Source organism: Daucus carota, chromosome 1 (genome assembly GCF_001625215.2).
Source record: "Daucus carota subsp. sativus chromosome 1, DH1 v3.0, whole genome shotgun sequence".
NCBI classification, from domain to species: Eukaryota; Viridiplantae; Streptophyta; class Magnoliopsida; order Apiales; family Apiaceae; genus Daucus; species Daucus carota.
In genome coordinates, this window is record NC_030381.2 from 50,305,923 (window position 1) to 50,366,870 (window position 60,948).

General features: G+C 33.3%; 7 protein-coding genes and 2 long non-coding RNA genes across 10 annotated transcripts; 3 read left to right on the plus strand and 6 right to left on the minus strand.

Moving 5' to 3' along the window:
* Nucleotides 1-4,166: 4,166 nt before the first annotated feature.
* LOC108215197 (protein PAL OF QUIRKY) lies at nt 4,167-5,747 on the plus strand. The gene has a single exon (XM_017387586.2). The coding sequence runs from the start codon at nt 4,300-4,302 to the stop codon at nt 5,533-5,535; it is 1,236 nt and encodes a 411-aa protein (XP_017243075.1). The 5' UTR covers nt 4,167-4,299; the 3' UTR covers nt 5,536-5,747.
* A 126-nt stretch (nt 5,748-5,873) lies between these two features.
* LOC108196613 (uncharacterized) lies at nt 5,874-9,141 on the minus strand. The gene is made up of 2 exons (XM_017363976.2): nt 8,899-9,141; nt 5,874-8,340 (listed from the first exon to the last, which is right to left on the minus strand). Exon 2 carries the CDS (start codon nt 8,287-8,289, stop codon nt 6,112-6,114), a length of 2,178 nt encoding a protein of 725 aa, XP_017219465.1. The 5' UTR covers nt 8,290-8,340; nt 8,899-9,141; the 3' UTR covers nt 5,874-6,111.
* Nucleotides 9,142-16,348: 7,207 nt separating this feature from the next.
* Nucleotides 16,349-19,049, minus strand: LOC108192684 (transcription factor MYB14). The gene is made up of 3 exons (XM_064085956.1): nt 18,701-19,049; nt 18,046-18,172; nt 16,349-17,078 (listed from the first exon to the last, which is right to left on the minus strand). The coding sequence occupies exons 1-3, from the start codon at nt 18,810-18,812 to the stop codon at nt 16,613-16,615; spliced, it is 705 nt and encodes a 234-aa protein (XP_063942026.1). The 5' UTR covers nt 18,813-19,049; the 3' UTR covers nt 16,349-16,612.
* An 8,442-nt stretch (nt 19,050-27,491) lies between these two features.
* LOC108212276 (protein PLANT CADMIUM RESISTANCE 10) lies at nt 27,492-30,460 on the minus strand. Its single transcript, XM_017384029.2, has 5 exons — nt 30,024-30,460; nt 29,601-29,664; nt 28,822-28,986; nt 28,060-28,125; nt 27,492-27,913 (listed from the first exon to the last, which is right to left on the minus strand). The coding sequence occupies exons 1-5, from the start codon at nt 30,287-30,289 to the stop codon at nt 27,770-27,772; spliced, it is 705 nt and encodes a 234-aa protein (XP_017239518.1). The 5' UTR covers nt 30,290-30,460; the 3' UTR covers nt 27,492-27,769.
* Nucleotides 30,461-32,279: 1,819 nt separating this feature from the next.
* LOC108216108 (E3 ubiquitin-protein ligase CSU1) lies at nt 32,280-35,473 on the minus strand. Its single transcript, XM_017389154.2, has 2 exons — nt 35,099-35,473; nt 32,280-33,234 (listed from the first exon to the last, which is right to left on the minus strand). The coding sequence occupies exons 1-2, from the start codon at nt 35,335-35,337 to the stop codon at nt 32,559-32,561; spliced, it is 915 nt and encodes a 304-aa protein (XP_017244643.1). The 5' UTR covers nt 35,338-35,473; the 3' UTR covers nt 32,280-32,558.
* A 1,821-nt stretch (nt 35,474-37,294) lies between these two features.
* LOC108199606 (uncharacterized) lies at nt 37,295-39,241 on the plus strand. Of its 2 annotated transcripts, XR_001802462.2 has the most exons (5): nt 37,295-37,370; nt 37,519-37,571; nt 38,342-38,464; nt 38,543-38,653; nt 38,995-39,241. It is a non-coding gene; the product is annotated as an uncharacterized LOC108199606 (long non-coding RNA). The 2 variants fall into 2 exon arrangements; XR_010289620.1 differs by having other exon boundaries at nt 38,543-39,241.
* Nucleotides 39,242-41,738: 2,497 nt separating this feature from the next.
* LOC108214870 (uncharacterized) lies at nt 41,739-43,210 on the minus strand. Its single transcript, XR_010288167.1, has 2 exons — nt 42,313-43,210; nt 41,739-41,920 (listed from the first exon to the last, which is right to left on the minus strand). It is a non-coding gene; the product is annotated as an uncharacterized LOC108214870 (long non-coding RNA).
* Nucleotides 43,211-47,291: 4,081 nt separating this feature from the next.
* LOC108224124 (uncharacterized) lies at nt 47,292-55,942 on the plus strand. Its single transcript, XM_017398693.2, has 15 exons — nt 47,292-48,914; nt 49,074-49,184; nt 49,275-49,495; nt 49,724-49,934; nt 50,050-50,287; nt 50,384-50,531; nt 50,639-50,944; nt 52,546-53,340; nt 53,555-54,107; nt 54,216-54,338; nt 54,438-54,643; nt 54,743-54,953; nt 55,049-55,286; nt 55,382-55,535; nt 55,622-55,942. Exons 1-15 carry the CDS (start codon nt 47,618-47,620, stop codon nt 55,925-55,927), a joined length of 5,118 nt encoding a protein of 1,705 aa, XP_017254182.1. The 5' UTR covers nt 47,292-47,617; the 3' UTR covers nt 55,928-55,942.
* A 950-nt stretch (nt 55,943-56,892) lies between these two features.
* LOC108204473 (G-type lectin S-receptor-like serine/threonine-protein kinase B120) lies at nt 56,893-59,992 on the minus strand. The gene is made up of 6 exons (XM_017373935.2): nt 58,935-59,992; nt 58,628-58,842; nt 58,108-58,318; nt 57,756-57,993; nt 57,522-57,672; nt 56,893-57,360 (listed from the first exon to the last, which is right to left on the minus strand). The coding sequence occupies exons 1-6, from the start codon at nt 59,929-59,931 to the stop codon at nt 57,052-57,054; spliced, it is 2,121 nt and encodes a 706-aa protein (XP_017229424.1). The 5' UTR covers nt 59,932-59,992; the 3' UTR covers nt 56,893-57,051.
* Between the last annotated feature and the right edge of the window lie 956 nt (nt 59,993-60,948).

Sequence of the window (60,948 nt, forward strand, 5' to 3'; positions counted from 1 at the left end):
TGACTTCTATTTTTCTTCATCCGTTTGTGTAAAGAAATAGAAGTATTTTTAGAAGTTGAGAATGCTAGTTTCTCTGCCACCGTTTCTCTTTTTTTCCAAACACTTTATTAACTTATACTCCATTTTTTTACTATAAAAAATCACTTTTTCCATTTTTTTACTATAAAAAATCACTTTTTTTAAATTACCCAAACGGTCCCATTATTTAAGTTCAAACTATAGGTTCAATTCGTTGACCTATAAATTCGACGAGTGTGTAATGATCGTTGTGGTCCATCTGCCTGCATATAATATTCAGCAAAATAAAGGTGACAATGAAATTTTGAATTAAGAAGATTAATGGCTCACTTGACCGGTGAAATTTCGTAATATATATGCTACACATTCACAGGTGCAGATGAATAGAGCACATTTGTACAACAAATGTAATTTAATATACTAGTTAGTTATCAAAAAATTGAGTTATTATTTTCTTTACATAATAAATTTGTTTGGTGTAATTAATTTAGAAGTAAACCATTTTTTAAAAATTTATGTGGATATATGATTTTTTTTCCTGAAATTAAGTATGAAAATAAGCGTGTCTTCAAGTATTTGTCAAAAATATTTGTAAAAATCATTTGAAATTTTCAATTATTTTTAATATTTTAAAGTTTTATTTGACGTGCTTGCAAAATTGCAAATTCATATCTCTGCAAAAAAATTATATTTATTTTAAAAAATCAAATAAATAAATAAATTAACCTATATATTTTTCAAGAAACACCTAATTATTATATATCTTTCCAAAGCTAGAGTATTACTCCCTCCGTCCCGTTTTAGTTATCACATTTGGTTTTGTGTCGGTCAAATTGACTAAAATTTGATTGCAATTTATTAATTTTTTATCAACTAAAAAAATAAAAAAAAATATGTCATCGGAAATAACTTTAAATCTACTTTAAGATGTAATTTCAGTTTTTTTAAATAATAAAAGAGTGACTTGTAATTTTTAGTCAAAAATTAGTCAATTTGACCAACAAAAAAGGAAATGTGACAACTAAGGGACAGAGGGTGTACTTTAAATGACATCTTTACACAGACCTGCCCTAGTCCCTAGACAGCCAACCTGTGGTTGTGGTAGAATGAGTGTGTATGGTGATCTTTTGCAACGACTTAACATTTAACTGTTTTCCATGGAAATTAGGAATAATTTTTACGATTCGTATATAATGTAATTTTGTTATGCCAAATACCATATGAAGGGAATACTTGAATTATTTTTTTCTTAAAAAAAATATTTAATTGCTTGTAGTTTTAATGTCAAATAAACAGCAATTAACGTCTCTCCCAAATAGTATTCTCAATTCACAATATTCAAATATTGCCAAACTATGTTGCCTTCAATTTGGGTTTGTGACCCAAGAGAATATTATGCTTTTTTAAGTCTCTCTTATGGGCCATGACCTTTATAATAAATAGGTGCCCAACTTTAAAGAAGAGTATTTTATCTTAGTGGCCTACCAGTCCATTAAACACGTATTTATATTTTATAGTAATGCAAAGGCCTTTAGTATAGAGTCAAACTAGCCCAGCCCAAAAGCGATAGGCTATTATAGCACTACGAGCATACTTGTCAGAAAGTGAAAAAAAATAAAAAATCTGCCATGAGTAGATATCGAAAATTTGTCGAAAATATCACTATTTCAAGAAATTGTTGCTTAAATCGATACGTTACAGAAATAAAGGTCGTTCCCCTTATCCATTCAATAAAACTTTTTAGGTTGCTTCAATTTAAAATGTGAAGTAAGGGTTTTTTTTTTTTGATCAAAAGGGGTTTGTTTTTTGACTAGATAAAACCTATACGATTACATGTAAAATTAAAATGATTCTCCGTATTATTTGATTTACTTAATACCTTTTGTCAGAAGAAAGAGGTAATGTTAGATTGTTTACTATGGTCGAAAACAAGCGGATTATTCATCAACAAACTCAGACTCGAGTCAGTACAGTTAAACGAATCGAATTTGGGCAATAATCCGGCTCGTTTAATTAAAATAGTCGACTCGACTCGTGAAATTAAACGAGTCGGGTTGTAGTAGAGGTTTGCTCAACTACATGTAAAATTATATGAGCTAACTCGCTCAACTCTTTAAACTCGGCTCGTTTAGCAAAACGAGTTGTCTCGACTCGACTCATAAATAAAATTAAACGAATCGAGTTCAGACAAAAGTTTAACCTCAATTAACTAAACGAGTAAATTCGACATGACTCGATTAAACGAAACTCGATTTGTTCAACTCCAATTATTTTTAGAATTATTTGTACCAAGAAAAGACTTAGCTGTTGTGACGCTGCCGGGGACCTTAACTTTGATTTGCGAATGAAAAATGGTAGACATATATGATATAGAAATGAAGGTCCCGCAGCAGCTCCACTTGACAGCCGCTCAACGAATCAGGGCCTCTCTTTCCAAGCCCCACCACCATTTTCAATCCTCCAAATTTCCCGTTCTTTCGACCGACCTTTTCGCGGACTCAAGCTTCACTTCAGTATCAAAACATCACACATTAAATTAAACAACTCATAAGACACTTTTTATTTGTTTAATACTCCGTCCCCCCGCCCCCTTAATCCGGGAACATGACTAGACACGGATTTAAATCTTTACAAAATATAATTTCAAAATTTTTTAATTTTTCGAATAAAAAATTAATATTTAATATTTACAGTAAAGAAAATTTTAAATATAGAACTATGTTTAATATACAATTAAAATACGTTTTACAATTTTGAAAGAAGAATGGCTTTGGACAACATGCATCGTGAGTTCAACTTAAGTCGAAATGCCCGAGACCAGACCAGGTTTAAATTTGTGCTTATTCCTGTTCCGAGAGGCCCTGTGAAAACACAAAACCGACTTGTATTACTAATTAAGTAGTTTTCTCGAATAAACGTATGATTAGCCGAATGGACAGGCGATGTAAAAACAATGAGCCTATCATATTCAAATGCTACCTGACTTTGCAATTTTTGGGCGGTTTATATTGCTTTGCCTCCCGGGCATGGCATTGTAATCAAGGTCTTTACTAGTCTAGCCACATATATATGGATTATGGATATGCATTGTGTTCATCATGCCGTCATTTCCTGATATATCGATCTTCAAGATACGCTATAATACGACGTTGACAGTCTCGGACACCCATTGCCAATGTTCGAATTTTGGTGGAAGACCGTTACATATTGTTGCTACTAATTTCAGTTAGAAAAACAATCCTCACTCGACACCTCAAAGCTGACCAGTATAAAAACACTGTGATCCGTCCTCGTTTACCTTCCGAACTTCGAATAGGTTGGTGAATTAGTGAAAAATAAGCAACTAGTTCCCGAATAGAGAGATTACAACACAATCATAATATATTCTCTAAAAAGGTCAATGCTAATGAAACCAGGAGCCTGTAAGAATATATTTTGGTTATATACGAATCTAATGTCTAGTGGAAGTGTTGAAATTTGTATACCAGGAGAGCTTCTGTCCCTCTCATTTCGCTGTGCAATACGTACACCTACGAATCTATTTCAAGAAACCTATAGAATCTTCCCCAGTATTTTAAGACATCTTTATTATTTTTATGCAGATTACATTTGAGGTTAATCTATTAGTGCTCAACTTGTCAGTTTGTTGTCATGCAGCTGTGTATGATCCAGTTTTAATATAGATTATTGCCGCCCATCATAATTTACTATGAAAAGTACTGCTTCCAATTATATCTTAGCGGTGGCCTGAGGTCACCCCTTAATCCTTATTGTATTACCAATTTGCATGATAAATCTGATATAAACCAACCACTTAATCTTGGATTAAGACAGCTAATATCATTCTTAATCCTCATTAGATCTAATACACCATCCATTTGCAGCTATATACCATTGATAATTCAATTGTTTTACTAATCTGAAGAAGTAGCATTTTCCATCAACTTGCATTTTGGACACTGTAGTAATCAAGCTGCAGACAGACACAAAGACAAACATCTTTTAAATCTGGTTTAGGATACTTAAACATTCTATCAATTCACTGCTTCATTCACTTAGTTGTTGCATGACATATTGACATTGACATTCTAGTAGTGACCTAATTTTATATATCACTTTTCGAGATATTGGTGTGCCTACCCCCTCACTCTCTTTTCATCCACATTATATATACACATTGAGAAAGTGAGGCATTCTTTACATTACTAGCTGCTCCCACCAAATTCTCCGAAAAATTTGGAGCACTTGTGTGTTCAGCTACAAATTTAGCTCTAGCTAAGAATGGCTTCTCACCGTGCAGCTGAATACGATTCCCTGAACTCAACACCACGGTCATCAGACCTCCAGGACCCTCGAGTCCGTTTCATGTGCAGCTTTGGTGGCAAAATCTTGCCCCGCCCCCACGATGATCAACTCCGTTATGTTGGTGGAGACACTCGTATAGTTGCCATCAACAGGCACACCACCTTCTCATCTTTACTCGAAAAGCTGGCCAAGTTTTCAGGTACAACAAGTATTAGCATGAAGTACCAGCTCCCGAATGAAGATCTTGATGCGCTTATTACAATAACGAATGACGAAGATATCGAGAACATGATGGATGAGTACGACAGATTAGTACAAAACAATCCGCCTCACTCCAAGTTGGCTCGGCTTCGAATCTTCTTATTTCCAACTGATGTCGATTCGAGGAATAGTAGCATAAGCTCGCTAAGCTCACTCCTTAATGGTTCTATTAAAAGGGAGCATTGGTTTTTTGATGCTTTAAATGGAAGGCCCGGATCAGGTCTGTATCGACTTGGATCCGAGGCCTCGTCGATTGTATCCGAAGTCCCGGAGTATCTCTTCGGGATTGAAAATTCGGATGAACAGTCTCGTGAGTCCAAGTCCAGGACGAGGCGTGTTCTAAATGATAACGCCTCGGATCCAGGTTCTCCTGCTCCAGTTGCATCACCGTTTTGCTCCACTTCTTCGGGCCTGGGACCGACTTACATGCCACCGGTTCCTGATCTTCAACCGGTTAAGACCAAGCCTGAAATCCCAGTTTCTGAACCGAAGCAGGGTTCGGTTCAAGAGGTCACCGAAACTATCGACCCGAAGTTTGTACAACAGGGCTATGGTGATAACTCAATGTGGCATTATGGACCAGGTGGCCAGTATCTGAACCCGGGAGTACAAAACATGCCGGTTTATTACCTCCCGGGTTCAGTCCCACCACCCGGAACAGTTGGCCTACAACAGGTTCCAATGCAGGCACAATTTGTACAAAGATATTCAGTAGGCCATAATCAAATCCCCGTGGGACTGCATCAGCAAGTTCCAGGCATGAATCAGGTGTACGCTAGAGAAAGGAATCCATATGATATTCGAAGAACTCCTAGTGGAGTTAGCCAACATGAAGTTTACTATGAAGTTGGAAATGCAGGCACAGTTCCAATGTATTCAAGAATGGTAGCTCCAGGTGGTGAAGAGATCGAAGGATCAGGAAATGAATACAATACCGGTCGGGTACTATAGTGATTGCCTATTAAGTTTATTGTTGTTTAAGTATCGGTTTTCTGTAAGTTATTAATGATGGACTACATAAAACACTCCTGTACAGAGTGGGATTGGATTGTTAATTCTGCAGTCAAAATGTAAATGCATATTATGTATGTTCTGGTTTGGTTCAATTCCTTTTACATTTGTACATTTTTTGAACTGTTATAGTCATATCCGCGGCTTTGATATACGTAGTACTTTTATTTTGATAGTTCAAGCATCATTTTGGCATTAGTATTCGCTTGTGAGCAACAACTGAGGTTGCAGCCTATCTTGAATGTTAACAAAGCTGGAGTTGAGAACTTCTGAATGTATACGATGAAGCCATTCTCTTGTAAGAGAGTCAGTACTGTGTCATTGAACACTTGGTAATATCTGATTTCAGATTTTAGATTGAACGGAAGTACCAAATGAAGAGCTAACAGTACTTTTATTTTCAGAAACAGCAGACAAGTTTTTACATATTCACTTTCCTCTGTTAATTAAAATGCATCACATTCTGAGACAACTGCAGGTTGATTACACTACAGCATATGACAGAACATTTATAAGCTACTTTCCCACAATCAGCTTTGCTCTAGCATGACCCTCATTTATCTGGAATTGATCTCCCAGGCCAAAATGAGCCATCAATAACCAAACAATAGTTATAAGATCCCCGCCTTTGCTAAGTTGTTGTGCATGGGAGTCTGACCTGATATGAGTTGCAGCAAATGATAGCAATTCTACCCAAACTTTGCTTATAATGAACCACTTATCTACCTTCCCATTTTCCGTGTCTTTCTGAGGTAACTTTCTCAATGTATGCGCCAAAATGGCTGCATCAAACAACACAGATTTACTTCTATCCCCCTTTATAGTAATTGGTTCTACCTCGGTATTGACTGCAAGAATACTTTCACAGGCCAATTGCAACACCCCTGGATCCATTGCCCTTCCAAAACAAGAACTAAACCAATTACTTGGGAGTGCTACATTACTGTTTTTAAAGAATTTTGAAGCCTCAGCACATGTATCTCGAAACCTTATTAACCCAATGCCTGCCACTGCAGCCATCATGTTAGGCTGCATAACCAGAAGATATATCATGTAATCTGAAATCAGCTTAGCAATATCGCGGTAATCCTTGTTTAGTGGCTTATCTTCCTTATCATTGTAGCAAAGGTCAGTAGCAATGTGCCACAAAAGAAGACTCTGATCATAGTCAACATCAACCACAAATGGAAGTAATTCTTTCCGGCCATAATCTTTTATTCTGAGCACCCATTCACCTTTGGCTGAACATATTTCTCTAGCCGTTTCCAGATCATCCGCCATCTGAGATTTCCCTTTCAGCTCTGCAAAAATAAAGTCTCTTAATTTATCATCGAATCCTGCACAATCCACATACCAAATCTCATCCAAAAATGTAGTAAGGCCCATATAATCATAAATAAGTTCTCTCTTCCTAGGACGTCTGTTTAGGCAATAATATATCAAGTTGTATGTTGACATAGTTTCAGCCCATCTGCGCGATATGATTGGTAAAGAGACCGCGAAGCAACTTAAATTCAATTTTCTAGTCTTTATTTCCAACAACCAGCTTCGGAGCCTATAAGATCTGGACTTAGTACTTGAGTTGTCTGGATCTGGTGACTTCCTGAGAGCCACAGTGGTCCAATCTGAGAAAATAAGCATAGCAAATGCAATAACATCCAATGTAATTGCCCCGAGAAGTAAAGTATAAGTCACCCCTACATCAAACCCTTGGAAATTTTCCTTATCAATGTAATAGAAGAGTACAAAGGACATGATGACTGCAACGGAGGAGATACACCGACAGCAGTATCCTAGTCCATCGTACACAACAGGGAGCTTGGTGAAGAGAACTTCATAAAGAAAATTGAGTTCCACCTCTACTACTCTGAATGCATCTTCAGCTGATCTTGCAAGAAAGAAGTCTCGGCTCTGGTTGCGTTCACGAAAGCTAAAAATAAGACCAACCACAAGGCCTTTAAATGTCTCAAAGTAGCGATAAGCATACTGCACCACTTGCAAGTCTGTTAAATCATCTTTATTAAATCTGTTGGCAGCCTTGATAACCCTATCTGGCTCCGCAAGCATTTCAATCCGTGTGGGAAGTCTAGCAATTTTTTTCGAGTGGTACTCATCCATGAGTTTAGCATAGTTTGGCCCTGGATCCGGCTCTGTAAGCATAGAGTCACGAAAGCTACTTGCACTTGCAAGATATAGAGACCTTGTGCGCTCAGCGTACTTGATGATTCCAGATAAAAACACCAGTAAAGTTGGGATCCATAGATTTTCTTTAACTGGAAGGGCTTGAATGAAAACATAAATCACAGCAATACATTGGAATAATAAGCCGAATAGATGCCTGAGCCACAGCTCATTATCCTCCAGAGCAAATGCAGTTATCGTATCTGGACCACCTAGGTGTACTAAAAGAAAAGGAGCCCAGAACGCGTAAAGGTCATAATCTGTAGAGCTATTGTCTTTGGTTGGTGGATCGCTGTTACTACTGGCTATGAGTCCAACTGCAAAGTTTGCTGCCCAATCAGCAAGCAAGTATGCTGACCAAAGGGGCACAATGATCCAACCGTGTGATGTCTTCTTTCTTAGGGGAGCAACTAGAACTAACAATGTTTGGAGGAAAAGACTTAAAAAAATGAAACTCCGAAGATCCCAGACATCCCAAAGTGACTTCCAAGCTTTGGGTAAGAGGTCAGCCATGCTACAGTGTTTCGAGTTCCTTGCTTGCTCTGGCTATTTGTGCTCAAGTGGCTAGAAAGCACAAGAACAATATATGAACATCAGGGAATCAATGTCGTTTGTTATCTAAGAGTATTTTTTGAAATAAAATCACAAAAATTAACATATCCGCGCCCATGTCTTGTCAATGCCAGACACAGGTATAGTAGCAAAAACCGAACAGAAAGGTAACATAAATTGTCGCTATGATTATGATGATGGTTGTAAGATTACCAAAATGTCAAGTTGTGGAAGATAACATCAAATTCTCTTTGTAACAAAATATGATTAGTTGCATCAAGTAACTTCGAGCATGAGCTCTGATACCATATTAACTAACCAATTCTCCCAAAACCTAAAGGTGTTGGGAGGAAGGCTTAGCAAGATCATATTATATTCTAACAAGTAACAACTAAACCAGTTGAACATTCATCCCACGATTTGAAGAAGCTAGTAAAAATCCGACATCCATTATCAGGTCTAAAACATATATGAGACAGAACAAATTATCTAAATATGAAGGCTGGCGAATCAACATCATTTTACTATATACTGAAGCAAAAAGATCAAGAAAATAAAGGAATCACTTACACTTGAAGATCTCAGTCTGTCTGGATTATATGAGACTTGTTATCCATAAAAACTATGCTTGCTGTATGTAGTTGACAGTAGAATAGAACATCGCAACTTCTGCAAATTGAAGGCACGTTTACTGGCAAAATTATGTAAATACGAATTTAAGCCAATGCAGTAGAGATAACAGACATAAAAAATGAAGATGAAGCCTAACTCCTCCTAAACAATGTTGACTTCTCCAAGTCATTTATCGATCGTCAACCCTCACAAGAGGAGTAAAGTATACCCATATAATAACATATGTAGCCAGAGACAGCCTTTCAGCATGTAACAGAAAATGTCAAATCCAAATTATTTTTAGTTTTAAATCTGCAGCGCTGAATCTGACCTATAATTCTGCTCAATCGATCAAGTGCTTCGTGGAAATCTAAACCATTTCTTGTTCTCATTAAGTGCCCGCGCAATCCTCCTTTTTTTTTTTTGGGGAATAATTTTGTTTCTTGGATCTACCATGCATGTTTGTTATCGAGATGATCTCCCGTTCTTTTTTTGTTCAGACCAGTTAGCAAGTCTTACTAATGTACTTTATGTGTTGGATCCTAGATTCCTAGTTCTTATAATCAAGCAACTCTGATCCTAATGAGCTTGTTGTCTTGAATGCTAAATTAGCAGCACTAAGAAATGGCAGGCTAAAATTAGTTGTATACCAGTGCTTTACAATTTTTTATGGAAGGCTAGCTGTTGAAAATAGGAAAAATCGGATACTTGCGGATCTGACCTCGAGAACATACCAAGCAACATGTTGCATGTTTTTTTAAACGTCTGAATCAGTATGACGCATGTGTAGTGACGTTTTTATCTCAAGATGAACTGCCAGTTTGTGGAGGAGTTGATTAAATAAGCAACCAAAGCTGTATATAGTATTTGTTATCTAATTGATTATTTGTATTCAAATCACAATTTGTAGTTGGCCGTTGAGGAGAAATTCTAAAAATATATGTATAACTGATAAAGAAATAGTTAATCCTTTGTATAAATTGACGGATTGACAATTCCTCAATTTTAAAAACATATGTATTAATGAGAATAAAAAATTAAATTATCATATATATTGATGGAGCATGCTAAAATCCTAAAAGAAATTGGAGTAATTAATTGATTGATGGTCAGCAATTTAATTGATGGATTAATAAAAGGTATAATTAAAAGTTTATAAATTCATTGATTTAGTTGACGAATTAATTATTTAAATAATTTGTAATAGTTATATAAAAATTAGTACAATAGTAATTTTCCTTATACAGCAACAAACTAAATTAACGAATTAACCTATTGTGACGTTGTAGAAATTAGTCGGAATAAACATGTCATTATAAAGAAATTGAATTAACCTCGTTTTCACAGTTTAGATTGCTCCTATTTCGCTCGCCGTTATTATGAGAATCGTTTTTACTTTCTTTTCCTCAGGCTGCTAAGATATGTTTCAGTTATCCAGGTTGTCTTTTGAATCAAGGAATAATAAAATGAACTTACGCAGACTATTGCAAATGGGATTGATCACAGTGATTTAAGTGCACAAGGGATAAAAAATCGAGTTCATAACAAGCTGAGGCTCAAGCTCGACATCATGTAAAGACAAACAAAAAAATATAGTTGTACCACATTATATGTATCCAGTTCTACCAATCTCTGTATTGCCATACTATCAGTATAGGCCCAATCCAATGCTTATGGCCTTATGGAATTGTTTTGTAGAGCTGACTATTTCGATGGATATATATTTATATGTCTTATAATTTCATCACATTCATTATCACAATTTCAAGAATTTAGTTCGCTCGTTTGTACGGAGAGAGGTCAAATTAGTACCGCCTGACCTTGTACCCTGGTTATCTATACTATACTGTGATAAGTCAACATGGGTATAATTTGTAATCCAAGGTTTTAGTTATATTTTTTGGTTTGGTACTCTCCTTTTGGTACTATAAGTCTAAATGTGGAGTCTATTAGTATTATAAACAGTTTCAAATACTAAGGGGTCATTTGTTAAATCTGGATAGCTGATTGGATGACGGGAAATCTGGATGAATAGTTAATCTGAATTTCTGAATGAATGATTGTTATTTGTTAATAATTATTTAAATTTATCTGGATGGTGATTATTTTTAAATATATTCCTGTAAATGACTAACGTTATATTTGTAGGAGCCTTCTTTCGGTTCTGTATTCATTTTTATTAATAAAAAATTTATTCTCTTGTTCATTCATCACTTTTTCCTCCATTTTAATTTATATATTAATAAAACATAAATTAAAAAGGGTTATAAGAAAATTGGTAAATTTGACATCTTAAAAAAACATTTATATATTCAATAACAAACAAGTATATAAAAAAACATTATTCAAACGATTTTTAAAAGGGAAAAAATGTGGCAGTAATTATTATTGTTATCAAAGAGAGAAGTGGAGTAGAGGAGGATTATTAGCTGGACAATTGAGTGAAGGTAAGTTAGGCTCTGTCGTCCAGCGCTTTTCTTGTATCGTCCAGTTGAAATAACTGCTAAACAAATGATCTTAACGGGACGAGGTTCTGAATGAGCCAGCAATCCACTCATTCACTTGTTATCAAATGGGGCCTAAAAACACTCATAACAATACATTATCATATAATATTTCATTAAAAAAATTATAATGATGTTATAAATAAAATTATAAATATACAATTTTGAATATCTTTTTTTAACAAGAACTTTCATATAACTCCTTTAAACTTTAATGTGTTCAATTTCAATATACCTATTACATAATCCTTTCTAACTTTAATCTTAAAAATAATTGTTGTAAAAAAAAACCAAGATTACAAAATTACGTTGAAATTCGATTGATTAGATTACTGAATCTTTCAAAAGATATTACACAATCGGCTATGTTTGGAAAAGATTAGAATTTTCTGATTTTTTTTATTTTTTAAATCTACGTGTACTAAATTCGGATTAAATTAGGATTTGTCCATTTTTAAGTAATCGGGAGAAAATATAGTCAGTTGAATAATATAATTTAATTAAAATTCAATTCATTAATATTAAAATACTAATAAAATGATTTTAAAATTTAAATTATAAATAATAAATTACGAACTATATACCCGTCCGTGCTTCGCACGGGTTAAAGGCTAGTATTATATTAAAGCGAGAGAAGGTAGCAATTTGTATTTTGTACCACAAGACAGCTATATATGTACAAAAATGTAATATATGCTTTCAATTTTCATTATCTAACAACAAATTAATAAATAATATCATCATTATTATTAACACAACTTTCGGTCGACTACCGCTTCCAGCAGGAGACTTTTATTCTCCCAAACCTAGCCTAAATTTGGTCCCAACTTACAAGTATTTTAAATATAAAAAATTCATGTGATAGGTACTTGTCACTATGTTTATATATTCAGGGAGGGAGAGGGTGATAATCGGAAGATTCGATCGCATTGCAGGTTGACAATATTACCGAGCATACCAGTACTATACTCCCTCGGTCCCAGTCAATTGTATACGTTTAAGGCTCTTATAAAACATAGTTTCACAACTTATTTTTAATATTTTCTTTTTTTTATAAAAATATAAATGTTATACTTTTATACAAAAAAAGAAAATCTTAAAAATAATTTACAGAACTATACTATATTGAAACATTAAAGTCCGTGCCGCGCCCCCGTCCCCCAATGTATACTATTGACTGGGACGGAGGGAGTACTTATTTCTCACAATAGTAAAAATATTATTTTATTATTCCTTCAAAAATGTTGAATATATTAGTAATACTAGCCTAAAATGGTGTTATGAATAATTTGTTTTGAAAATATATACTTATATTAAGATCTTGTTTGATATGAATTTTAATATAAATAATAAAATATATTATTTTAAGTATATTGTATATGTTAAATGTCAAAATTTTCATTTTAGTGAATATTAAAATATTATCTAAGTGAAATTATAAAAGTAATTATTTTTTATACTAATTATTATTAGATTTCCTTTTCAGGATTCCTTTATCGATAAAATAGTTAAATTATTAACTTTTTATTTAGATAAAACAAAGACTGTTTTAATTTGTTCTATTTATCTTGTATTTGTTAAATTTTTATTTATATCTTCTAACTCTTTAACAGTTACATAGACCAACTTCGGTTCGTTTTCATATTTGCTATGTTAAATTGATTCTTGTAATGTCTGTATAGTTATTATCATTATTTTAATTTTTTTGATAAATTAAAGTTTAACATCAACGTATTTGTACATGAAAAAGGTATATAATACTGCCCGTTCTCTTCAGAAAATATTAATATAATGGTCATTAAAGCAAAAGTAAAAATTAAAAGAAATAAAAAACTAAATATAGGTTTCTTAATGTAGGGAGAATATTGCATGTAATGGGAGAAAAAATGATCATAAACAGAAACAACCCTAAAAACCCAGAGGCTTAGTGCGAGTAGGGGAGTAGGACAACCTGGCCATAGGAGTACTCTGGTTTATGTTAATAATACTGATATGTAGAGTGCGACAACATCACTAAATCATATTGTTATTGACTGTTTTACAGGAAAACTAGGTACCTAGATAGTGATTGCTGGCATTTTTAATCTTAAGTATACGTAAATGTGAATAGCACTAAATTCCTTTTATTTTGTCAAACAACGTTTCTTTTGACGCTCGTTTTTCCAAGCTGAGATATTAGAAACACCAGGTAAACAAGTTTAATGAATTTCATCTTAAGTGATATGGCTGATAATGATAGTGATGGTGATATTTCATCTGCAGTTTCGTAAATACAATAGAATACTCGCATAAACAAATGATGAAAAGGGTATAATATATCTCTGACCAAACCAACTAACGTATATAGATACTCATAGACGACCTAGAGATGAACTGAATTCAGCTGGCTCAATCGATTTTTGATCACGACATGTGCTGCGTCACATTTATAAGTTGATTTCGCAGGGCACCGAAGCACTATAATGATATTGTTATGGAGCTCATGTTATACTAATTAAGAAAAATTGAACTGAAAAATCATAAAATTCTTTCTACGCTTGAAGTAGTTGTCCTTATTTCATGAGGGGCTTCCTCCAATCCTGTCTTCTTTTATTAGTCGTAATTAATCTCTTATATTTTAACAAGTTTCTAATTTATTTTGATTTTGTTTGATCTCCCTTGTGAGAGTTTAGCTTTTTATGACGTTGATTCAATGATAAAGATTTAAAGAGTGATACATATATATATAGTGGATTTCTCAAAACAACAGTGACAATATTATATCATGTGCATATATTTTAGAAAAGCGCTTGGTTTGTCTGCCGAAGAAAGGAGTGATTCAACAACGATACAATTATGCGTTTGTTCAATTTCGACTATATCCGCAGATTTCATATAACTTTTCATTATTATTTTTCAGAAAAAAGAAAAGAAAAATTGATAAATTATATTTCCTTTTTCTTGTAGTCATATTATTGATAGTTGTTTAAGCACTTGAATATCGCCGAAGGACAAAGGCAGCCCTCATGCGCGCGCGCCCAGACAGAGCCAGCTCGAACATATACATCCTGCCGGCGAGCACACACGATCCAGCAAGGAGTTATCATACATTACATGTTTACCGTCATGGGGCGTCAGCTATGTGACGTCTTTCGCTTACCTAATGCTTACATAATCATCAGAAAGAAAGATAAGGTCGGTATCTCAAGAAATTTTATAATTATTAAAGTATTTCGATGGAATGGCACAGATAGATTATTGCAAGTTTGCCATTAGTTTGCGCATAATTATTTGGACTTATTCGTCTTTGTTTTATGTTCTACAACTGGGAAAGCGAAAGTAGAGAGATGCTGTCCCCATAAACATACAATATTATACATTTAATTTGTGTGTGGTCATGAAAAAAGACAAACTTCAGGCGGCTATTTCAAAGTAATCAAATCCAGTAAACCAGGCCACTTAATCATACTTATCCCACAATATCCTTAATAATGCGTAATTAGGATAGACAAGTACTTAAAAGAGATATTACTATTTCATCCCAAAACAAGCCGTTCACTGCCTTGCATGGAGATATATATATCTTGCGAGGTCACATCTATTAACTATGGACTATATCTTCTTCTACTTAGGGTGGAGCATATGCTAATTAAGTGTATAATTTGGCTATGTGAGAACTGATCGATAAGTACTTTTGTCAATACCGAATGAAAGGAGCTGGTTAGGTTTCATTATTTGTTATTCAGATGATCAATAGGAGCTTGTTTATTGTCAAAAAGCATGATTTTTGGCCATCAATTCCATATGATTGTGGTGTAATGAAATATTTATTTCATGATACTTAACTTTTAGCATATAGTTTTAGTGCTCGATAGATTTTTAAATTTGGCAGAGCTGGTTATCGAAAATGCAAGGTCATAGTTCATAGATACAAGTAAATAAGTAATGATAGATATTATTTCAAATGATTACAATTTTAAAAATAATATAAAAATTGAACCAGACGCTTTTCATTCTGGAAAGCTTCTTAAATATTATTTCACTTCAACAAGAAACTTTTAGAATTACTCACACATATTAGTAAGATTCTATGCTGGCAAATATTTGTAATTTTTTTTAGAATTATGCTATTTGCACAAGCTGATTATATAGTATAATGTGCATTAATTAATAACTATTAGACAATCTTGAATAATAATCATATATGTAATCCATTAGTGCATAAATAACAATGTTAGAGATTCAACAAGAAATATCACCATCTATAGAATATCTAATTTTCTCTTAAAATTGGATTGAATATAACGTAATTTTATGTAAATTTCATCATATAAAGATTTAATTTTGGAATTTATGTCATATTTCATAATATTTGATTTTAAAATTTAAATTAAATTTAAGAAGTTGATTAAGTTTAATTATTGCTAATTTGCAATTCTCATTTTAACAAGTTAATTTCATAAACAAGTGTTACAATAATATTTCTTTGCAATATTTTATGTGACAGTCAATTTTACGGTACTTTAGGAAGGTTAATATTATATTTTACAAGTGTGTTATCAATACCAGATTTTCTTCAAGTGAATTGGTATTTAAACTTAATTAATAATTAAAATTGGGACCACAATCTTTTAGTAAAACTCATTTTTGATTCCTGTTTCTTTAGCTGAATCGGCCTACCTACAAGCAGTCAAGCATGTGTATTGTATTGCGACCACAATTTCTTAGTAAAACTCATCTCTGATTCTTATTTCTTTAGCTGAATCGACCTACCTATAAACATGTGTATTGCACTTGGCATGAAACTAAGAATGTATACATGGTGATGATACGTTGTCACATAAAATCACAGGACTTGCATCAAGATCAAGATAACTTATATATATATATATATATAAACTTGTTTCAATGTTCTAAGATCATGATGACAACGAACTACATATTAAACCTTTTCAAAACAAATTGCACATTGTATATCAAGCTGTTTCACTAATTTAATTATTTTGCGCATAGCATTGTATGCTTTCACATAGATTAATTACCAGTATATTCCTCCAAATAAATTAAAGCTATGACATATATACACAAACACACAGACAAACCGAAAATTAGATCACACACAAAAGTATGAGCAAGAGTCATATCTCAATTCAATCTGCGCAATTTCTCACTGTCTCTGAGCAAAAACTTCAGTATAGCACTTCATAATATGGATAAAAAGGCTCTCCAAACCAATCTTCAGCCCGTGGCATTCCGAATTCAGGATCAACATATGTTGCACATTGATCAATACCATACACATCTTCTAACGAATATGGCTCTCTCCAGAAACTTATGTGAGGATCAGCACTGCTTACATAAGCCGGAGGAGCAATATTGTTGTTTGAGATTGAGGAAGCTCCAATATTGTTTGACGCGTAGGATGGGATAGGATCATCTTCATAGATCTCTTCTAATTTAGGAAGTTCGGGAGCAACAAAATCATTTGGATATTCACATGTCATTAGTGTATCTGTTGTGGAATCTATTTGCTCTATTTTTGGTTCAGTGACTTCCACCACATTGTTAGCTATTCGTTTCTTGAGGTGGGAGTGCCAGCGATTTTTGATTTCGTTATCAGTTCGTCCAGGAAGCCTTGCTGCAATTGCAGACCAACTATATAACATACCAAGGACTTCCGGTTAGTAATTATCTTGGAGTAATTAGCATATATACATTACTTGATTCTAGAAATTAATTTGACAGCTAAATTAATTAAGGGCCAGACCACAAAATATGCCTTTACTAATTTTGACTACCTAGCTATATATTCATGCATTTTATAGCAAACACTTGCTAGAATACTGAATCTATTGTATGGAATTTGAAGTTCTCATAGCTAGTGGACCTTAAGTTCGATCAGATTTTGGTTCTAATTCAGCAAAATTGAAAAGAAACCCTACAATTGAGGTAACTCAGAATATGCCTAAAGAAAGACATGCATACAAATGTGAAGCAGCACAAGTTAATTACTAGCTGAACCTTATTTACAAAGAAATGGTATGGAGGTTTGACAATTTTTTTATCTATAAATTAAACATATAATTAATATAAATACCAATACGAAGCAGCCCAAATCAAATAGCTTGGCCTTAATTGTGAAAAATCAGAATGGAGGCTCTGACAATTAAGCGAAAAAATGGTGAAGATACATATGATATGTGCTAGGTTTTCTCTCGGTTATGGTCTTAGTGGATAAGATAATGAAGGTCTGCCAGCTTTATATATAAATAAAGCTGAACTGAAATGTACCCAAAAAAATGAATCCAAAATTTCTGTAACAGTACCCCTCCTTCCACTGATATGAGAAAAATTTAATGGCTCTATAAAGCTGGAAAGTACTGTTACATAAGGATAAAGCAATGCTCTATAAAATTTAAGGGCCCGAAGAAACCAAAATCAAAGGCAGAAGGACTCCACCAAGAGGTTTTTGAATAATTAGCAAGCAAATTATCAGCTAGTATATAGAGGCTCAGACGCTTAATTAGTTATATACGATTGGATAACAAACAATCTTCATCAATATCCAGATCCAAAAGCTGTGAAATAGGCTTAAATTTATAGACTAATTGACAATACATACCCGACTCCAATATGGCGCAGGCTGATTATGATTTCATCTTCCTCTTGAGTGTAGTTGCCACGTCTAACTTCCGGATTCAAATAGTTCATCCACCTCAATCTGCAACTCTTCCCACTTCTTGACAGGCCTGATTAAGAATAAAATACTTTTGATGAGTACACATTGCAAACTTCTCCTTGTCATATCAATAACAGCTGAAATACCAGCCCAAATTCATGAAATAGATAAGAACACCACTTCTAAGCCATTTTATGTGATGCCATTGTTAGTATCTTAATTAGGACAAATCGGAAGAGTAACTGAACTTTTGGTTCCCCATTCCAAATTTGTTGAGTTAAAACCTATAGATGACTGGTAAAGGCGGCCTGATTTAGTGCAATTTTTTTGGTATGGCTACCGATGTCTTCTGAGACTTTCCTTATGTAACAGTACTTTCCGGTCAGGAGTAAGGAGGGGTAAATACAAAAATAGTGAAATGGGAAGAATTTATTGGTGCATAAATTCTTAGCTAGAGAAAGCAAGGTATTGAAAAGAAAAGATATATAGATCTGATGGCTAGACATATAGATTTAGAGATATTCTTGTGGGAGCTTAGTAAAATCATGGTTCTCATTTTATGAAGAAAAACATAAGAAGATGAGATTTGGGAAATTACCAGCATGTTTAGGCATCTGGCTCCAATTCCAAATGCCATATCTTCTGATATAGGTCACTAGCTGCATGTCTTCTTCAGGAGTCCAAGGGCATTTCTTGAAAGCTGCTGCCATTTTCTCTAAACTGTTTACTTTCTGATAATTGTATTAGTACAATAGAGAGTGTCTGTATATAAGGAGGTTTAACTTTAATGACCCTTCACCAGACTTGCCTAATATTTATACCACACTTGCTCAGCAAAATACTTGGAAAATTTTCAACTCACATGAGCATGGCCCCATCCAACAATATTGTAAATATAATTTTAAAAAATTAAGAGGGTTGGGGTAGGTACCCACGGTATAGTACTTAATTTAAATAAATTTGTTTACTTATCTCTAATGGAATATACATTTTCTATTTGCAGAGAACATATGGGAGGGTGGTTGATTATCCTTATAGCTAGTACTAGTTCCATGTACTCGTTTTATGTATGTACATTATTGATTAGTCAATTCAATACACTTCACTCGTTTAGACGGAGAGCAATCAAATTAGAAAGGCGCATAACACCTTTTAATTATCGTCAGATGGAGATGTAAAGGACCAAAAGCCCTACCTCATATATGACATAATCAGCTAGACCTTTTTTTAAACAATTAAATACATATACACCTCAGTTATTCAAGATAGTTACGAGATAGTTTTAATAAATACTTTCCACGTCCAACCAAACCAGCACTAATTATAATATTCATCAATGTTATCAGCTGATATTCCTCCTTTCTTTTTATTTTTGTTAGATTAATTATATTTTAATTAAAATTTATTTATGTTATATAATTATAAAAATTAAAAAAAAAAACATGTTATTGAAGTATTCGGTTAACCAATTTAAAAATATAATATATATTTTTAAAACAATATATAAACATTTTTCAATATTTAATCAAAGCTGGTTAATCAAATTCTAGAGAATTGAAAAAGACCGAAGTACTAACACTTGTGAATCAATATATACGTGCCATACCATACCATAACATATGTACTCAGTATTCTCGAAACTTGGGTCTGAGTAGGGTAAAATGTACGTAGTCCTGTCCCATCTTTAAAGTCGAGAGGCGGTTTCCGTGAAAACCTCCGGCTTAGTGCACAATAATTAAAAAAGTGTGTGATACAATATTATTACAATACCTTAGCTCATGATCTTCTTCACCTAAAACTTACCGAAAAATTATTCATTAGTGGTGGAGCATAACACCCTAACACTAAAAACTTCTGTAAACCACAAAATACACACGTAGAGAGAGAAAGATAGGTATACGTAATATTTAAGGTCTAGATAACTCCTCCCTAGGTGGTTCTTGCCTCTCGGAGCTGCCTCCCGGCCCTAAATTTATCACTGTGCTTTTAAAATGAACATAGCAATTGTTACGAATACATATCTAGAAATGCAACTTATACCGAACACTTAAATCATTCAAAATAGAGGTTAACTATATCCCAGAAACTATTGTTCATGTATAGGACTATTCAATTGAACCCTAATCATGATGGTCGTAAATTAATTAAATACTCAGGTAAGGATTGGGTTTATATTATATATAACCAATTATGTTTGATGTTTAAACTTTTCATGGTTATAGAAAATCTGTATGCTCCAGTATATACTACCAATGTGACTGAGTTACTCCCTCCGTCTTTTTAGTTATCATCTTTGAAATTTATTAATATTTTATCTACTGAAAAATTAAAAAAAATATGTAAATTTTAATCTACTTTAAAATATAATTTTCAGTTTTTTAAAATAATGAAAGAGATACTTATAATTTTCGGTCAAAAATTAGTCAATTTGACCAATAAAAATAAAAATGTTACAAGTACGGAGGGAGTAGTATAAATCCACAGTTACCTTCCTTGAATATAACTGATCGACAATTTTGAATCGATAAATATTTAAATTTAAGAATTCGATGTAACAGAGAGCTTGTTTTGATTTGCAGATATATTTATATACAGCAGATTTTAATATTATTATTAGAGATATTGTCATTTGTATATATCTTACACAAGTATTAAAATTATTTTTTATTTTGTATTTCTAAAAACTAAATTTATATATCTAATTTATCAGCAGGATTCATTATACTACAACAATGACCTATTTTTTTCACCATAACTTGTGATGAGAACTTTCGGGATCACCTCAACAAATTGGCCCATTTTCAATGTGTTATCGCAATGTAATTGATTAATAAGATTTGATACATGAGAAAATGTAAAACAAGAGAAAATATATATATATATATATATATATATATATATATATATATATATATATATATATATATATATATATATAAAATGTGAAAACTACTTCTCACCCAAATGATAAACAATTATAGGTTGTTAGTCAACTTTCTATTCTCCACGTATCCATTTCGAAATAAAAAAAACTTTAAATAATAGAATAGCAAGGGAAAACAAAAATTATACTATTAAAATATATCCTCAATAGAGATGTTTATCAAAAGCAAATTTATAGAAAATATTAGCATTTTCTTTTCTTTGTCTAATAATAATAAAACATATTTTTAATCAATTTTTTTAATAATTAACCCTTTATGACACCTGACATTTTGACCTGTAATTTATTCTGGCCGACTATCAAAGTCCAAAGCTATAATAAACATCGTATTTTTGAGTGGTTTCAATCTAAGTCCCGCCTTAAAATGAAAAGATAGAGATATTTATTTTAAATATATGTAGTCGAAAAATATTTAGTATGAAAAATAGATTTGCCTGAACTTGATTACAATATTGAAAAGATAATATCATATTAATCCGGAATTAACGTGTGTATATGAGAATTTAGACCCCAATTTTTATAGGGTTAATTATCAAACTCATCACTGAAGTGGTCAAATGGTATCAACTTCATCACTGATCTCCACGGGATCTCAAGTTGCTCACTAAACTCGCTTAATGTTATCAAACTCATCACTGCCGTTAAAAAAAAGTAACGGAGGTTAGATGGAGTGACAGATTGGCGGTTGACGTGGCACATTAATAGAAAAGACTGAAGAAAAACAAATGAAAGAAAATTTAAAAAAAAGTAGAAAATAGAAATGCCACATAATTTGAAGTTTATATGGAAATAAAGTATGCAAACTTTTATTAAATTGATTTTAGGATATAATTATCTAAATAAATGTATGGAACTAAATTTTAATATATAATTAACTAAACAATTAAGATTAACTTTTATGTTTTTTATTAGATTATAATTATTTTTGAATAATATTGAAATGTTTTCTTTTTTAATAAATTTTATTTATGTGAATATTATTGTTGGCAAAAAAATATTTTTAAACATTATGTGTTGTTTTTGAAGATTTGTACAATGTGTGTTGCTTCATATGTTAAATTTACATATATTTTTTTTCATGTTTTTGTTTGGTACAAGAAACTCCAAAAGAAATAGAAGTGTTAAAAATCGAAATGAATTTCTTTATATACTACTCTAGATTTTTCTTAAAATTTTAAAAAAATTGGTGATATAAAAAAAAATTGAAAATTATGTCCTAAGATCAATTTAATAAAAAGTTTGCATACTTTATTTCCATATAAACTTCAAATTATGTGGCATTTTTATTTTCTACTTTTTTTTTAATTTCTTTCATTTGTTTTTTTTCTGTCTTTTCTATTAATGTGCCACGTCAACCGCCAATCTGTCACTCCGTCTAATATCCATTACTTTACGGCAGTGATGAGTTTGATACCATTAAACGAGTTTAGTGAGTAACTTGAGACCTTGTGTAGATCAGTGATGAAGTTGATACCATTTGTTCACTTCAGTAATGAGTTTGATAATTAACCCAATTTTTATATATAGAAGATTAACACCAAACTTTTTTGATTAGTAGTTTAATCAAATATTCAGAATCTTTAGGTGTCCAGCGAATAAACCACCAAGTAATTGTGCCCCACTGATGATGACAGATCGAAAAAGTCGCCAGAAAACTTTTGTCTCCGTTCTGGAGATTTTGATTCTTTGATACAATTCAATGCATCGTGTATTATTTACCTTTACCTGCAGCTAAAAGGGTGATCAGGGTCCTAAAAAGGATCAGGGTCAATTTTGGTCTTGCATATCAGTATATGTACAAAGCCTGGACTCTGGAATATAAATAAATAAATAAATTTATTGTTAATGGGGGACCCGGCGATATATATAAATTATTTATTTATTTATTTATTTATTTATGTATACAACTGCTTTACAGGAAATTTACGACCCCTGAATTCAAAGATACATTGCATGTGTTTTTCAAACAACGTTGTTTGACGAACATTTTTCCAAGGTTCATATTAAGAAAAGTTTATCTTAATCATTATTGTATGATTGACATTTGATTCAAGATCATTTTTTTAATATCAGTATGTTTCAATATCGATGAGAAATTTATACAGTACACTGCCGGAAGACATTATCGATCGTATAATTTTTAAAAAAAATAAATTCGATTGTGGGAATATGACGTAGCATCTGGAGTTCTGCCGATATCGCTTAAAAACAGGAAACTATACATATGATAATATTCTTAAACAATTCCAGAACTGGTATGTACGTAAAATCTAATATGCATATCGTCAATTAATATCAAATCTGCGCGGAAATGAAATGAAGTATTTTATGTCACTGATAATTACATTCGTTGTACCAGATTGGTACCGGGTAGCACAAGAAAGTTTGCCAGTCAACTATGTGCACGTTCGTTTCACCTTATCACATACTGATGACAGTTGAATTATTGTTGGAAATAAAATTATTACCTTTTGCTTCTCGATATCTGATACCAGGTTTTTAGGTAAACACGTGACCCACTTTCTCTCTTTTATTTTCACTGGTCTCAATTTCTGTGTACTTTAACAAATTCTTATTAACTTAGTCAAATTTTCACTTTCACTTCATCCCAAAAAACACCTCTTATACAATTTTGATTTTACAAAATATTTACCGACCATATTATAATTATATTTTACTATATAATATGTAATTTATATAAAATAATATTATGCCTTTCATAGTTTTCAAATAAAATCTTAATATACATATATTAATAAAAATTATATATATCTATATTAATAAAAATTATATATATATATATTGTTATAAATTATAATTTATATGTATAATTATTAATATATATATTATTTTTATTTAAAAATTATGGCCGGTAAACATTAAATATATATTAAATATATAATTTTATATATTTTTAATATATAACCTCATATAATGATACCTCTTATATAATTTTTTAAATTTATATATGATGGCTCAAATGCGTATATACTAAAATTATAATTATATAATAAAGGCATAATATAATTTTATATAAGTTACATATTACATACTAATATATAATTGTATTATAGGGTAAATATTTTGTAAAATCAAAATTATATAGGAAGTTTTTTCTTTGATGAAGTTGAAAGTGAAAATTTGGCTAAGTTACAAATAAGAATTTGTTAAAGTACACGCAAAAAGTGAAAATTTGGCTAAGTTACAAATAAGAATTTGTTAAATTACACGTAAACTGGTAACAAATTGGAAAACAAGTGAGAAAGTGGGTTAGAAATTTATCCTAAAAATCAGGTAGTGAATTAATAGTGGATAAGTATGTACGCTAAGATTTATTCATCTGATAAATTGTTTACCTAAATTTTTGAACGATGTAGCGCCGATAAATGTATGCGAGACAATATAAGTCACTAACAGATCCAAGTTTTCTCTATAACTTATAGAGAAAATTTATCAGATAATTTATATTCGACCTCTTAAATTATACAATGCCTTGCCTATAGAAAATATTAAATATTAGATGATTTATTAATTAAGAGGTTGTATTTTTTTTGAAAGATTAAGAGGTTGTATTTAATTGAAATTTAAAAAAAATATTATTTATAAAATATAAATATAGTAACAAAATCAATATAATTTATTAAAATATATATGTAATTATTAATTCACTAATATCTCAATTAAATAAACCACTACTTAGACATGATTACATCAACCATGATGTCTGGGTCAAAACATTTTTAGAAATATTATCACATTGAAAAATTGGATTCAATGAAACGCGGATGAAGAAATTAGGTCATGGTTGTAACAAGAATTGAAGTCAATTTTGGGAGAACATTTGCTTAGTTTATTCCATCGGCAACCGAAGCCGCTCTTTCGAGCTTTAATGCCTTGGTTAGGTACACTCAAATACTTGCTCCTAGCCTCCTACAATATTTTACACTCGCTTCTAGGTCGTATCTAACAATAAGTTCGAAGCTTCTGCCAATTTTATGGACCTGTGTGTATATTCATCCAAAGAAAATACGTGACAGAATCTCATATTTTTAAATAAAAAATCTACATCACTCTCTTTTTATACTCTTGATCCGATTATTTTATATTTCTTGTATTATTTGTGTCCGCTATTTTCCCTTGACTAATTTAAATATATTTTTATTATTAGAATGAATATGAAATTTTTCGTTAGAATTGATATAGAAATTAATGATACTAAATCATTAAGATTTTTTATTTTATGATACATAGAAAATATACATTAGGACATTGTTGTTGAACTGCTTGCACTTGGAACTCTTAAATTGTACTCTCTCCGTTTCTCATTTTTTTTATAGTTATTTTGTATTGTTGGCCAGTTTATTAAGATTTACTTAAAATATAATTTCATAAGATATTTTTTTAATATTTTTTTCTATATAAATATTAAAATTTATTAATTTTTTAAAAATAATTTATAAAACAAAATTTAAAAAAACAATTAAAAGAGGTATAATATTCCCGTCTACTAATATAAACAATGAATAATCTAAGAGAACAACATACTAATTATGTATTTAATAATAAATTTAATAATAAATTTGAAATTGGATTAAAAGTGAGTGGTAAGACGGGTCTATATTTAATAATAAATTTGAAATATTATTGGAAAGTAAGGGTGTAAACCGTGTAATAGTATTTTATGTTATTAAAAGTTATTATTTTTAAAAAATATAAAAATTGAAAAAATATCACTGATGCAGAGAAAATAATAAACATTTCGGTGAAGTTTAATCTTGGATGTAGCCTATGATTAGATAGTAGCTATAATTGTCTAGTTGAAGAAAGAATAAATGCTTTGAGAGGAAGAAATATTGGTCCGCAAAAGTATATCACGTGTGTAAACTTGACATTAATAGTTGACATCAAAATTTTTATTTACCAGGATCTTGACCCTGGTACTTTTACCATCTTCTGTGCGATACAGCATGCATAGCCATTAACCAATAAGGCGCAGATAACTTTTTGTTAATTACAAAAGCCGCTAATCAAGTGCTAAAAATATTTGATTGTAAAAAATATTTAATCATTTATATATAGTAGTCAAATTAATTAATTATGTGTCTGAATACCGGTCCTTACACTTTCTAGGAGCTGCCATATATAGTTAACAGGTCCAAAACATCTTGATGGGATGCTCAAAAATAACATATAGGTTCAAAAATAACATATAGGTTGTAAATACAAATATGTTCTATAATGTTAGAGTTTGCTTTTAATGAATGAATTGTATAAAAATAAGAAAGAAGATAAATTCGATTTTATTGATAGTACAAATATATGTTAAATACATGTTTGTTGAAGATCCCTTGCATAATTTTTGTTATTGTAATAAGTTAGAAAGTAATCATTTAATTTTGAATAATGTTTTATTAATAATTTATAAGTAATTAAAAATATAACGATAAAAATAAAAATAATTGTTTCCAAAACAACAAATCGAGTCAGTCTGACAGATGAAAAGGCCTTTCCTAATAGCAAAACTGGTACTTGGACCGTTTCATCTTATAGTCTTACATAGGGGTAATGGTGCGGTTTGGTCCGGTTCCAGACATTAACTGTTACCAAACTGATGAATGCGGTTCGGTTCGGTTAATCATCATTAACCGTAACCGCACCAATTAAAACGGTTTTTCGGTTGCGGTTAACCATTAGTCGGTTGCGGTTTTTTTGGTTTTTCCACTATTATTTGCTACTCTTGTGCATAATGATTTTTTTAAAAATATATAAAATTTTCATGAATATGTACAATATGTTCGGTTACTATTTACTATTGTTTCTATATTGGAATATAGGAAACATTACATACTTTCATCTAAAAAACTTTAATACACAATAAAAAACTAAAACATACATATTTTGTCAAGAAATTAGATGATGTCAAGTCAATAAAATTACCCAAAATCAACTAATCATGAAATTATATAAGACTCTTATATAATTATATTTAATTTTTGGGCCGAAGGCTACGGCAAGGTGGTACTTGGGCCGTTTTGGTGTCTTGCTATGATTTACGATAGTTGGGCTGCTGGGTGACCTTATTTTGTACTTTGGTCAATTTTGATTTTGTTCCAACATAGTCTCCAGCCTAGTAATTATACCTTTTGCTCAACAAGCTGAATGTCACAAGTATGTACAAGTTTCTTTTTGCTCAACAAGCTGAAAGTCACAAGTATGTGCAAGTTTACCGTTGTTTTTAAAAATTTATATTTAGTTAATTTTTAATGTTTTTGCCAACATCGTGTTTAAATTTAACACATGCATAATTAACTTGAAAAATGGCATGCTACAGCACACATATTCCATGGAATATAATTCGTTTCTTCAAATCATTTGAATTTTTTTTTAAAAGAGAGCCGTGATAAATATAGAGGGGCGCAGGGGAATTCAGAATAAGTGACAAAAGTTTGAGACAAGGTGCTGTTTTCTCATTCCAACATTCTTATATGTAACAGCTCTGTAAGGCCATCTCAAGTTAACCATTTCACATCACATTTATATCGCACTTCCTTACAGCATTATATGCATCAAAGCTAAACTGTGAAGCTTATGAAATGCATCTTGCAGCACAAAACAAAAGAAGCTTACTGAGATTTCGTCCTGATCCAGAACTCAGAGATGACGATTTTTATCTGGATAGTGGAGCAACAGGTGCAGAATTTCCGGTATCTCGCTTAATAGCTGTTATAATGGTTCTGATGACTGTATAGATACCACAGGAGGTGCACGTAGCTCAAGTATACCGCTGCTCCCTTCATTATAGGCTCCCACACCAGGACCATGCCAAGTGCCATCTTGGACATTATTTATCTCCAATGTTCTGGATTCCTGTAAAATTACAAAACTCAGAACATTCTTAAATATATCATACAAAATGTAGCCTTAAGATTAAGTTAAGAGATTATGAAATATAGATAAAGTTTTTGTTGCTACGTCTGAATACAAGTGAATTGTAACTTATATTGGATTTATACCTGACTAAGTGTACAGCAAGGGCAAACCAGATGGTACATACAGTCGTCCAATAAACTATCAGTTCCCTGAATGAGAACAGAGTTAGATACAAATGTTAGTAAGATCATGAACAAATGATTTTGTAATGTAAAAATCATAATGTAAAAATCATAACAGGAAAAGTCAAACAGAGACTGTCTAGTAAAAGAATATAACATATACTATATACTCGTACGAAAAGTGTAAAGATCATGTATAATAGGCGAAAACAACTTTCCAAATTACAAAAACAGAAAGAATATACTCCGTTGTACACAAGTCCTAACCCATAACAGTTGGCATATAAGATATGAAAATTTACAGCTCCAACTAGGCAAGGGCAATGTCCTAAAGTTCTGAAATTATGTGAGATAGATGTATAATGTTAATGAAATGATTTAGGTGGTGCCATGTGTTACATGCCTAAGGCTAAGATACCCAGTTCAGCTACCTAAATATTCTGGCTTTAGGAAAATCTTATTAAATTTTAGGTCCAGCTGTCCAGGCAGCAACCTAGACAGAATATTGCTGTTTGAGCAGAGCAGCCACCCAATCCTTACAACCACCACCACTTTCAAAGAACAGATTTCATGACTGGGAAGCCGCCCAATCAATAACTGTTTTCCAATGCCTTATTAACCTCAGGGCCAGGTGTGGGGTCTAATTATGCAAATGAAAAGACATAAATAAATGTAATTAATGTTGCAGTTCCACTCGAGAATACTACTGTGAAAAATGTTTACCCTGATGTTGAACTTATTTCTTATCTGCATCCGGTGAAATCCCATGTATGCTCCAACAGAGATGGTAAAAGCAACGCCCATATACAGAAAGCAATGTTTCCTTGTGACAACGAATGCTGTTATACTGACGAGGGCAGCGGCAGCAAGAACAATGTAAACAATTGCCTGCAGACATGCAGATTTAAACTAAGATAAAACAAGCAGAAAAAGAAAAAGGAAGCTACTTACTTTTATCACATTTAAATTTGGAACAAGCTTGAATTGTAATTAAGCTGTACTTAATCACATTTCAGGACGGAAGAGCAGAGTACATAATCACTTGGTGCTTAACACTGATTCTGGTAGACATTTAACTAATAACTACAATGACCATCTACAGTTTGTATTTGGCAGTCGAGCTGCAGGAACCTCAACTACAAGGTCATTACAAGATTACTGAAGGCTGTTTATATAATGAAGCAGACCTTTTTATGGAAAAACTAGCATACAATTATATCCAAATTCCAAATGTGCAAAAGACATTTATCTGAGATACAAGAAAAGGGACAACAAATAAGAACAATCCAGTGAATAAATATACCCATGACATTTCTTTTCATTTAAATGCTACTTTGCGAAAGCAAATACTACAAGGCAGTAACTAGACAATATCAGCAATTAGATATGTTCAGTATGATCCCATAGAATTCATGTTCCAAAGAGTAGCTATACAAACAGACAGCATAAAACTATGATAAAACATTTCGCAACAAGTTCATCAACTTCAAGAGTGAATCTACCTGAGCAAAGCAAAATCCAAACCCAGCTCTTTTCATGTTCTTCCCAAACCTATAGCAAGGACAACTGCAAAACCACATACAAAATCACCAAAACAATCATAACCAGCAAACTATATGCGTACAAATACCCACTTATTCCCAAAACAAAATTAAGCATAATTAGCCCATCTAACTGAACTGAAATTTAAACTTACCCAACTATCCAATTTTATTTCCAGAACATAGTACAAACTAAGAGGATTCTTCCAGCCCAACTTACATACTAACCTTTATGCAACACTATACGAGCGGGATATACCGGATATGTTTAATTTAATTACAGAAACAAAAACTCAAAAAACCCCAAGACCTAAACTTTACAACAAAACAACAAAAACCCACAAATCTTCCAACCAAAAAACACCAAAAACCAAGAAATCATACCAAGAAGATTCAAGAAGAATGCGAGAATCATCAAAGCAATCAAAAACATCCCCTTCCCACATCCTTAAAACACCCCCACGTTCAGAATCAGCATCCCCATAATCTTGATCTTGACTATTGACCCATTTGCATTTGCCTTGATTCTGCATAGCAGCCACAGCAGAACAGAGCATATCGAAATCCAAAACTGACACACCCCCTTCTTCATTCAACAATCCCACCTTCTCTTCCTCGTCTCCATTCATAATCACCCTCTCCTCCTCCATTGTAAAGATTCAATCTTTGTATATATGTGTATATATTTATTGGGATTGTTTATATATATGTTTGAGTGTTTTTCCGGTGAGGAGGGGGTGAAAATATTATATAGAGACAGAAAGAGAGACAGGGGAGGAGAGGAGAGGAGAAGATAGTGTTGGTGGGCGTATTAATGCAGTGGGGACATACATACATTATACTTGTACATACAGCTGTTTCCATGTAAGAATCCTATTTTATCCATTTTCACATTATCTCAATATTTTATTTGTTATAAAATTCAGTATTTAAGCGTCGTTGAAAATGAAAATCATACTTGATCGATGAAAATATGGAAGAAAATTAAAAAAAAATATTAGTTGGATTGGTCAAAAATTAATTAGAGATTAGCATTTCTTTTTGACTGATAATTAGAGATTAGTTGAATGATTGAAAATTTAATCAGTTTGATGAGATATGGAGTCGAGATTAATCGATATTTAATCACAATTAGTTACTGACTTTTAGAAAAATACATATATTATATCATTTTTGGAAATATTTACGTAAAATCAAAAAGTATTTATTGTTTAAGTAAATTATCAGATAAATTTTATAATAAATAAATCGAGTAACCCAGAATCGATGAATGATTAAGAAATGATCAAACTGATTGATAAGAACACTAATCGATTAAAGTATTAGAGTTCAATAATACAAAAACATTTTAAATGCGCAACGGCGAGGCGTCCGCGTGCGATTATTGTAGTAGTAACAGAGTAAGCGTTATCTGTTCTGATGAATCTTTTCTAGTTTATATTTCCAGTTTATATTTCCACTATAAAATCTATACGAGTCATGTGTGTGTCATGTTTATACGATTGTATATATCCATGTGTTAATCATAGTCATGTATATCTGTTTTTCTTTTCTTTATTTTAGTCAATCGCTCGTACAGAATACTCTGTCTTTTTATTTATTTATCAATCATCTATACTATACTATAATAAGCCAACATAGGTATAATTTGTAGTCGTACCAATTTTTGGTTTGGTCATGTTTGTTTAGTTTGGTACTCTTTCTGCAGAACTAGAAGTCTACAACATATCAAGATTGTCAAACAATTTTAAATACTAAAAACACTCCTCTTGTATCACTAGACAAAAACTTTATCATTATCCTTTTAAATATAATTTATAATAAAATAAAATTAGTTGATTAATATAATTTAATTAAATCCAATTAATTAATCTATAATACTAAAATAATATTAAAAGTTATATTATAAATAATAAATTAAGAATTATATAGTCGCCCGTGCTTCGCACGGGTTAAAGGCTAGTAATTATAAAATTTTAACAAGCAGTACAGGTTTACGCTTTGGTCCTAAAATTAGTAGACCCGTCACAATGATTCCTGAAGTATAATCATGTAATAGAATGTCTATTATACCTGAATGCAAGATAAAATAATGGTGGAGTCTTATTGTAGAAGCTTAATAAACTAGATGAATTGATTAACGTGTGAAATGATTATAAGCTATTATTAAATATTTAAGTGCGAGAACATTATTTGTTTTAGAGGGAAGCAAACAAAATAAACTGAGTAACGTAAGGTATGCGGAGACAGGGGATGTCGTATGGTGTAGTTCCATGATTGCGTGCCGTCAGATAAGAAATATACAATACACTTGAACGGCCATCCTCAATAATTTTATTTATAATTATATTATCCTGTAATTGTGAATATTTATACTCAAATGAATTATTACAGTAGTTGATAACTACAGTTGATAATTATGGAGAGAAAGATGCTTAATAATAGTAGTAATGAATTCAACGGCCCACAGAGGCTGAGAGTTGAGTTGGATTGAGTGGTAGATAGTGATGGGCACTTGTGGGTTGTTATGGTGAATTGGTGATAGCGATTGCCGCACTTTTGTCTTTTGATGCAACTGGATCAAATAAATTATAGATGGATAAGTTTTCTAACATCAAAGCTGCTACTTTCCCCAAGTAGTGTCACAAAAAGAAGAGAACCTCAAATATATTAATCCCTCAAGATCCTCAACCATACATGTTCAGTTTTAATAACAAACGAAGTTTATGACAAAAAGGACCAAATTGCAAGAACAGAATACATAAAAGCTGCAACATATGTTTCTATCCCCGTCATGGGGCAGGGTCGAGAAGCGGATAGGTTGTTTCAATTACGATGGTTTTGGCCGTTCAGTAATAAAATACAGGCATTATAAAGGGCAGGACACCGGTAAAATCGAAAGGGCAATAACATTTAAGATCAAGTCTTCATTGCAGGCCTAACCAACCCAAGGCCAGAACCACTTCCCAGATGCTTGAAGTCTTTGGCTTCTAGATTATCCCCATGAGCAGAGAAACCTGTTCCACCTTTTTCCAAGGGCACCAGATTCTTTTCCTTGCATCCCTTGTTACAAACCAGACATACCTTGTCAACAGCCATGAACTTATCAGCACATTTCTTACAGAATACGTGTCCACAAGAGCTCAAGGCCACAAGCGCAATTGTGTTGGTTATTGTGACCTTGCAGCTGGGACAGATATATGACTTGTCAAGAGACGTGGATTTCTTTTGGTCGGTAGTGTCCTCTGTAAAATAAATGGGGAAGAGGGTCTTCATCCTTAGTTTCTCACTGCCTTCTGGACAGGTAGTGCAGGTAGATGGTGCTTCTACCTTAGAAGGAGCTTCTGGTGTAGCAGAGGGCAGCCAGAATGCTTTCATTGTTCTCAGTGCTTCCTCTTCATATAATGTGGCCTTCACACTATTAGCTCCATGGAACCCGTTCTTATCTCTGTTATAATTTTTATCACTGTATTGGGGTAACGCGCCATGGTTTTGCTGATCAAATGCATCAAGCTCTCTAGCTTTCTGCAAAGCTAACTTCTCCTCTTCTTCTTCCTTATCTTGTTTTTGCTGCATAGCATGAGCTGCTGTTTTCCTGCAAGGCAATGACAACAAAACCTTCAGCAAACATTCACAAAAAGCAATTTCAAATTACAAGTTCCATCTCATAGACATGCTCAAATCAAGATTTTTAACTTAAAAATGGGGTAAAATGTGATTTCAAGGTCATAAGTTTGAATGTCATATGCTTAAAACTCTCAAATACACATTTTGTTTCATTAAATGACTAAACCAGATACAACCTGCAAATCATCCAGAGAAATCAAGTACAACCAAGCAAGTCTATATCCTGCTAAAGTTTTTACATGAGACTGGCAACAGAAATTTTTAAAAATCAAAAAGGGAGAGAAGATACAAAACAGTTCTAAAAGATCATATTATGCATTCAAGCAATCAAGTCACGGCAATTGGATGTACCCAAGTACATTGGAAATACAAAATAGAAAATAGAAAAAATAAATGGAGCCAGAATGGACATCATTTCATGTAACAAGCCAAAAAAATATCTACTGCGCCTTCTCAAACCAAAAGATGGTAAAGCAAGTGCCCAATATAAATTTCCCATCGTCAAAAATAAGAGGGTTGAAACTGACAACAGGTTGGTGACAGTAATATAATGTACTACAAAGACACATCAACTGCACGAGGAGATGAAGAGGCTCAGATATTACTTAATCAGCAAAAAAATTAGATAAATGTGCCTTATCTGCTTGGTCGTAAGAATATGGGTGAGTCAGCGGATGATGACTGCAAACAAGATCAAAGGTAGACGAAAGTATGCAAGAGGGACAAGTGCAAGATAATAAAAGACTGCAAATTCTGTGGGATAAGTTATGTGGATAACATGAATACAAAGTAGGCATTACAGATCATGGGTTCAAATCCTCAATTAGAAGGTGGGCATGGTCAGGTTTCTAAAATAAAACTTTCTTAACCAGTATTTCAAACTGTTCCTATACCAGTATTTCATCTTAGGCAAGTCACTAGTATTATGTATAGATGTATAGTACCAATTACAGAGGCGACTGAGGGCCATGAAGGCCAAACATGACATGATTTGCATGTTAGTGGCTGTCACTGGCCGAGCTACTACTATTATTGCAGTTGATTGACTAAACTTATATTCAAGGAACCATATGTTCGCTATCCATTAATGGGCCAAACTTTGTCACATAATCTTATATTAAACGCCCATATGAAATCGCGCTGGAACATTCTAATGCAATAGATATATTAACAGCGCAAACTAAATTAAACTTACAGAAGTTTAAAGTACATTTGCAAAACAGAATGGTAATTTGTGTAATCCGCTCAAGTTGGTTCCAAAACACACTTCTAGCCATTCACTTAATAGCTCCTATCCATTTAATTGCAATTCTTATAAATCTAAAAAAATTAAGTGTCGGTTGCAGTACACAAATCACGATATCAAATTTGTACTACTAATGAGTACAATTTAACAAGTGAAGGTCATCCACAGAATAAACATGTTACAAATCATTTACACTAGTAGCATCAAGTTCAGCTGAAATCACCAGTTACTGTAAAATACTACGAATGCACAAACAAGTTACAATGCCTATATTACTCTCGAGTCTAGAATCACAACAGCCAATCCAAACTCTCGCAACTAACCACTTCAACTTCCATAATCCAACACATTCATGTAATACAACTAATACAAAGCTCAGCTCTACTCACACACACGTAATCAGAACATTCACTCCCAAATCAATCCGCACACACATAAAAACATCAAATTCTATACTAACCTAACAATTCAACCTTCAGACCAATAAAACTACTCAATTGAAGTAAAGCCTCGATTATCTCCTCTTTTAATCATCCCAATATTAAACTAATAAACACAGATAAATAAGAAGAAAAGCAGATCTAACCTTTGAATATCTTTCTTCTGGGCCAACAAGCATTCAAAGATACATTCTTTACAAAAGATGTGACCTTTCTGACACGACATGGGATCAATAACTGGTTTCAAGCAAAGCGAGCACGAATCGAACGGCTTGATCGAGTCTTTACCGAGCCGTTCGCGTTGAGTGCCGTAGCCAAGCTTCTTCTTCTCATCGTATGTGAAGTAGGCGAGATCGTTGTTGTTCTTTGAGTGTCTTTGAGGCATAATTGAGGTTCAATTGAAGAGAGAATTAAAGATGAAACCCTAGAACTTGGGGGAGTGTTTGTTTTACTTTCGTGTGTTGGGGTTTTGTAAGGGCGTGTTTGGAAGGGAATTATCCGACTCCGAATGGTTATGGGATATTTCAAATGAGTTAATTTTATTCTTGAGGGAGATAAATGACGGATGTAAGAAGTTTTATTACGTTAGTGCACATAAAATTCTAACATACAAATTATGTTTTCCTTTTAATAAGTTTCTAATTTATTTGGATTTTGTTAGTCTTTTCTTCTTGTGAAAGTGAGTTGATTTTTGTTTTGATGTGTTTTGATGTTCTCCATAATCGAGTTTATAGATAGACATGATTTTCATGGATTTTGATTCAGGTTTGAAGGTTTTTATGGGATCGCATTTATAGTCGATTGTTCTGGACAGTCAGGTGAAAACCAATCGGGTAAAAACCAATCAGATGAAAACAAATACATATATGCAAATTATCTTTAAATCGCTTAGTTGCCTATCCAAAAAGGAAGGATTCAACAACGATATAATTCAACGTCTGCACAATTTTGATTATATTTGTAGATACTGTATGACTTTTGATTAATGAATTGATTTCTTTTTATAAAAAAAACAAGAAGAAGAATATCTTAAATGTAGAGTTATTTCAACGAGTCTTTTAATATGAATTCATTTGTAAATATAGAATGAAATGGTACAGGTTTAGCCACTCCTTAATAATATTTATATGTACATTTATATACAAAGGTAAAAAAAAAAAAAAAAAACTAATGTGGGGTCATGTGCCCCCGAGGGCCCTAAGATAGTTTCGATTATCTCCTACGCGTTGTGATGCAGATCTAATTGTTTTAGTTTGTAGTTGGATTTTTTATAGTTTGTTTTGATTATAGTTTGATTTCTCTCCTTGGTGAGAGTGTGTGATTTTTCTCTCCTTCTTTTGTGAGAGTTGGTTTGGATTCATCAATAAAATCCTTCTGGGAATTGCATTTGTGGTTGATAGCTCAAACGGAATTTTTGGAAAAGATGGTGAACACAGAGCAAGGATCTATACATGTACTATCGTCAATTTCAACATCGCTTATTTGTCTCATCTTGGGTATGAAAACAGGCATGTTAATTTTTTCTATGTTTGTTTGACTCGATCATTCTTGTAGATGCTGTATAGCTATTATTTATTGAATTATCTCTTTTTCTTCAAAAAAAAAAAAAAGAAAGTGAAATGGAGTGATATATTAAACGAAGCCAGCATTTGCAAAGTGAATTGTTTTAATTGTTTCCCTTTCCCATTTCCCAATGTGTAGCCGAAATGATAAAACTTATTTATTTAACAAGTAATATTATAATAAATATCATAATCTCACTTTTAGAACTATAATATATTTTTTAAGTTATTGTATTTGATGAAATTTTGTATTTTTGGATAATTTTCGAATCTTTAGTCTTATCGTTAAAAATTAAAATTCAAGTCCAAATTCCGCCTCAATCAATTTGGTTAAAAGCATAATTCTTTCAGATGATTAATAACCGTTGGATGATAAGTTTTAGAAAAAATTATAGACCATCGGATATAATCTCGTGCTTATAAATAATGAACCATTTTAGGCTCCCAAACCCTACTCCGCCGCTTGTTACCCCCCGCCCCCCCAATCTCTCCTCTCTCGCCCTCCTCATCTTTCTCATAAAAAAAATTCTGGTAATTTCTCTACAGAGTTTACAATTTGAATATAGTGGCTTGATACATATTTATTTATGTCCATTTGAGATCATGATTTTTAAATGATTTGTTGATCGACATATCAAAAGTCTCTCACGCACATAAAGGATTTTTCGGTAATTTCTTTATAGAAGTTATCATCTAGATATAGTGGTTTGATACATATTGTTTATGTTCATATGAAATCATGATTTTTAATTGATTTATCGATTAACATCTTAAAGTTTTTTGATCCTTTTTTGGATTTGCAGAAGTTAAGTTTTCAACTGCTTAACACCGTGATTTTCTCTATTGATTTCAATTGGTAAGTATTTGTCTAGAGTTGATATGAATTTTCTCGCAATTGGCACATATCAATTTTATTAAAATTTACTATATGTTTCATAAAAAAATGTTGTAAATATTGATTACTGTGCATTTTTATTCTAATATTTTTATCACAATACTTGTAGTAAATAATGAAGAAAATGCTCCAAATCTCTTTGATATCGCTCACAGCCCACAGGTAATATATTTTCTATGCTTGTCAAAATTAAGTGATAATTGTATTATAGATTTTTAATTTACAAAACAGTCTTAATGGATTTAAGTGTTGCATATAATCTAGAAATGACTGATCAATATTGAGATGAATTTCGCTTCACTTATTGTGTTGGGTTTTGTGTGACTTTAATTTGAGGATAAAAATTTCTGTGTGTTATTTTTATAAACGGGTAAAAGGCGTGGATTCCAAACCCCCAAATCCTACAAGACAATTAATTCATATGAGAAAATTATTAGAATTTTTTTAAGCTAAAGATTTTCTCTGCAAGAAATCCTAAATTTGAAGTCTAATGTTCTCTGATTCTATAAGAACAAATATAATCCTACAACTAAAACTACGTTTTTAGCTTGATTTTTGACCCTAACTTGAAATACATAGCCAAGGTCAGTTCTAATCCCCAAAAAAATCATCATAACACGAACACTCAAAATCTTAATAGTTCATTCAACTCGGTTTTTATTCCACAATACTATCTGATTCATATGAAGAAGTATCACACCTTGTTGCGAAAAAAATATTCTATATATGCACATAATTGTAAACAATTTAGAGAAATAATCACTCATCCTCCTCACTCCAAAAAAAAACCAACTGGTTACTATTACAAATGAAATTATTTGTCTAGTAATTTTTTGTCCGAAATTGATATTGCCTATGATATCTAAGGTAGACATTCTTGCTTTCTATCTTGTCACGGTACTCGGTAGTCATCACATGTTTACTTAATACAGGTCAAGCTTTATGACCATAGAAGGTGTGGGAAGAATGGTTGTACTCTCATATGAAGGGAATGCAAGCTTACATGATAAAATTACAACATGTAGTGGACCCTTCAGAGAAATTTGTCATGACAGGTCACAGTTTGAAGCACTCTTTTTTTCTTACATAAATTAGCCATTAAAAAGTAGCTTATCCTATATAAATAAAAATAGGTGGAATAGACAACAAAGTGCGGTTTTGGAGCATCAAGTCTGGAGAACTACTATTTGAGAAGTTGTTTATGACTTATATCTCCTTATAATTCTGTTGGGGAAAAAACGAAGGTATAGCTCACTAGCTTTAGAACATGCAACCATTTAATTTTCTTGTTATCATCGATCTCCTAAGGCACAATTATTTTTTAGAAAAAGTCTGGCACAGTTGAACATGTAGTCACTTTCATATTATTAAATTAAATTTGGGATAATTTTAAACATCTAATTACATTAATGAGTTGAATTTTGTGGACATCATTTTCTATTAGAGACTTTGAAGACTATATATATATTCTTTTAGCATTACATTGCAGAATATCTTTAATATGCATGAAGTACATATATGGTTTCCAAGTTCTTGTTCGACAAACTAGGATATCCATATAACTTTTTCCTGACATAAGTTGCAGACAGTTACACAAGGACGGGAAACATATATAATCAGCACTCTTACTTTGGGAAAGCATGGGTTGAAGTACCAGATGGTCTCTATAGTATGACATTGTGATAGTTTTACGGCAAAATAAGGAATGAGTCATATTTTCTTTCTGGCATTCATCAATCTGATTTATGAAAGTCAATAAATGTTCAAAGAAAGATGTATGTGATTTATCATTTAGATGTTGGCGTTAATAAGTTGTGCAAGATTAATTTACATATTTCATCCTAATATTTGTGCAATTAAATTTCATACTTCAAGAAAAAATGTTGGTGGTTGATAATGAAGATATACAGAGAATGTGTGTGTATTATACGATGTACAATGCTAAAATTTTGTTCTAATATTCAACATTTCTCTTTAAGATTACTATAATTTATGTTGTCAGCCAATTTGATCCTTGTTGGATGTTCTATTTTCAAAACACGATATCAATTTTAAAAATATAAGAAACTAGACTTAACTTTCAAAAATAAGGAAGAAAAACCACTTTGTTCTTGCGAACAAAGATAAACATTAAAAAATATCAAATATGGTATGGAAGTCGACCGTTTAAAGATTAAGAAAAATACAGTGAAGTCGGATTTCAAAAAAAAATTAAACCAATCGACAAAGAAAAATCAAATGAAAAACCGAGAGATTCCATGAAATCATGTGGGAGGGTACGTGTGTGGTGAATTCTAGGGGGTTCATTAAATTAGATTGATTTAATGCCTTACATTAGTTTATAATTTGTATTTTACTTTTGTTTTGTATTTGATTACTACCCTTATATATACGTGTGTGCGTGTGTGTACACATACATATATTAGAATCCAATTTAACCTACTATTAATAACTTGAGTATAAAATATACTTCTTTTATTCCATTTAATTATATACGTTTGTTTTTCGCTCCTCGACACGCACTTTAATACTCCTGTAAAATATAATTTCATAACTTATTTTTAATTTTTTAAAAATGAATTCAACATTTAAATTTTTGTTCACATTTTATAAAAAAAGTTTATAAAATTATATTATATAAAAATATTAAAATACGTGTCGCAATCTCAGTCTCTAATGTATATAACTCACGGGGAGGGAGGGAGTATAACCCATACAAGTTGACAGCGGGAAAACACACAGACTGAGCTTAAAGGTTGACGAGACGGACTGGTGAAGCAGGGGAGATGAATGAATATGTCTGCTTCTCAGGTCATTAAATTACTCCCTCCGTTTCTTTTTTCTTTTTCTGTTTGTGATGTCGGTACTGTTCATAACATGAGACAAATTACTAATTTACATCTAATCTATAAAATTAAATATAGTCATGAGTAATCTTGTTAGATTCGTATTCACGACTACTTTAATACCGTGAAGTTTTTATATTTAATGCTACTACGAAATAAAAGATATAAACGATCAAAAGTGTGTGTTGGCAAACGTGAAAAATACAAACAGAAAAAGTATTTAGAGACGGAAGGAGTATAGTTTAGTGGTGGGCTCCAAACGGCCCCTGTCCGTGGGTTATGGGCCACGATTAGTGGTGATTGATGTTCAGGTACTCTGCAAGAGGTGAACGTATAATATTGCTAAATTCAAATAGTAAGCTCAGAAGAATGGTTGGACCTGTGTGCATCACTGTGCACAAGTGCAATAATACATTTAAAACATTTCTTTCTTGTATAATTCAATACTCCCTCCGTCCAATAGATAGTATACATTTGGTGTGTACACGGAAATCAAAAAAAAATGTAAAAAATAAGTAAAGTTAGATGAAAAGTGAGTAAAATGACGGGACTCATTTGTATTTAATTATAGATGTGTGATAGTGGGGAAAGTAGTGGGTGTAATAGTGTTTATATTATTATAAAATGAAGATAGTGAAAGAAAGTAATTGATGTAATAGTGATTTACTTTATTAAAAATTGCTATTTTAGGAATGTATAGAAATGATAGGACGTACGAAAGAGGAAACTGTATAGAAATGATCGGGACGGAGGGAGTATTAGCAAAATAAAAGTTGCTTGATAATTACTGTAAAACTTTAGCGGACACCCGAATTTAAGTATTTCTCTAGAAAATAGATTTCAATATTTCTATTAAGAATGGTGGATGGACTGGTGTTGAAACCGTAAACAGTTTCGAAATAGAATTGAGTTTATTCTCATTTAGTGTTAAAATGAACAAGAATCGTTTCTAATATTCATTGTTCTAAAATTTCTCAATTTATTTAAAAAATTGATAATTTTCAATTACACCCCAAATTAATTAAAAATTTCATTTATAAAAATTTCTTTTAACAAATTTTAGTCAATAAATAATTAATTAAGTTCACACAATTCTATTATCTAATTTGAATAAAGGATGCAAAACACAATGAAGGGGCTCGGATAGTCGAATGAAAATTTAAACAAAACCATATCCGTCTCTAACAATTTCTGTACTAATACACCCATGGCCACGAGTTTGTCTATCAGGTCTTTCCTCATTTTATCTCCACCACTAGTTTTATTCTTTCTCCAATAAAATAATGTTTCATTATTTCAAGAACTTTGCAGGGGGACAATCTCGAGAAAATGGTAAAAATATAAGTTTGATCTTTGATGTTGGAGTGGAGGGTCACCGTTCGATGACTTTTTAATTCTATATTTTTCATATTATACATTATAACTTGTTCCAATTTTAATTTTTGCTTCAAATGCAGTACACGAGAGAAACAATGCTACGAGGTAAATATAACACACGACTGTACGATGATATAGAACACGTTACTAATCTCCGATTTAATTACAAGGAGGTCACAGTTAGAGGTAATGTTACAAATTAACATTAAGTTGAAGTTGATCAAGCAACATGCTAAAGTGAGCAGCAGTGTTATTGGATCACTCCTCTTCATCTTCCATTTCATTTCCCTGAAATAGGCTGATTCGAATTAAAATTCTACTATATAAAAAAAAAGGATACTGTTTATTCTGCAAGATCGTAACATTCATTCGTCAAGAACCATGTAATACTCACCAACATAAAACTGTAAATTAGAAAAAATTGTATGACGGTAATATTGAAAAATGAGTAGCCCTACACTCACAAAATTATATATAAAATTTTACACAAAATTATATGATAATTAAGATGAAATACGTTAACATACTACTTACGTGGATACATAAATCATTTTAATAAAATTTAACACATGTCATTTTATATTATTCAATTTTATGAACGAAATATTTACTTCGAAAAATTAGTGTATATCAACCAACATGTAAAGAAAAGGAGACAGAGGAGACAAATGAAAGCACACCTTTTCTAAAAAATCATCTAGTTCTACTCCATGAGATGGAGAATCTTGATTTTCTGCTACTTTCTGCACCATTAAACAATCTAGCAGAAGACTCTTCACTGCTAGAAGAGCTTGTAACTTGTGGAGGAGCCAGAGATGAAGATGAAAGAGGAACCACTTGATTCTCACCGTCATCTTCCTCCTCATCTTCTTCATCATCTTCATCATCCTCTTCATCCTCATCATCCTCATCAGTATCATTATTGTAATTAGTATTTTCATGAACACAAGATTCACAAAATGAAAGAGTGGGTCCAAGCTTAGGACCAGAGCCAGTCCATGGAGTAAGAGCTTGACAAGATTGACAAAGAAGAGTTCTAGAGTGCTTAGCCACTAAAAAGTTAGCAGAATGAACCTTGGCATCACACTGCCAACACAAGCTTGCTTGATCTGATTCACAAAACATTCTTGCAATGGAGTTGCACAACTCACATTTCTTCATGATTCTCTCCCTAGCTTGTTTCTTCTTCTCAAATATATCTCAGCTTTCCCAATATTCTTTTCTAATATATTTGCATTTTAGTGTGTAATAAGAAAAATACAGAGGAAATTTTCTGAAAGAGTCTAAATTTCTTCATGGGTTCTTGAGTGCTACATATATCCTCGACATAAAAAAACACATTACTCCCTCCGTTCCATAATACTTTTTTTGTTTATCTTTATCACGCTTACCGACATACACTTTTGATGATGAATATCTTTAATTTTGTATTAGTATTAAATATAAAATTTTTATCGTATTAAATTATTCATAAATACGAAATCAAACAAAATGACTTATGACTATATTTAAACTTATAGATTAAACGTAAATTATTAATTTATCTCATGTTATAAACAGTCCTAACATATCAAACGAGCAAAGTTTTTTAGCACGGAGGGAGTATGTTATTGTCACAATATTGACAAAAAAAAATGGCTGACCATATCATACTAACATTACCTAAGAAATACAAAATGTAAATAATATGGAACACTATGGGCTCATGCAATGTTGAGTAGGCCTAGCCCACTTCAGAGGTTGATAATTGACACCTTCGATTATTGTAAAAAGGGGCAAATGACGGTTCTGATTTGCTCAAGATAAACGTACAATTGGTATGATCTATTTCCATGGTCTGAGTTCATGTAGTGACAGATATTGCAACTATCCATCGGTTCATGAATCATGGATTCAATGATATTTCGACGCCGGGGGCCTACAGAAAGGAGAAGAGAAAATGACCATCGGTTTATGAGCAATAAATCCAAAACAGGACAGATCATCAATTCCAACACCTAACATTGAGGTTTAAGTCCACAAAGAGGGCTACTCAATTTTGAGAACGATGTCTTGCACAAACATAGATTTCGCTTATAAATCACTCATTATCAAATAACTCATATATTCTAGCGACATATCATGAAACATATATGATTCTCGAAATCAGAACCATAACTAATCGGCTAATATATTGATTCAAAGTAAGAACTTATCATAAATTTTAGATAAACTAGAGTGTATATATATAACGAATCAGTAAAAAAAGAAATTTAAGAATTAATCAATTTTTTTAATAAATTGGAAATTTTCAGAACTCTTGTTAATATATGGGGAAAATTATACTCACATTCTCGCATATTTTAGTAGATTATACAGCTTTAGTCGTCAATTGCCTGTAACCAAATATTTGTAGGCTGTAACTAAATAGATGCACGATGCTAACCAGATGGACAGTTCCTGTGAACTCGTACCACATTGTCTCTGTACAAGTAGGCCCCACAAATTTCGGCTCCACAGATATCACAATGCTTTCAACTCTCAATTATGTGAAACGACACCTGCGATCATCTTTTTGTACCTAGAACGATAATGTAGGGTTTCATAAGGATGAATATATTAGCATCTGATACTCCTCATGTATCGCATCATAATCGATGATAATCTAAATAAAATGATGACATTATTATCTACATTAATTCCACCACAATGCATGCATGATAATATAAACTAAGTGAATAAATGATAAGAATTATTAAGAAGGGTCTGATCAGGAGGCATAATAAGCCAAGACAAAGGGCAATAGCCCATACACGAAGCACATATCTACCAAACAAAATGGGCCATAATTCGGAAGATGGATAATATAGTATATTTGAAGATAGGAATGTATATATAGTTATACACCATGTACAAGTTTGTGGCTGGAAAATGCTTCAAACCCATGCTTTTCTAGAACAATCCATACAATTATACAGTATTACAAGTGTCCTTGTACTTGAAGCAATTATTGTATACACAATCAGTAGAGACAGTGCCGCAGGTAGCTAGATCTACCGGCAACAGAGCGCTAACGGTAGAACAATTCCTCCTGATTAATTTTGAATTAAGTACTATACAGAAGTTAAACCAGTACTCCCTCCGTCCTCGTGGTTGTTAACGTTCATTGTTTACACGCATTTTGAGGCTCCTATAAAGTACAGTTTAATAACTTTTTTTAAATTTTTTTTTTGAATAAAAGATAAAACATTAAATTTTTTATTCAGAGAAAAAAATTAAAAATATATATTATGAAACTATACTTTATATGCGTGTGGAAAAACGTGTCAAAAAATAACCTAAAAAAAATGATGGGACAGAGAGAGTACTATTAAGCGCAGGTCGTTATTTTAAATCTTAGTTCCGCTCGTCACGTTAAAGTATTATCTCCAGAATATTTATACCTAGCAAAAGATTAACGAACTATATTCACGGCCGTCTATACTAACACAGGAACAAAGTAGGCAGCTTGGAATGCTTTCCCATATTTTTCTTTTAATTTTAGGTGTTAACATGAATGCATGAGAGTTCAATTTCGTTACTAAATCATTTATCTAATCGATCTCACTTTGTTGGCCCTTTCCGAAAACATCTGCTGAGCATCGAGTGTCAGTACCGCCCCGCTACAAGCCCAAAATAAGCTGGACTGGATTGGTTCAGCACTTCACCAGGGACTTAAAAGCCCATGTTCATCATGAAATAATTAACATCATCGAACAATTTCAAAGTGATCTATTCTTTCTGGGATAGGCTTTTGACCACGGTATGCGGCATTTTTTATATTCTTTATTTCCATTCGAAAGTTAATTAATTTGTTTTTCTTCTGCAAAATTTATATAAATTTTAGCAACTCTTTCCATGTAAAAAGCTCGTTATTAGTTTATAAAAACCAGCACCCGATTCTTATCCATCCTGCCGATACCGAATCAACCTTAGTCGTTGTGCACGAGGAATATGAAATGACTTTAACTACCGGGTCGCTAGAAGTCCACTACTTGTGCATAAATTTTGTTGACAAAGGAAGCCTACAAATTTTTTTTTTTCAGGAGAAGCCTACAAATTTTGACTCCAAAGATTGTTATGATATTTGATACCGCCAGGTTAATGTAGTGGATAGTTTATCTTACTAATTAAGTTTTTGTGTATACTCTCTCCGTCCCAATCAATTCTATACAGTTTCTTTTTTGGGACGTCCCATCATTTCTATACATTCCAAATATAGTAATTTTTAATAATATAAAACACTATTACACCCACTTCTTTCTTCCACTATCTCCATTCTATAATAATATAAACACTATTACACCCACTATTTTCCTCCACTATCTCAAATCTATCATTAAATATAAATGGGTCCCACCATTTTACTCACTTTTCATCTCACTTTACTCACCTTTTACACTTTTTTTTGGTCTCCATGTCCAAACCAACACTATTACACCCACTATTTTCCTCCACTATCTCAAATCTATCATTAAATATAAATGGGTCCCACCATTTTATTCACTTTTCATCTCACTTTACTCACCTTTTACACTTTTTCTTGGTCTCCATGTCCAAACCAAATGTATACAATCCACCGGGACGGAGGGAGTAATTAAAAAGGCATGCATGCTATGCACCGTACGCACATGCACTATAATAAGACACGCAGTAGATCCAAAGTGCTTATTCATAATTTCATATGCAGACGATCTATGTCTACAACATCTGTATATGCCTCAGAGTTCACATATATTATACTTTCGTACTTCTATCATGATGCACATACATTTTCGACAGAGAAATATTTGTCGTTTGATTATTCAATTTGGGAAGAGATTCTTAATAGATTAACATTGTTTATTGGAATCCTCCCTTGAGAAAGTTTACAATAAATTTTGAGGTGAAAAGAGTCCAATTCCTGATGCTTAATTAAAAGGAATCCGGAAACAAAACGGCTAATTATTTAGCTCGTTTATTTGTTTTTCAACCTGATTGCATGATCAATTGGGGTTTGTTCGATTGAATCTCTTTCGTATTAATATTAATGAAATCCGCTCTAAATTTTGAAAAAAAAAAATAATCCTGTCATCAATAAAATATGAAAAGCAACATTTCTAGCATTCATCAAATATATAAATATTAAATTTATAAAACTACATAAGAACATTTATGTTCTTATTAATCTTGTCTTATATTAATATTTTAATTCACGACTTAAATATGGACGAAATAAGTATGTATATATTCACTACCTGGAATAACTTATGTGAATAATTATTTGAAAATGAATACATATAATTTTCCCCACATTTTGTTTGTTTATCTTGAGTTAAGGACTTGACATATATTTTAATACTTTTATAAAATATAATATAATAAATTATTTTAAATTTTACTAAATTTTAATGTTTAAATAATTATAAAAAAAATTATAAAAATAAATTATAATAGAAGGACCAATGCAGTACTGGTTTCTAATTAGTTGTCACATGACACCTAAACCCATCCAGCAGCTTTTTAATCAAATCTAACAACCGCTCTTTTGTTTTATCTGCTTATTACTTTAACTAAACACAAATTTTGTTGCTTTCCACATCATTTATGCAAATAAATTACTAGTACATCCTAGAAACAGATGTATCATAAATCATACATATCATCTTATTTCCTGTGTTAACCAATGAAAAGTTGTAAATTTTTATATTTTACATATTATACATCTGGTTAGGTATGCAGTAGCTGCCATTAGATCATCAAACAAGAACATTTTTCTAAATTTCTTCAGCATTTTTATTATTATTTCAAGTTGGCAAGAATGACTTTTTACTATGTTTTTCCAAGTGGGGATTTAAACATGTACCAAATTTCTTCATTCAACTTATTTTCTGGTCAATCATTCATCAACTTTGTATAATTTATTAAATTTGTGTTCTTGATATATAAGAGTTGATATGCTCTGTGCTCTCTTGGTTGCTCTGAAAAATGGCTGATATTTACTTAAACACAAGACTTGTTAATCTATGCTACATCTTCTTGATCTTGTGTACTCATTCTGTCTTTTCACAAATTCAAGTTACCAAGAAGCTTATGCAAGGTGAGGTGATGAAAGATGATGGTCAGATCATAATATCAGATAATCAAGTTTTTGGCTTTGGATTCTTTAGTCCAGGCAATCCGAGTTTTCGATATGTTGGTGTATGGTACAATAAAATTCCAGATAAAACAGTTATATGGGTTGCCAATAGAGACAAGCCTGTTTCTGGAAAATCTGGTTTTTTAAGCTTTGGGGATGATGGAAATCTGAAACTCTCAGATGGGACTAATGAGATTTGGTCCACTAATTCTTCATCAGTTTCGAGCAATTCTTCTATAGCCCTTATGGATACTGGAAATCTTGCTCTTTGTAGAAGTGAAGATGTTGATACTAATCGAAAAGCCTTGTGGCAAAGCTTTAGCTGGCCTTCAGATACATTTTTACCTGAAATGAGAGTGTACACGAAATCAAGTACTCAAAATCTTCCTGTCTTTGTTTCTTGGAAAAGTCCGAGTGATCCTTCACCAGGGAACTATTCTATGGCATTTGATCCACGAGGGGCGCCACAGATAGTTGTGAAGGAAGGATTGAGACGACGTCTGTGGAGAAGCGGGCACTGGAATGGCCAGATTTTTATTGGAGTTCCTAATAATAGGGCACGGTTTGATTCTGGTTTCGGGACAACTAATGATTACAATACTGGAGATATTTTCTTCACGTATACAGCTGCAAGCCGATCAGTGCTAGTGAGATTTGGTATTTTGTGGAATGGTACTACTGAACAATTGATTTGGGATGAGGGTAAAAAAGTTTGGAATGTGGCACTTAGACAGCCAAGTGATGAATGTGGAGAGTATAACAGATGTGGGAATAATGGATTTTGTAGCATGAAGGATCCGAAAAGATGTAGTTGTATCATAGGGTTTCGTCCAAAGTCTGAAGATGAGTGGCGCAGAGGAGTCTGGTCTGGTGGGTGCATTAGGAAGGAAGATCTGAAGTGTGACGAGAGTGGTACAAGTGATGGTTTTCTGGAACTGCAGAGTGTTAAATTACCTGATTTTGCTGATACTCAGGCTGGTGATTCGGGAGACTGTGAAGATAAATGCACGAAGAATTGTTCTTGTAGTGCCTATGGATATGTAGAAGGTATTGGGTGCATGGTTTATAGTGGTGATCTGATTGACATTGAACATCTTGAAGCCGGTGACAATTCAGTGTATGTTCGTGTATCAAATTCTGAACTTGGTATGGATCATCTAGCCTTATTAATTCTAAATTCATTTCAGAGCAATGACTATAATTTACAGTGTTTAAAGCAAACAGAAAGGACTAATGTATGTAGTATTCCACATGTTTTTTTTAAAAATTTTGAACACCTGATTCAACTCCGCCTTCCCCTTTCAGGACGTAAGAAGAGTGTATCAACTGCAGCAATTATAGGAATAGCAGTAGGGGGAATAATTATTCTTGGGATTTTATTCTTGGCTTTCTGGAGATTCCGAGGAAAATTAAAAGGTAACTATGCATTCTATGAATATAGTAGGGGTTATGGACATAACACATAAATTTACAATTTTCTAAAATAGTTTACTGTTGAATGTGTAGGAGTCCTGAAGAAGGAGCAGAGGAATTCATTGTTAACTATCGGAGGCAGAAGTCAGGACTTATCTGCTGGATTTTCAGCAGTCGATGAGCTATCAACGGATGGGAAGCAAGATACTGGACCTCAGTTGCCATTATTCAGTTTCACTTTTGTGGAATTAGCCACTGAGTATTTCGCAAACAAGAACAAACTTGGTGAAGGCGGATTTGGTCCTGTATACAAGGTATAATAATATTCTTCTGTGTTCAGGATATTGTTAAGAAATTAATATGCGACACAGATGTTATCTGGACTAAGTTAAAGATGTCCAAATAAATATGAATGTTCTTATTCTGTAGTGAAGAGTTGAGTGTCTATACCCCTATCTTAGTGTCAAGTCTCCGACACTAGTACTTAAACTGAAGTTACATTTACACATTAACTAATTTCTAGTTTTACAACATTTTTAAAGGGAATTTTGCCCGGGGGACAAGAAGTGGCTGTTAAAAGACTATCAAAGTGGTCTGGACAAGGTTTAGAGGAATTTAAAACCGAAATGATACTGATAGCTAAGCTGCAACATCGGAATCTTGTTAGACTGCTCGGCTGTTGCATTGAAGGGGAAGAAAAGTTGCTGATTTATGAATACATGCCTAACAAAAGTTTGGATTCACTTCTTTTTGGTATGAATGTTGTTCAAGCCTGCTAAAATATATTAAATCCAATATACATAGTATGTTTAGTTTCTTACTATTGCTGCAATTTCATATATTTACGTTCTTATGTATGGAACCTCAGATGCAATTCAAAGATCGCAACTGGACTGGAATAAACGATATGCAATCATTGAAGGGGTTGCACGAGGGCTACTTTATCTTCATCGAGATTCAAGGCTTAGAATAATTCATCGAGATTTAAAAGCTAGCAATATCTTGTTGGACGAGGAAATGCAGCCAAAAATTTCAGATTTTGGCATGGCAAGAATATTTGGAGGGAACCAAAATGAAGCAAATACAATGCGAGTTGTTGGTACATAGTAAGTGCACAAGGTTTTTGTCTCAATGAAGATCGCATAATCTTAATCATATTATTCAGCATTCAATTATTAAATCCATTTTTTGCTACAATGCAGTGGTTACATGTCGCCAGAGTATGCAATGGAAGGCCTATTTTCTGTAAAATCTGACGTATATAGCTTTGGCGTATTACTGCTGGAAATTGTCAGCGGCCACAGAAATAATTCTTTTCGCACACCTGATTTTACCAATCTTCTTCGATATGTAAGTTGTATGAAATTCTATGTTTCTGCTCTTTACATTGGATCAGCATTTACATTAATTCAGCAACTTATATTAGTGAAAAAAACGCAAAATTTGTGCAATTTCAGGCATGGAATTTATGGAAAGAAGGCAGAACGGAGGAGATGATCGATCCTATAATTGCAGATTCATGCCCTCATACGAAAGTACTTCAAATCATTCATGTAGCACTGTTGTGTGTGCAGATGTCTGCAGCACACAGACCAACTATGTCACAAGTTCTTAATATGATAGAGAGTGAGAATGCCACTCTTCCAATTCCTAAAAATCCGGATATGTCACCGACAAATTCTGCAGATATGGACTCCATTATGCAAGATCATGATACTAATATATCCTCCACAGAAGTAACTGTGACAGAAGTGATCGGAAGATAACAAGGATTATGCTTGAATTCAGGGTGTATAATAGTAGGTGATTTTTTGACATGTTTACGAAAAATGTAGTGAATTTTCTTTCAATGATACAATTTGTATAGAACCAGGATATATTCTAGTTCAGTTCTGTACATGAATATCAGCAATCTGGGGGAAAAAAATCCAAAACCTTGTACTAGCAGTAACGCCAGATTTTTGGGCAAGAGATGTTTAATATTATATGTATATTTGTATTTTTCGGGTCTGGTTCTCTTGTTCTGTTGAGGTGTTACTGTAAAGGTGCTGAACTATATCTGCCAGTACCTATTTAATGGATTTTGCTTTTGTGCCCTGATTCGACAAAGCTATGGTTAGGAATTTTTTTTATGAAAAACCTTGATATTATATGACTAAGGTTGTTGAAGAGTCAATGAAGCCGGTGAGATGATTTGTATATTGGTGGCCTCAGAGAGTAGTCAAGCAAACTACTCCACTTTTTACTGGAACAAACTTTTCGAGTCACTGAGCACCTGGACCAGCTAGCTTGGTTTGGCTTCCATGACTTCTAGCATCTTTTACCTACTTCTTTGCGTGTTGTAATAATGTTAAGCTGAGTTTAGCACTTGACTGGCTCCTAGTGCTTGGTTCTTCTAATCGGACCACCAAACAGACTCCTAAATAAGCTACTTTCTTTCCTGATTTATTTCATCAAGGTTAAATGGATGTGTTTCATGGATCAGATCCTTGAAACAACGAGTTTCACATGTCTTAATAGTTAATGCTCCTGTCCAGGTTTTCCTGGTCAGTTTGCTAGAGTAGATTGTTGAACCACAGAAGACTAATAAAATCACAGTTTCTTGCAATCTTACCTGTACTAAGTTTTTTTTTTTGTCATATTATCTGTACTAAGTTAATTGACAGTAAGATGTGGGAAATTGACCGAGTCGTGACGAATTACAGCACGTGAAGATGACAGATATATTGGAACGGCTTATGTATGCTGGATTGCTGGGGAAAGGATAGACATGCATGAACTTAGCTAAGGTCCAGTTGTGGCATATGCTGAGGCATCAAATTTTAGGCCAAACCAATTCATTTAATGCACAACTGTTTCAGGACTCAACATATGAGTATGCTGCTTTACGTATGCACAGCAAATTCAGAATTTCGATTCCAAAATAAAAATAATTCATTAAATTATGAAGAATTGAAGATCAGCAGTGCTTCAAGGATTTCTCTGACGAATTTTGAGATTTTAAATAATTTCTTATTAAACTTTGTAATTTTGGTTAGTATTCCTGATTCCGCCATTAATAGTACAAAAATGGTATCCTGGAAAAAGATAAAGAAATTAGGTACTCAGTATTAGATAAAGAAATTAATAGATTTTTTTGTTGCATGTAAAATTGTTTCAGAACTGGGATATATCATAACTGATAGTAATTCATACATATCCTATATTATTGAAGTGAATGGAGTTATGGAGATGAGAAACAGACAAATCTGCAGAGTCACCTATGACCAGAAGAAGAAACTAATTAATTGATGCCTATTCTATTGACTGCTTGCAACACAATAAAATTTCAAGTTCTAGGCTTCTATCAAGCAGGTGATAAATATGTGAGTTGGGTGTGTTTTGTGTTTTTCAAATGGATTCCAAACAGACCTGCAAATTTGTGTTACTTTGTACAATAGTATGTGTACTCTTTTGTACCTGCACCTCAATTGATACAATAGCCACAACTCAGTTCATATCTGATGCTAAAAATGATACCCTTTTATCTTCTAATGGTGTCTTCAGACTTGGTTTCTTTAGCCCTCCAATGTCGAAAAACAGATATGTTGGTATATGGTTCAGTGAAGTTCATGTACAAAATGTTGTGTGGGTTGCTAACAGAGACAGTCCTTTGAAATCCAACGATGGCGTTTTTAAGATCTTGGGTAATGGAAACATTGGTATTTTCTCTGAAAGCCAGGCAAAGCAGCCTGTTTGGTCTAGCAATGTAACAGAAGTCTCTGCTGCTAGTAGTATTCATGCAAAGCTACTGGATTCAGGAAACTTGGTCTTGATTTCTGGGTCAGGCCGGGTTATATGGCAAAGCTTTGATCACCCAACTGACACAATCTTGGCGGGGATGAAGCTAGGGGTGGACAAGAGAACAGGTCTTAACCGGGTCATAACTTCTTGGAAGTCCCCAAATGACCCGGGAACTGGGGATGTTTCGTTTGTGTTGGATGCAAGTACTGAGCTGCCTCAGCTGTACGGGGAGATGGACTCTTACAGAGTCTGGCGGGGTGGCCCGTGGAATGGTCAGATTATGATTGGTGTGCCTATGGCTTCAAGAATTAAGCCTGTGGAGTTTTCTATAGAAGCTGCAATTTTTAATTACACCTTTGTAAACAATAAAGATGAGGTACAAGTGTTATTTAGCTTATTTTTGTTAAGAGTAAATGATACACCTGCATAAGGTCCTGACTGTTTAAGTGTCTACTTTAACCACTGTTAAGGTTGCTTAGGCCGGAGTCTTGTGTAATGAGTATGTTAAACGATACACTAATGAGGAATGACTTGTCTAGTTTAGTTCTCATCGGATTACTTCAATGATATAGTATTACTGTAATTTGCAGGTCTACATAACGTTTGGAAGTGCTCCAGCCTCTAGAGTTTTCAGAAGGCTTAAGGTTGAAACAGCTGGATATGCAGAGCAGCAGCTGTGGAATGCAGAAAGCAAGGAATGGACTATAATCTGGACTGCTCCACAAGACCGGTGTGATAAGTATAAGCGTTGTGGGGCGTACAGCTTATGTAACAATACCAATTCTATACAGTGTATGTGTTTGCCGGGATATGAAGCAGAACAATATCAAGAATGGGACATGAATTGTGTTGAGAAGAGGAAAGAATTGCACTCGTCGTGTGGAAAAGGAAAAGGGGAGGGATTTATGAAAATCACAGGCCTTAAACTTCCTGATGCTAGTAATGCTAACTTTATGAAGAATATGAGCTTGCAAGAGTGCGAATTAGAGTGTTTTAAGAACTGTAATTGTACTGCATATGCGAGTGCTGATGTGAACGTTGGAGGGCGAGGTTGTTTTGCATGGTATGGGGAGTTGATTGATGTACGAACTTACGTTGCAGATGGACAGGACTTGTATATAAGAGTGGATGCTCAAGTACTCGGTATGTGCTAATGGAGTATGCTGTTAGTAGATCCAAGATTTTGTTATCTTTATTTACTCATAAAAAAATCTATGTTAATACCTGATGAAATAGTTGATTAATTTGCAGAGGAGAACAGAAAGAAGGGACATGGAATGCACAAGAAAATGATGCTTCTAATAATCTTTGTAGCACTCGGTCTGGGAGTTCTCTTGTTTATTTACTGGTGGAGAAAACGAGATAAGAAGAAAGGTACAAACTGAACCAAACTTTACCATGAAACATGCTTCTGAATCTGAAATTATCAACATTCATATATTTTAAAATGTTTTATCATGTTATGTTATTTAGCTAAGGAGCGGAAGAGAAGATACCTGGAAATGATGCTCGAAGATTCAGTGATAGATCCAAGCAATGAGGTGTCACATGCCAATAGCCTAGCAGACAACAGTAACATAGAACTGACATTCTTCCAGTTAGATACTATCCTGAAGGCAACAGATAATTTCTCCCCTGCTAAAAAGCTTGGACAAGGAGGTTTTGGCCCAGTTTATAAGGTAAACTATGTCATATCGTATTATATTTTCCTTCTGTGTGAATGAAGGTAGTGACTAGAACTGAAGGCTGTAATCACTGTTGTTACGTGTATTTTGCAGGGTGAGCTATTAAATGGACAGGATATAGCGGTGAAGAGGCTATCAAGAAGCTCAGAGCAAGGAATTTCTGAGTTTAAGAATGAGGCGTTGCTGATTGCAAAACTTCAGCACAGAAATCTTGTCAGACTTCTAGGCTGTTGCATTGACAATGAAGAGAAAATTCTCATCTATGAGTTCATGCCAAATCTGAGCTTAGACTGTTTTCTCTTTGGTATGATACTGGCAGTTCATTGAGATCAATTATATGACTTCACATAAATTTGGTAATAATATTGTCACCTAATCTATGTGCTTCCATAATTATAGACGAAACCAGGAAGTCACTGCTGGACTGGAATAAGCGCCATGATATAATTGTGGGAATTGCTCGAGGAATCCTGTATCTTCATCAAGATTCCAGGTTTAAAATTATCCACAGAGATTTGAAAACTAGCAACATTCTGTTAGACAAAGACCTGAATCCAAAAATCTCTGATTTTGGTACGGCAAGATTATTTGGAGGGAATCAAAGTCAAGCAAATACTGGTACAGTTGTCGGGACATTGTAAGTTCAGCTTTCCTGGTCCACAATTTTGTCACTCTCATGTGCTTTGCCATCATCTTTAGCGTATAACTGAGTACCTCCTCTGTGAAATGCAGCGGTTACATGTCACCAGAGTATATCTTGCATGGCCTGTTCTCGGATAAATCTGATGTCTTCAGTTTTGGAGTCCTACTACTGGAGATAATCAGTGGAAAAAAAAATAGTGGAGTAGTCCTTGATGTTTATCCACCTTCAAACTTAATAAGTTATGTAAGTAGATCTTTTCATCTCAGATAGCTTAGATATAACATCAGAATTTCACTGATTGTTTCTAACAAGGATAAAATTGGTTCTAGGTGTGGGAGCGGTGGACTGCTGGTAAAGCCATAGACATCTTAGACATATCCATAGCAGATTCATGTCCAGTTCATGAGGTCTTACGGTGTATTCAAGTCGGGCTTCTGTGTGTCCAAGACAATTCACCTGATAGGCCAACTATGTCAACTGTTGTATTCATGCTTAGTAATGATGCTGCTCTTCCTTTACCAAAGCAGCCGGTGTTTGCCATGTACAGAAGTCATCATAATCCGGACTCAATCATCTACGACACAAACTCATCCTCCCTAAACGACTTGACAATTACCAATCCTGTTGGTCGCTAAGTTTCCAGTATTGTATTAAAATCCTTGTACATTATTACCACATGTATTGTAAATGTGCAGAAGGAAATTACCTTGTGTTCCCAAAATAAGAGTGTATTAATTTTATTTTTAATTTTTTTCAGGAACAGCATGTGTTTTTAATGCTTTCCTAACCCTTTCTATTATTGGAATTTACTTATTGTACTGACTAGCTTCAAGTGGAGAGCCCTGTTGAACTGAATTGAGTTCAGAGCCTTCAGGCTAGCTCTAATGTGTAACTTTATTCTCTTGTCAGGATCGTGAAGCATGCGTATAATTCATTGAGGCATATATTTCTTTATTTTCGATTCAGGAAGAAAATATCATCATGTTTTTTATTTTTATTAATCATTTGAGCTGACAGACTAAACCAGATATCTTTACCTATGAACTGTACCTTTGTACAGAACATAGGACCCCTTACCCCATTTATACAAACACTGAACACAATGAAGGAAAATGATGAAATAGAAGTGATGGCTCGTAAACCCGCAGGCTTCAACCCGCAGGCTCCAAACCCGCAGGCCTTAAACCGTAGACCCGCAAATCTGTAGACCCGTTAGCCTTCCTCCGACCTCCACCCCTAATCATCACCAAGGAAGCCGTAGGCTTGACCAAAGCAGGTGATTCAGCTACTTGTAAGCACCCTGCTTACTAACTTTAAGCAGCTGGACACGTGGCAACAGCCCCGGGACCATGTCATCCCTAAAAAACTGGATTAACTTCCACCTGTAACATATAGCTTATCCAAATCACTTACCTATGCACTAGACTAGCCAAGTCACCCCCTCTTTAAGCAGCCACCATAAGCAGTATAAATAGGAACTTCAAGACTCCAAAGAAGTTTTTAAGCACCATACACATGTCTAAAAAGAATATATCCATGACGGCTACGGACCCCTACTAAAATCCCTACGGCCATCAAGAAGCAACACAAAAAGTAATGATTTTGGACACCAAGATATGCATAGCTATTTGATAATAGCATATGGATTACATGCAGTAGTTAATAATTCCAACAACAAAAATAATAACACAAAAGAGTAAATCATGCCAACTCTTTGTAGCATTTTTTTCAATATTACATTCACTACTCATAGATAACCTCAACGGGCTTCCATTACTGAAGTAGTTAAATTATTTACTGAACCAATTTCTGATGTTGCAGTGCCTGAGCTTTCCGATAGAGCAGTCCTTCCAGCAGCAAATGCAGGACGTCTAGGAGACTCAAGTTCCATATGTTTGTTGTTGAACATTGAAACAACATCGGACATAGAAGGTCTATCATCTGGACTTTCTTGAACACACAGAAGTCCAATTATTATGTACCTTAATGGCTTTGAAGAGGAACTAGGGACTTGCAATGTTGGATCTATCAGCTCTAGCATTTTGCCTCTTTCACATAAATTCCATACCTTGCAGGCAAAAAAAATTGGGTCATGACATTTATAATGAACGCGGCCTAAGAAATAAATTCCCTCCCTAACAATGGATTTTGTTTTTATAGTCTATTTTGGGAAGAACGAAGAAGAAAACGTTAAGTTTGTGCTAAGGACTAAGGTTGTCAGGAACTTACATATCCAAGAAGATTGGTATAATCTGCAGAGAGCAGAAAACTATTGTTCTTTCTCCCACTCAGAATCTCCAGAAGCAAAACTCCAAAGGCAAATACATCAGATTTAACAGAAAAACGTCCTTCCATTGCATACTCGGGTGACATGTAACCGCTGGTTCGTCATTGAAAATTGGTCAATAAAATTGGAGTCGTTAGGTAAATCATGTGATAGATATAGTATAGAAGTTCACTTACTAAGTCCCCACAATTCGAGTCGTATTGGCTTGAAATTCATTCCCTCCAAATATTCTTGCCATGCCAAAATCTGAAATCTTTGGATTCATTTCAGCATCCAACAGTATGTTACTAGCCTTCAGATCTCTATGAATGATCCGTATTCTGGAATACTGATGGAGATAAAGAAGTCCTTGTGCAATGCCTTCAATTATCTGTACGCGTGTATCCCAATTCAGTAGCGCCTTCTTCTTAGGATCTGCCATATTTGTGCATTAGTGTGTGAAAGCGCATTTGTGTTTTGATGTCAGTAACACTTGAAAATTTATAATATTAGACGAAATAAGTTTAACTGAATGTGCTGATCACTTACCAAAGAGTATAGAATCCAGACTTTTATTTGGCATATATTCATACACAAGTATCTTCTCATCTTTTTCAATGCAGCATCCCAGGAGCCTCACGAGGTTCCTGTGCTGGAGTTTGGCAATAAGAATTGTTTCATTTCTCAGCTCTTCCAATCCTTGTCCAGAATTTTGTGATAGTCTTTTAACTGCTACATACTGCCCATTTAGTAACTCTCCCTGCACAAACCAAATGATATTTTTGAATCGTTTAGGCCCTTTAACTCACAGGTCAAAAGTTTATATTGTTAAATGTTTGTTCAGTGGAGTATTTTACAAATCATTTAAAACTACAAAATTTGCAATCTTGCAATACAAGGTCCAAAGATTCACAAAAAGTACAAATGAAAACTTCAATGAAAAAGAATGTAAAATTTGGTTTTCTGATAAAGATCACTGAAGATGCATATATGACTTGCTGATTTGTGCTAAATTTAATTTATAGACCGATTCTTATGGCTTATTTTTGTTATACTGGAAAGTGCTTACCTTGTAAACTGGTCCAAAACCACCCTCTCCAAGTTTGTTTGCAATAGAAAATTTGTTTGTCGCATCAGATATGCTTGAAAATCTGAATTTAGGAAATTCAAGTTCTTTATTTGCTCCATCTTTCATGGAGTCTGCAGGGGCAATATGATCAGAATTCACCGAGCTGCTCACATCAAAGTCGTAGAATAACAAATTATGTTCTTGTTGCTCGGTTCCTGTTTGGAAAAAGGGAGATAAATTATATAGCCTGTAAAGAGGTTAATGCAAAAATTGTTAATATGAAGAATCAGTGACACTACTTTTTTACCTGTTGAGTTGAACTTTCCTCTTCTCCGAACTATAGTAAAGATACAAACTCCGAGGAGAAACAGTGGAATGATGACTGAAACTGGAATTATGAAATGGGAGCTACCCTTACTCTTGGAGAACGTCGTGCCTGTTCCATTATTGTCGACTACATATAACTTCTCAAGCCAACTATTTTTGCTTTCTGACCATTTCAAGACTCTCATGACACCCGAAGGCGTTATTACTGCTCTTGTGAGGGTCGAGTCTCCAGAGGAATCATATATCAAATAGTAGGAACGCTGATCAGAACCATACCTCAGACCTTTCATGCTTTTGACATTAAATTCAGGAGCAAAAGTGTAATTCTGTCCATTCCAACTTCCACTCCTCCACTTTGCTTGTGTCATATTAATCCACACAAAGAGTTCAAAATAGCTACTTGGATCCATCCCCAGTGAATAAATACCCGGAGCAGGATCATCAGCACTTTTCCAACAAGTAAGCACTTGTATTCTCCTAGTACCCTTTTCCAACCAAAGTGTCTGGCCAGGCAGCCAATTATCCGTCGCGTAGTCAAAGCTCTGCCATACTACATCCTCCAACTCATCCCTCAACACCAAGTTTCCAGTATCAAGAAGTACTGCTTCTGTTGCATTCGATGTGCTGTTAACAAAAGAAGTCCTCCAAACAACACCTCGCGATGCATTGTACAACATTAAATTACCGCCAGAAAGCACCAAACTCGAATTATAATGAGAAGAGTTCACAATGGGCTTATCTCTGTTGGCCACCCAAACTACAGTTTTCTCAGAGATGTTTCTGTACCATATACCAACATAGTACCTTGTCGAATTCCCCGGAGAAAAGAATCCCAGTTCAAATGTCCCGTTTTTAGATACTAATGTCTGGTCTGAAGACAATGACTTGTGTAATGAAAGTGAATCCATTCCATTCGAGAAGCTAAACGAGCAAAACAAGCAGCAAAGAATACCCAAATTCTCTAATTTCGTAACCATATTTGTGAGACCTTAAAAAACTTAGAATGCAAATCTCATCAAATGGATTAAGAACTTAATATACATGATTAGCCAGTCATGCAAGACTTGTAAAATCTTTGGTCCTTAGTCTTCACACGTATCTTAAACTCGTACGTATTGAATAGAAAATTAATAAGAACAAAATGCATGAATTTTCTTTCATTAAATCTTGTTCAGTAGTGTATGAAGCTGGAGTGTAGATATATGATTCAGTTGCAACTGATTATGACTTTGTACCTCTCAAGCTTTTACTGGCAATATAGTAGTCAGCTATAGTGCAAATTCGGTTTCGTGAAACTGAAACTTTTTTGGTTCTGGAAGCCAGAATTGGGCAGCTCCAATCATATTTAGTCTCGTGAAACTTTGAAAATAATTTCTTTGAAGTTGGGGGTAACTTATATGCAACCACACAATATTAAAAATCATAAGGAATATTGTAATGTTAATTACCAACTCAAGTGTACGGGTTTGTGGTAAAAACTTATCCCTCATGGTCGAAGATTATTGAAGTTAAGTGTTCGCTAGTACAGGCAGTCCGAAGTAAAGTGCATCACGGAGTCACGGGTTGTTTGGACAAACTTAAAAAAAATAGATGAGAAGTGAAAAATAAATAAGTTAAATAAAATGTCCGTGTTATGAATTAGACGATCCGTTATTACACATGAATTAGCTCCGCATATTCATTCCCAAATCGGGTATTTAATAAGAATTTTGTTCTTATCGATGTAGTTAGAGTATTAGAAAGTGATTTAAATTAATTAACTTTTTTTTTCTTCGGAACTAAGTGTCCGTTATCTTTTTTTTCTCTTGGAGGGTACGTGGCCTTGAAATATTAATTATGTACTTCAGTTTTCTTTTCTTTTTGATAAAGTTTCTGAGACAAGAAAAAATAAAAATTATAAACAATAAATTATTTTCGCTATATAATTTGTATAACAAATTCGGATTGTTCAATAATAATGCTCTGAGACTCGATCCACTTATGAGAACAACCGA

Coding starts and splice junctions, on each gene's coding strand:
- LOC108215197 (XM_017387586.2), top strand. CDS start 4,300: ATGGCTTCTCACCGTGCAGCTGAATACGATTCCCTGAACTCAACACCA.
- LOC108212276 (XM_017384029.2), bottom strand. CDS start 30,289: ATGGAGGAGGAGAGGGTGATTATGAATGGAGACGAGGAAGAGAAGGTG. Junction 28,987..29,600: donor TTGGATTTTGCTTTGCTCAG/GTAGATTCACTC, acceptor GCATGTCTGCAG/GCAATTGTTTACATTGTTCT. Junction 28,126..28,821: donor GAAATAAGTTCAACATCAGG/GTAAACATTTTT, acceptor GTTCTCATTCAG/GGAACTGATAGTTTATTGGA.
- LOC108192684 (XM_064085956.1), bottom strand. CDS start 18,812: ATGGCAGCAGCTTTCAAGAAATGCCCTTGGACTCCTGAAGAAGACATG. Junction 18,173..18,700: donor CCAGATGCCTAAACATGCTG/GTAATTTCCCAA, acceptor ATTCTTAATCAG/GCCTGTCAAGAAGTGGGAAG. Junction 17,079..18,045: donor CTGCGCCATATTGGAGTCGG/GTATGTATTGTC, acceptor TATGTTATATAG/TTGGTCTGCAATTGCAGCAA.
- LOC108216108 (XM_017389154.2), bottom strand. CDS start 35,337: ATGCCTCAAAGACACTCAAAGAACAACAACGATCTCGCCTACTTCACA. Junction 33,235..35,098: donor CAGAAGAAAGATATTCAAAG/GTTAGATCTGCT, acceptor ATTGCCTTGCAG/GAAAACAGCAGCTCATGCTA.
- LOC108224124 (XM_017398693.2), top strand. CDS start 47,618: ATGGCTGATATTTACTTAAACACAAGACTTGTTAATCTATGCTACATC. Junction 49,496..49,723: donor GATTTGGTCCTGTATACAAG/GTATAATAATAT, acceptor ACATTTTTAAAG/GGAATTTTGCCCGGGGGACA. Junction 55,536..55,621: donor CTTCAAACTTAATAAGTTAT/GTAAGTAGATCT, acceptor AATTGGTTCTAG/GTGTGGGAGCGGTGGACTGC.
- LOC108204473 (XM_017373935.2), bottom strand. CDS start 59,931: ATGGTTACGAAATTAGAGAATTTGGGTATTCTTTGCTGCTTGTTTTGC. Junction 57,994..58,107: donor TCTGGATTCTATACTCTTTG/GTAAGTGATCAG, acceptor CAAATATGGCAG/ATCCTAAGAAGAAGGCGCTA. Junction 57,673..57,755: donor ACTCGAATTGTGGGGACTTA/GTAAGTGAACTT, acceptor ATGACGAACCAG/CGGTTACATGTCACCCGAGT.
- LOC108196613 (XM_017363976.2), bottom strand. CDS start 8,289: ATGGCTGACCTCTTACCCAAAGCTTGGAAGTCACTTTGGGATGTCTGG.